At 38.4% G+C, this 72,089-nt stretch overlaps 2 protein-coding genes across 2 annotated transcripts; one reads left to right on the top strand and one right to left on the bottom strand.

The window, feature by feature from the left end:
* Positions 1-10,507: 10,507 nt before the first annotated feature.
* On the bottom strand, positions 10,508-53,074 carry LOC149210763 (uncharacterized). Its single transcript, XM_089396779.1, has 2 exons — positions 52,397-53,074; positions 10,508-11,158 (listed from the first exon to the last, which is right to left on the bottom strand). Exons 1-2 carry the CDS (start codon positions 52,976-52,978, stop codon positions 10,676-10,678), a joined length of 1,065 nt encoding a protein of 354 aa, XP_089252905.1. The 5' UTR covers positions 52,979-53,074; the 3' UTR covers positions 10,508-10,675.
* LOC149210764 (uncharacterized) lies at positions 13,801-42,025 on the top strand. The gene is made up of 2 exons (XM_089396935.1): positions 13,801-13,878; positions 41,587-42,025. The coding sequence occupies exons 1-2, from the start codon at positions 13,801-13,803 to the stop codon at positions 42,010-42,012; spliced, it is 504 nt and encodes a 167-aa protein (XP_089253061.1). The 3' UTR covers positions 42,013-42,025.
* Positions 53,075-72,089: the final 19,015 nt, after the last annotated feature.

Genomic DNA, 72,089 nt, shown 5'->3' on the forward strand with positions numbered 1-72,089 from the left:
CTTTTATTCACTCTACCTATCTACTTATCTGCCAAGTTTACACTATTTGGTCAGATCTTTATTCTCTATTTCTAAAACATGAAATTGAAAACATGAACTAGTCAAGCTTAAACTGTTTGACTACTCATGAATTGTGGCATAAGTAACAAACTGCACACAATTTCTATTATACAAAAGTAAACAAGTAGTGGCATTTAGACTTGCACACTTTCCTAGTCTTTTCTTTTTGTTGGGGTTCATTTTCTTTCATTTTTTGACCTCTTATTATTCTTTTTACCCTTTTATTTTTTTCTAGGATATACCCTCTTTACATTTTTTTATTTTTTATTTTTCATAAATATGAAAAACCTTTGCAGCAAGTAAAGGTATGAACGTATTTCATAACTAGATCAAGTCAATCATGATATATGACACCTATTGATATAGGGGCATAACAGGGAGTACGGTAGATACAACGATGCATCCATCGATAGTACTACTATGGTCCCAAACCCCATTTCCCTGCTCATTGGCCAGATGAAAGGTACTTCCCATGAGTCCCAAACTGCATGGGTAGGATGTCTCCACAGGAGAACCACTCATCCTATCCCTAAGTCACCACGGGGTATCACAGGGGAAGGTTGAGCCATTCACCCTATACACAGCGCACCATTAGGGGAGGGTGAGTCGCCCTATGGTCGCTTGTTGCTCCAAGAAGTACCCCAAGGCCCCCGGAGCTCCCAGAGCTCAATGCATGTATCATGCAGGACCTTCATAAGAAAGTCTCTCAATGACTCCAAGTTGTTAGGGAAAGTCACAAATTTGACCATTCCCTAGGGCTTCGATAGAATGTCTGTGACCTATACATCAGTCTCAATCCGATGGAGCCTCCTCGCTCATTGACATACCATATCCCAGATAAGGTAGTATCTGATGTCTATATGTTGGAGCAATCATAGAATACGGGATTTCTCAGCAATCGAATCCCCCCTGTTTGACACAAAAGATCACGGTGGTATCCATCATGTGTACAAATAGCTCACTGAAGAGCTTCCGCAGCCAAGTAGCTTCACACGAAGTCATACTCGTAGCTATGTTTTTGGTCTCAGTCGTGCTTATAACAACCAACTTTTGCTTCCTGCTCATCCAGGATATCGAAGTAGAACCCAAAGAGAACAAGCACTCAGAAGTGCTCTTGCGATCCTCCACATTGCCTACCCAATCAGCATTTGAATAATCATGCAGCTCCACATTTCTAGCAGTGTATCTCAATCCATGAGAGATTGTGCCCCGAAGATATCTCAGAAGATTCTTGGCACCAATTCAGTGAGGCTCAACCATATATGAGCTCATCATGCTAACTGCAAAACATATGTCCGGATGGAAGTTCACAAAGAATATCAATGCGAATGAGTTTATGAAACTCAGAGGCATTTCCCAAATCTGGTCCGGCATCACTACCACATAACTTCTTAAAGGTAAGCTCCATCGAGGTAGTCACGGGCTTGTAGTTCACCATTCCAAATCTAGAATCCAACTCCCTCTTACGTCTGCAAAGAAGAGGGTCTGCACCTGTCAGAAAGAGGTCATTCTCAGAAGGTGTCGGTATGAGAGGTCTATCATCCACAACCTTCAAGCAAAGGTTTGGATCAGCGTCACACCTAGTGAATCTTAGCTTCATCAGACAACTATCAATCCTCTCATACTAAGCCCGGGATGTTTTGCTATAGAGGGATTTTTTCCACGTGCATACATGAGATTCCCAATCATGAATCTCAAACTCCTCGAGTTGTTCTTGTGGCCCTGCTACATGAGGGGAATGGTCCCCTTGTAAGATTTTCCTTCAATAAATCTCAGACATGTACCTTCATGCTCTTTTTGAATTCAGGCATCCTAGTCACCATCTGACTCACATCGGGTAGGGTCCTATAATAAGTAGACCTCTGGTGTTGTAGATGAGATATGTCAATTGACATGATCCCCAATGGACCATCCTGCAACTTGATACAAATTTCCAACCCTGAACTCAAAAGCATCTTTGAAAAATCCATTTTCAAACACATACTTTTCCATTGATGAATGCCACCTTGAAACCTTTGACTTACATTGTTGAATGGATACCAAGTTCTTCTTGCGATCAGGTACATAAAAGAGATTATGTAAATGAATCGAGTTACCCTCATTCAATTGAGCAGTAACATTCCCTACACCCCTTCCGGGATAAGTGGCATCGACTCCAAGTATAATCCCATGATTGTTTCCATTTCTACCAAATTAGAGAGAGCACCCTTCTATCTGTTGAAGTGCTTTGAAGCACCACAATCAATACGCCAGATTCCCAAAGAGTTTGAAGGAGAGGGCCAATACAAGATAACACTTCTTTATCTTATCAGAAACAACATTTGATTCTTCATACCTGGGGTTCCTTGCTTTCTTTGAAGAGTCTGTCGTTTCCTTGATGACCTGCATTACCTGTCATTCCTCCGATCATTGAAGATGTCCCTGGAATGATTGTCGTCTTCATCAAGTGATGTGTCCCTGTTATTTGGACACTCCTTCACATAATGGCCGAACTTATTGTAAGAAATGCATTTTCCTTTCCTTCCACCCTTAGATCCAGACTTTCCATTGAAGTGATCTTTAGGTCATCGGAAGCTTCTGTTGCGCCACTTGGATAATATTCTCTGCTTCAACTTCACCCTTGGTGAATTTGAAGAGGGATGAGGAATCCATTGATCCTTTTGTCCCTTCTCAACTGTCTTCGATGATTTCTCTTTCACTCTTGCTTGGGCTTTGTCTTCACCTCGGCTCTAATACTATGTTAATTTTAGGTATGTTATGTTCTTAGAGCAATTTATTTCAATTTTCACAGTTAGCTCAATATATTTTCCAACTTATCAATCACATCAACATTAAAGTAAATTGCAGATAGAACATAAATATAGATCGCAGAAGACAAGCCAACACAAGAGGACACAAGATGTGGCGCTAGCCAAGGACAAACCCCAATGTGGGGAAACCCTTGATCAATTCTTCTTATATGTTCTTCAATAGTTCAATAGAAAGAGAGAGAGAGAGAGCATATACATCAGAAATCAACATTTTGACTTGTCATAATAAGAGTAGAGATCATCTCTAAGAAGATGATACATGAGGTAGTTAGACTCATTTGAAGACATGTTGCTTCAACTGATTCTCCAAGGTGAATCCATCACCATGTGTGCCTATCACTGTGTGGCACCATGTTGCACCATCACTATGTCCAACGTCACTGAGCTACACCATGTTGCACCATCACTATGTTCAGCATCACTGAGCTACACCATGCTGCACCATCACTATGTCCAGCCTCATTGAGCTACACCATGTTGCCCCATCATACCATGTCCAGCATCACTACTACTGTGTGCACTATGTTACACTATGCATCTTGTACACATATACTATGTTGTATATAATGTTACAGCATTCATCATAAGACCAAGGTGGCTAGCTATAGTGCTATGGCATGCGGCCTAGCACATAACAATGTCAATGTCTTCTCCTATGTGACAGCATTAGAGTGACAGCAATAGGCTTCCGTTAAGACAGCGATTGGATCTATCATTCATGATTGTGTTTCAATGAAAACAACAGTTAGAGCATCCTTACAACAACGATAAGGATAGTTGAAGGTGTGGCTTCTTTATCTCAACGTTTAAGTGTGAGAGCATTCCTTCTATACTTTTCATGACTGCGTGTAGGATGAGGGTTTTTCCTTCCATGACAGCGAGGGCATTCCATGTGTAGAACACTCTTCTAAGATAGCGTATAGGTGTAAGAGCATTCCTTCCATAACAGCAAGGGCATTTCATGTGTAGAACACTCTTCTAAGACAATGTTTAGGTGTGAGAGCATTCCTTCCATAACAGCGAGGGCATTTTATGTGTAGAACACCCTTCTAAGACAGCATTTAGGTGTGAGAGCATTCCTTCCATAATAGTGAGGGCATTTCATGTGTGGAACAATCTTCTAAGACAACATTTCCACTTAGGTATTCTTCTCTCCACTAAAACCCAAAACGAGTGGAGAAGAAGAGGTCTCAAGTGAGTTGTATTTGCTAGGCACTTGTATTTATACTAAAACGTGGAGCACAAGTAGGGGCAGTTTGGTTACTGGTCAACCTTGACGAAATGTCCCATCACACAAATAAATTCATATTTCCATGAATACTTATCGGAATGGGATGATATTTAGATCAATCCTACACCTCTTGATCAAAGGAATCCAAGAAAAATGTCAACTGCGATAAATAAGATGACCCACATGGAGTTTGGCCCTAGTTGCTAGTTTTAACAGCATCCTAGGTTCTAGCCTCTTCCATGCCAAAATGAGACTTTCTAGCAATTGATGCTTTTGGCTAATCAAACGATTTGATTTCTAGATTGAGAAGAGGAGCCCCTGAAGCTCACCAACCCCTAGTCCATAAAATCGGCTCTTGTTGTTGAGCCCCTCTTTATGACTTGGATATGAGCCCCTACTCTAATGGAAAAGAGTCTTGGAATGCTACTCTTTAAGATCCCTTGTTTCACATTGGCGGAGTGATAATTGGAGGTGAACTCAATTTCACTTTGGAGGCTAGTGAAATTTGGAGCATCGTTGCTCACCTAGATCTACTATCAGACTTTCTCTTCAAAAATCTATAAAAGACGGGAGTCCTTAACATTCAACTACCCAAATTAATTCCTACTTGGAGGAAAACAAGGATGGGGGCTGCTAGAATCGCAAAAAGACTGGAAAGGATCCTAATTTTCAAGCTCTTTTTGGAGGTCGACCTCAAAATTTTCCAATGGATAGCTATCGAAGGAGATTCTAATCATTGTCCCATCCTCTTGGAAACAGAAAATTCAATACAAAAGCCCCTCTGCCCATTTAAGTTGAACCCTCACCGGTTTGAAGATCCACCTTTCATTCAAGCATTAAAGTATGTATGGAGACCCTTTGATCCCAATGATCGGGCTTCTCCTCCCATCCAATTGAATCCAAGAAAATCTCAAGCAATCAAAAGCAACAGCTTTAACATGGGCAAAGCTAAAAAAGGAGAAAGATTTCAAGCTCCCTGAAGATAATGAAATTCAAATAAGAGATGTTTTGAAAGGTGAGGGTTACTCATTAAACCAAAATAGGGATCTACTCAAAGCCCTAAAGGATCGTCAAAGAGAAATTATGTTGGACAGAAAGCAAGGGTGGAGAATGAAAGCAATAAATTCTATTTGGGCCATATCAAGATTTGACAGTTCTCAAGCAACAACATTCATAGAATTGACAGAAGGAGATACAAAGTACTTCAAAAACCTACATAAGGACTCGAGGGCTACCATAAATGTTATTCTCCATGTGGCTTCCCACTTCACTAATCAAGAAGGGAATGCCCATTTGATGGCAAAGATAGCCAAGGAGGAGTTTGGAGTTGTACCCCATAGTTTCTCTACAGATAAAAGCCCACGTATAGATGGGCTACCAATTGAATTTTTCCTAGGTTACTTTCAGTTCATGGGAGATGGCATGCTTAAAGTAGTGTACTCCAAAACCTATGGTCAGGTCTTAGAACCCTTAAACACTACCTTCATTGCCCTCATCCCTAAATCTAACAACCCATCCACTTTTGAGTAGTTTTGATCTATTTCCGCGTGTCATTCCATTTCTAAGAATATCTCAAAGATCCCAATGATCGGGCTTCTCCTCCCATCCAATTGAATCCAAGAAAATCTCAAGCAATCAAAAGCAACAGCTTTAACATGGGCAAAGCTAAAAAAGGAGAAAGATTTCAAGCTCCCTGAAGATAATGAAATTCAAATAAGAGATGTTTTGAAAGGTGAGGGTTACTCATTAAACCAAAATAGGGATCTACTCAAAGCCCTAAAGGATCGTCAAAGAGAAATTATGTTGGACAGAAAGCAAGGGTGGAGAATGAAAGCAATAAATTCTATTTGGGCCATATCAAGATTTGACAGTTCTCAAGCAACAACATTCATAGAATTGACAGAAGGAGATACAAAGTACTTCAAAAACCTACATAAGGACTCGAGGGCTACCATAAATGTTATCCTCCATGTGGCTTCCCACTTCACTAATCAAGAAGGGAATGCCCATTTGATGGCAAAGATAGCCAAGGAGGAGTTTGGAGTTGTACCCCATAGTTTCTCTACAGATAAAAGCCCACGTATAGATGGGCTACCAATTGAATTTTTCCTAGGTTACTTTCAGTTCATGGGAGATGGCATGCTTAAAGTAGTGTACTCCAAAACCTATGGTCAGGTCTTAGAACCCTTAAACACTACCTTCATTGCCCTCATCCCTAAATCTAACAACCCATCCACTTTTGAGTAGTTTTGATCTATTTCCGCGTGTCATTCCATTTCTAAGAATATCTCAAAGATCATTGTTCTTCACTTAAAGGATATTCTCTCTACCTAAATCTCCCCAAAGCAATCTGGGTTTTTAAAGGGAAGACAAATCCAGTAAGCTATTAGTTTGCCCAAGAAGGTCTATACTATATGCACATAAGTAACTAGAAAGCAACATTCTACAAATTCTATCCATTAAAGGCATCTGATAGATTCAAATGACTCTACACCCATTTGCTTCTCATCCACTTCAGATTTTGTCACTCTTTTTTATCATGCATTTTGAACTACATTAATACAACCTCTTTTGCAATCCTTATAAATGGAGCAATCACCCCTTTTTCCATGTTGAAAAAAGCTTGAGGTAGGTTTTCCCCTCTTTGCCACTTTTGTTCCTCCTTGTGGCTAAAGCTCTCAACAAGCACATAAAGGATGCCCTATCTATAAATGTTTCAAAGGTATAGCAGTAGGGTCAAAGTATTCACATTTAATCTTTGTTGATGACATCTTGATTCTCCGTGATGGCAATTTGAGGTACCTTGAGCAACTAGGAGCCCTAGAATGACAATCAATAGATCCAAATCATCGATGTATTCATGGGGGCTACCCAAGGGTGGCCAAAAGCCTTTATCAAATATCATCTCTCCAGATTGAAGATATTGGTCGTTGCTTCAAGTATTTGGGATTCATTCTCAAATCGAACAATTACAATAAGTTGTATTAGTTATGGCTCTTAGCAAAAACTAAGAAAAGAATCCATATTTGATGTAATAGGTGCCTCTCTCGTGCAAGAAAACAGGTTCTAGTAAAAGTTGTCTTAGAGGTCCTTCTTGTATATTGGTCCTCGGCTTGGATACCAAAAGGAACTCTGGAAAAGATCAGGAAATCCTCCTTTCACTTCCTCCACGTTGGATACGAAGACAAAAAGACTATAGAGGTCATTCCTATATACTGGTCCTCCTTGGCTTGGACACCAAAAGGAACTTTGGAAAAGATTAGGCAATCCTACTTTCACTTCCTATGGGAAACATGTGAAGGTAAAATGACTATGGTACTCACCCACTAGAAGAATCTTGCAATCCCAAAGGGTCTAAGAGGATGGGACCAAACATCTCCATGTCCTCCAAGGCTCTAGCAGCAAAAAGTATTGGCTTTTAATTCAAGGTGAAAAACTATGGGCTCGTGTAATAAAAGCAAAATACATGGGTCTATCCTCCATAATGGATTGGATCAAGACTCCAGCAAAGTCCTTGCAAAATGGACCCATCATTTGGAAAGATATTGTTCAGGCATTCCTCCTCGTCAATCAAGGGATGCACTAGAAAATAGTTGATCGCTCGTACGTCCTTATAGAAAAAGATTTGTGGATTGGTAGTATAAATAACCATCTCCATCATGACTCATTGTTCTGCAAGCTAAACAAAGGATGGCTTTGAGTGCCTCAATCAAGTGGCCCAGAGGGACATGGTTTGAACTTTGGAGTACAACCAATTGGCTATCCAATTTTGACCTACAACTAGATGGGGACTTGTCTCCTGCTTCGGAAAAGTACACCCACACCATCCACAACTCCTTTGCATCTCTCCCTGATCAACTCAATCAATTTATTTGTGTTCAAAATCCAGTTGGTGAATATACACTCGAATCCAGATATATTGCTCTCACTTGAGATCAACAATTGGTTTCAAACCCTTGGTGAGGGAAGGAGTCATTGAAATTTAAATACCTAGCCAACGCAAAACTCTTCATGTGGCTTATCCTCAGAAATAAAGCACTCGCATTGGACAACTTATGAAAAAGATCCTTCCAAGGGCCACGATACTGCACTTTGTGTCACCAAGTAGTGAAATCCATTTGTCCCATTTTTCTCACATGCCCTTTCAGCCAATTTGTTTGGGCAGAAATCCAAAGAGATCATGGACAAGCATATGTCAAGGAAAGCTCCTCCATCAAAGCAGCTCTCTCAAATTGGTTCACTTGACAGCACAAGAAACAGCAAAAAGCACTGCCCTTCACATTTGCTTGGGAATGTGGTTAGATTGAAATCATGCCACTTTTTACAAGAAGAAACCTTCAACCCTCAAGAGCAATTCACAATCTAGTAATCCTAGATGCATTCTATCAGTCCACCAAATCTCAGTGTAGCAAGCCTCATCCAGAATCGCAGATCCAAACTGACATACCTTGGGATTTTTTTGATAGTGCAGCTCAGGGAAATTCTCCTCAAGAGGTGCAGGGGGAGTTCTCTTCGTCACCTACTCATTAGCATTTTCTGCAGGTATTGGGGCTGCAACTAACAGTTTTGCTGAACTCATGGCTCTAAAACTATTGCTTCACCTTGCTCAAGAACAAGGGCTCATCCATCTTCACATCTATGGCAACTTACAGCTAGTCATAAATTGGATGAAGGTCTTTCAAGGATTCACAACTACTCTCTTCAACCTCATTTTCAAAACATTCAGCATTTAGTTTCTTCCTTTACTCATATGTGTTCAGGGATAGGAATCAGGTCACCGACACCCTCTCAACAGTTGAACTGACACTGGACTGAGGCATATGAAAAATTTTAAAAATCAAGCAGTCGGAATTTTTTCATGACTCTTGGCTTCGGCTAGATAACTGGCAGAAACAGAAGATCACAGGAAAACCTTTTTACAGTTTTTTGGATAGGAGATTTATTGTTCACTCTTTATGACTGACTGATTGATATACTCCATGAATGAAAACCAATGTAATTATTGATATGACCATCCTAAGGAAATTTTTAGGATCCAATGCTCTTGGACAAAGCAGTGGGTTTCTGACTCTTTGGAGTGCTATAAGCACCTTATATATAATTTTTTTTCACCAATAAAATTACAAGACTTTTATTTGGGGCAAAAAGAAAAAGAAGATTATCCCAGTTCCCAGCCCAATATTATATGTTCAACCCAAAGCACACGTCAATGTTCTCTTTGAAAGTTATTCAAAGCCATATTGATCTAATACATCCATCTGTAAAGAGCAATTAAAATGCATCCACACGCCATCATGTATTTACGTAGGTATCTATTGATTATTCCCATTTCCTAGTCCGCAGCTCAATATTATATGCTCAACCCTAACCCTATATTATGTGTTCAACCCGAGGATATTTCAATGTTTCTTTGAAAGTTATTCAAAGCCAGATTAATATAATATATCCTGTGAAGTTAAATTTATTAAGAAGAAAAAATTTACAAAACTAGCTGCTGTAACTTAACTTGCAAGTTCTTAAGCTAGTTACAGAGGCTAACTGTCAACAAATTGATCTCATGTATGAACTGTGAGAATGCGCTTTGAAGCGTTTTCGACGTATGTCATATCAAATATCGTTTAGATATGTTTAACAACATGAATACTCGTTAAAATCATTTTCATACCCCCAAATCAAGGCCACAACTCAGGTCCATACAAGTATAAACATAGTTCAAAATAATTAATTCTTGATCCAGGAGGATCATACAGAATTGGGGGTATATATTTAGATGAACATTTGGTGGCGGAATACCAAGCATACAAAGTTTAAAACAAAAGCAATCCGTGAGAAAGCCTTCCAAGGAAAATCTTGCTAACATAGAAGGATTGTTTAGATACAGGATCTTCTGAATAATGTACTTTTAAACCTGCCGAGATATGTGAAAAATAGAAATTATCTATTAGACATTTAATGCCACTTGGGTAAGGCACAAACTGAAGAAATCAACTTCTTGGTCTAATACTAGGCCAGATGGAGATGCACTTCTGAGGATTAGTTTTAGCAAAACAGACACTTAGCAAATTAACTGAAACTCCTGTAAAATGGGAATCAAGCCAACTTATTTTATGGTGAATAGCTGTAGTTGCATTAACATGGAGCGAAATCTACAACAAAAGTTATGTCACTATGGATCAGTAAGCTTGCATATCACAGAGGCGACAACCCAAACAATGGGGGCCCACAAAGCACACAGGCACTTCTAAGTGATGTTAGCACCAGAGTGAGGAACATTTGTGTGATACACCACAGACGAAACCCATGCGTATCTAAAAATAGAGTCAAATCCAAATTTTCATCAACTGCATACTAGTCAATCGGCTTGAGCCAAGATAACCATCATCTTATCTTGTAAAAATACTGATGATTTAAAATTAATTGGCTTAGACCTTTTATCTATCTACTTCTACATGATAGGGTCAAAATACCAATTTCACTCTTTTAAAGATGGTTGATGTACAAGTACAATATGTACATATTAATGTGGAAGCATCGTTAGCTTGTCTAATTGACGTACAAGTACAATATGTACATATTAACTTAAAAGCATTGATACCTTGTCTCTAAGACTGCTTTTCTTTTTAAACAGGGGGGCTTCCTCCATTCTCTTCTCAGGTTCATTTGAATGAAGAACAGAATCCACCTCCTCCAAGAGATCTTGGGACTTTTTATCCTCATTCTGAGAGTATCCCAATGCTGGTCCCAAGAGAAGATCAAGCATATTCTGTGCAATATCATCTGAATTTCCTAGTTTAACAGGGGCAGTATTGCTCTGGCTTTGATACATTGAAGCAGAAATTTCATCCCTCCCCAAGTTATTATTGGAAAGAACTTTATTAGTATTTTGAGTAGCTGAGACTGCTGCTTCTGAACTTTTCCAGCTGTAAGAAAGATCTCTCCACTCATTATTACAGAAAACTGATGTAACCTTTTTACTTGGCTTTTCTAACTCTCGCAGCCCATCCTTAACATTTGCTCCTGTGTCTTGAATTTCTGTTATCTGCTCTGCTTCAACACGCTGCACAAGAAATACACTTCATTGAATAAACATATAAATGTTCTTTTTTCCCTATGTTCTTTTTTCCCTATTCTTTTTTCTTTCAAGACCCAAAAGTCCTGTCCTTATCATGAAAGTTTTAGTGTATCACTGTGAAGATTTTAAACATGCAGCAGCAACAACACAGAAAACATGGGACACATTCTTCATAAAGAAAGTTAACAGACTTCAGCTTCTGAAACAATAATTAGGAAGGAAAATTAATAATTATCAAGACAATCCAATAGATCTCTCTTAGTATTTATGCTGATCCCAACCTACTATTTCTTATGTACAAGCCATAACTTATAGAAAGAGCAGAGGAAAAAAAGAAGGCTAAAAACTGCATCCACTACACTAGGGCCTCTATTGTACTGTAACCTAACTGTTACAGGCTAAAGCAGAGAGAGAATTTCCCTCAAGCAAGGATGTAAAAAGGTGGCTTGCTAAGTGGTGTGAGGCTGATAATCAGTAAGGAAATAGATGCCTCCAGAGAATTACCTGATTATCAGACAGATGTTTCTTTATGAATAACACAACTAAGATTAATTTCAGCTATTCAGAGGTAGCTACTGAAACCATATGTTGAAGTGATGGTATGTCCAAGACTATATTGTATAGAGAACTGAACAGGATTATGCATTCGTACTCACAAAGCGTAACGTCCTCTACAAATTGGGGACGAATGGAACGTAATAGCCTATCCATCCCCGTAGGCTATAGTTCTCCATAAAGGGGGAAACCCCCAAATTTACCCACTGTTGGGCAAGTTTTGGAGCAGCTGGGCAAAAAAGTTAAAAAAACAAAATTGAGGTTTGAAGTAAAGTCTACTCAACCATTAAAAAAAAGAGACCCCTCTAGGAAATCTATAAATATGAGGGGTGAATTCACTGGGAGCATCAAGTGTGGGTCAATTTCATTTGTTCTTGAGCATTAACTCTGAGGGTATAAACTTTAGACCCCTTTCTCTCTCTTGTCAATTTCAGTGGTGAAAGATTCCACCCTAGTTGACATCCCTCCATTTCCTCTCTTTGTTTTGGCATAGGAACTTTTTTAAAGGAGGAGCGAAATTCTGCTGGATCAATTTCTCTGTTTTGGGCACAAGAATTTTAATTTTGAGCAGTGAGGTTATTTCTGTATATGTTTGAACTTCTGGAAGTCTTTTGAAGGTAGCAAAGATCTTTCGAAGGATAGTGAGGATCTTTTGAAGGTAGTGAAGGATAGCGAGGATCATTTTGAACGTAGCAAAGGTTATCTCTCTCTTCCTGTTGGGCACAAGGACGAAATTGGAGAGCAAGCGAGGTTAACTTGCATTTTGACTGGCACAGGATTCTTATTTGAAGAGAAGCAAAATCCTCTAAGTGCCGAATTCCTATTGGAATTCACGCACATTTCTGTCAGAGTTTGATCATTGGCACAGAAAGCAATTCACGAAGACGTTTGATAATTAAATTATGTTCTGGCCCAGGATCTCAACGAGGTTTGATGCAAATTTCTTCCAGAGGGAATTGCGGCTCTCTGTGGACATCCGAACTATATAGGTCCAAACCCTAATCCTGCGATTAGGGCTTTTTTTCACAGTAGTTCTAATCCCAGGTTCTGGAGTGATCATCCGAAGTGTTACAAACTTATCACGTGTGACTGGGTTGTTGAGAGCTCACGGGTTAGCCGCTCTTGAGAACAGGAGATTACACAGTCATCAAGGGTTTCGGTCTGCAGCTCAAGGGATCCGACCCCTCCTAACAGAAGTATCCATGTCAGATTAATAGTTAAGAGCTTGCAACAGTAAATTAGAAATACATAGATCTCAAAATCTATGTGGAATCGAAGTCTACCAGAGATTTGTGGAACTTGTAGATGGATTGTTGTGAATTGCTAATAATTACGTTGTTGCATAATTAGGTTGTTGGAGTATTGTAAATTGTGGACTGGTTTTTCTGAACTATTGAAATTTCAGTGAACATTGTTTAGCACTGTTATCACAGTAGTGCATTTTACAGTTGAATTTGAATTGCAGAATTTACAGTGTGAATAAAAATTGCAGTATTGAATCTTGATTGATACCTTTGATTGCATTTTTTATAAAAACGCGAGGTTAAGCTAGGGAAACATTTCACTGCCTCATTACAATGATATCAGAGCACAAAGAATCCTACCAGCTGTGAGGATATGAGCCTTGTATGCTTCCTGCAGATACAAGCAACGTCACAGTAAGACGAAGAAGGAATACTATCATTCAACCCAGGCATTCTGCTACATGAATTGAGATTCAGGGACAACAGCAGATGCATCAGCAGTTGCAACAGCAAGGGCAACAAATGATTCAAGAGCAATGGGAACTGGCACAAGTATTGGCTCAAGGACAGCAACAACTCACTCAGCTGATCATTCATCTCACAGGACAACAAAATACTAGCAACAACAGAGCCACCACTGATGGAAGTGGTAGCCATAACCCTGGTCCACCCCATACCTGAACAAATAGCGGAGGAAATCACCAACCATTGCTTCCACAGTTCACAAATAATCAAGCAATGGCATTCCAAGAAGAAGTTGAGACAAATCAACTTCTTAACAAATATGTTCGGGATTAAGCAAGACAGGAGGAAAACACTCGAGCAGCCATGCCCTTCAATGAATACAGCAATTTCAGATACAAAAATAGACGCACGGGACAGCCAAATGCTGAACTGGCACGCAAGGTGAGTAAACTTCCTCTACCCTCATTTGATGGATCATCTAAATGTACAACACGAGCTTGGGTGCAAAATTGAACACCTACTTCAAGCTCAATCCGATGACGGAAGCAGACGCAATCCAATTTTCCACATTACATCTAGAAGGGAAAACGCATGAATGGTGGTATCGTGATCTAGTAACATTGGGACATGCCAACTTGACATTTGAAAATTTTACACAAAGGTTGATAGAAAGATTTGATCGGAAGAACCCAGTCATCCAACTTTAGAGAATTGGCAATTTGGCACTACTCAAACAAACAAGATCACATGAAAAGTTTATTGCAGAATTCGAACGAACTGCAGTCATGGTGACAAATATATTTGAAGAGCGATTGGTCATGCTCTTCACTAAAGCATTAGCCGAACCCCTACAAGGTTGGGTCAAGGCATTCAACCCCGCTACCCTTCAGGAGGCTATCAAGAAGACTCGTGATATGGGGAATGCAGCAGTGAAATCTAAAGCCCTCCCAAACCTTTCATTCCCCCACAAAATGAGGAGAAAAAGGCCCCTCAACGTGATTGGCCCAAAAGGGACAAGTTAGATGAGGAAACTCAAAGCGAACTAAGGAGGAAAAGCTATGTTTTACTTGCAGGGAACCATGGGAACCTAGACATCATTGTATAGGAAAGGGGAAGATTCACTACATCGAAGTTCTCTCTGACGAGCTAAGTCACCTGAGATTTCACCATCCATGTGAGGAGGGAATCTGCGAGAAGGTCCACCATTCAGCCACTCATGGCTGTAGTATTTGGGGTTCAATGAGTGAGCCAAACAATGTAAAGGTGTACAATTCTTGTCCCATCTGCTGACAAGAATATTCTATGTAGTATCACACAAGGCCTCTGGTGATTCTCATACTCGGGGCACTCACTCTGTAGAATAATGCTCCTCACAGACTCAATCATGGAATCCCATCCCTCACAATGTTGCACGAAGCGGAAGCGTTTTTCGGAAGCGGGAGCGAAGCGGAAGCGTCATTTTCCAAAAATCTAGGAAGCGAAGCGTCTGCTATATATATATATATATATATTTATATATTTATATTTTTTTTGCATTTATACTCAAAACAAACATCCCAAATACCAAATTAATTGTAGAAGACATGAAAACATGCATATTTTTGCATAAATCAAGATAGATATAACATCCATTGTACATTAATGATTAATTATTCGAGCATCAACCATTTAGATGCATCAATGGTTCAACCATCTAGAATCTAGATTCTTCTCCTCTTGTCTAGCCTTTGCCTCTACCTCGATTGTCTAGGGAAATTAGTCAACATTGCCCAATTTTGATCAAACTACCTAATTCAAGACTTAAAATATGGTAGAAAAAGCGTAACATGCTTGATCGATGATTTTGACTTGATTGAAAGGTAATTTTTTGCTAAGGGCATGCCGCGTGACAAAGGAGTTCAACAATAACACCACCAACACTAGGGTACATATAGGGCTTGGTGCTCTTGATTAAATGCTAATCGCATACCTTCATACTTGATATAATCTAATGAAATGCCACAATCCCATTGATCATGAATTCCTGAAAACTGTTAAGTCTGCTGAATTTTGAATAGGATATGAAATTCTATTTTCTCCATATGAAGTCCAATGAGGCTGGAACCACTCTCAAACATCCTGAGTCATTTCATGGTAATGTTAAAAATTTAAGTAAAAGGATGAAAATGAAAAATAAAGGAGAATGTCACTTTTACTTTAAGAATTTAACATTACCATGAGGGAGCATCTGCTATATTTATATTTTTTTTGCCTTCATTCGTCACCCTAACCCAAGGTGGACCCACCCCCAACAAACAAACTCACCTAAAATTTAAAAAAAAATTGAAAAAAAACGATTTTCTAAATGCTTTTCCAGAAGCTTTTCTGGAAGCGTACGGGAACGGGAAGCGTACGCTTCCTCCTCCGAAGCGCCATGCTTCCGATGCCCGAAGCGTCGTACGAAGCGCGCTTTGACGCTTCCGTACAACGCTTCCAAATTTCCAGGAAGCGTCTAAAAATGCCGAAGCGGCGCTTCCGAATTCGGAAGCGCCGCTTCCGGCCAAGCTTCCTAGGCGCTTCCGTACGGGACGCGCTTCGGGGCTTGGAACCGTGGGGGGGAGGCGCTTCGTGCAACACTGATCCCTCATAAACCTCTCCTAAGATAAGTTTCTCTGTATCTGCAAATCGAAGCAAAGAAATGATAGGGTCCATGATCCGAATAATTAGATCTACTCTCTCCCACCAAGCATCATCTGGCACTGTGTCCTTCACTCTTTTAGAGGCTACCTGATCTGTCTTTCTCCAAAAAGACCAAAACTCAGAAATAACCATGGACCCAAGAGCGGTCTTGACCTCCCTCAACCTCTTCAACATCATGAATGAAGAAGCAAACCGTGTATCAGCAATCTTCAACAATGATAGATTGGTGTACTCCTTGTAGATAGTGAGGGCATTTGTATGATTTTGCACAAAGTTACGGATATGTCTTGCATCCTCAATAATGCTTCCAATCCAAAGCACATCAGAAGCAATAGATTTCAGTGCTAAGTTCAATGAATGGACAATGCAAGGTGTCCAAAACACTTATGGATATTTAGCTTCCACAATCATGCTAGCAGCCTTGCAAACAGGTGCATTATCTGTAATGATTTGCACACAAGAATCAACACCTACATCTTCAATAACTTTAATAAATAACTCACCAATAAATTGTGCATCCTTGTATTCTCCAAGTGTATCCACTGCTTTCATGAAAACTGGACCAGTCAAGGAAGACACCATGAAGTTGATGATTAGGTGTCGTGCTGGATCTGTCCATCCATCAGAAACAATGCTAACCCCAGATGTTGGCCATGATGCTACAATAGGCTCAAGCATTTTTTCCACCTCTTTTTTTGCCTTCGTCAACAATGTGGTTCTCAGCTTCTCTGACCCAGGAGGCACATACCCTGCTGGAGCCCCTTGAGTTAGAGCTTGGCACATCTCAATAAATAGAGGTGAGCGTGCAACATTAAATGATATGAAGTTTTGATAGAAGAAGAAGGCAATGTAAAAATTTTTGTTTTCCCACCCCGGTTTTCAGTTTCTCCTTATTTCTCCCATGTAGTTAAATGCCCATTCCCATAACCATACATTTAACAGACTGAAAAAAATAAATATTGCTGAAAACACAAATTCTGGAAATTTTTCAGAATGCTGGAAATTGCAGAATTAAAAATCAGCAATCAAAAACAGCTATTAAAACACATTAAAACACTAATATTTTTTGTCAACTTGACCCTGGAAAAACCCCCTACAACTCTTGGGGAAAACCAGTTTGAATTATTCAGCAAAAAATCAGCGAGCAAATTTACAACTTATCTCCTTTCCCGTGCCTCACAGCAATCTGGAAATTACAGCAAACAGGACAGCAATAAATGTTGTACAGCCTCCGTTTTGTGTGCAGAAAAATCAGCAAACTGCTCCTCGATTTTTGTGCAAAAATCTGTCTTTCACTATGTGCTGAATCAGCTGTACAAATCTGCTCAACTGCTGCCTTGGAATGTGTGCCAAGTTGCTGTCTCCTTCTCCTCCCTGCTCAGAAATCTCTCTTGCTCTCTTGCTCTCCTTCTCCCAATCTGCTCATGAAAGAATGAATGACCTTTTCCTCTTTTTCCTCCTTTAATATAACTCCAAGTGACTTTTGGGTGATCCAAGTGACTTTTGAGTGATCTCTAAATCCAATGGCTGAAATAGATTTAGATCAATGGCTGAGATTAAATGCTCATTTAAATCTCACTTTCTATTTTTTAATTCACCCCACTTTAATAAAGACCCACTTAGTCATTTATTTTCAAAGTCACTTTTCCTTTCTAATTTTTCATTGACTTTATAAAAGTCACTTTAAAATTAGACTTAATAACTTTATCACTTAAGTCACTTTTAAATTAGATTTAACTTTATAAAATTATAAAGTCACTTTAGGAGAAAAATTATATTCTTTTCGACACTTTTCCCGAGGCCAAAGATCAAAGCCTAAGGGAACCACCTGTCCTCCGGTACCAAATTTCAACACTCCCTCTTACCGAGGAAGGTGTTCCTCACCACAACCATCTTGTCTCTGAAGTAGACATGCTTGCCCCGTGGTAAGGCTTTGGTAAGAATATCTGCAACCTGCTCATCAGTGGAAATATACTCAAGTTTCACAACTCCCTTCTGAACATAGTCTCTGATGAAATGATATCTGATCCCGATATGCTTTGACCTGTCATGAAATACTGGATTCTCCGTGAGTTTAATGCAACTCTGATTATCACAGTAAATCACTGAAGGTCTCAACGGCTGACCAAATAAGCCAAACAACATCTTGCGAAGCTAGATGGCCTCACAACTAACTAGACTGGCTGCCATATACTCTGCTTCCGCTGAACTCAGTGCTACTGACTGCTGCTTCCGGCTGAACCATGACACTACTGCTGAACCCAACCCAAAACAACACCCTGACGTGCTCTTCCTATCAGAAGCACAACCTGCCCAATCAGAATCAGTGTATCCTGCCAATCTCACTCCATCTCCCTGCCTGTAGTCCAGACCATAATCCACTGTCCCCTGCAAGTACCGCAAAATATGTTTTGCAGCCACCCAGTGAACCTTCCTAGGCTCACACATAAACTGACTCATCGTGTTGACTGCAAAACAGATATCTGGTCTAGTGTTGACCAAATACATCAAGGAACCAATCAGCTGCCTGTACAATGTGGGATCCACCAACTCGGAATCCGAAGCATGAAGCTTCTTCCAGTTGGTGATCATCGGTGTCGACATGGGTCTACAATCCTCCATGTGGAATCTGCTAAGGATGTCCACAATGTACTTCCCCTGCCCCAGGAAGAAATGCCCCTCCTCCTGCCACACCTCCAAACCCAAAAAGTAATGCATCAGGCCGATGTCCTTCATCTCAAACTCCGCCGCAAGATCTCTCTTGCAGTGCTCTATGAGTCTCTCTGCACCTGTAATGATCAAGTCATCCACATACAGCACCAGAATGAGAGGCTCCTCACCAATCACAATAAAGTAAAGGTTCGGATCTGCCTCACTCTTTGTGAAACCCATCCCCTGCAAGTATGTATCTATCTTGGAGTACCAAGCTCTGGGAGCTTGCTTCAGGCCATAAAGGGCCTTCTTCAGTCTGCACACATGGGACTCCTTCCCATGCACCTCAAAGCCCTGTGGCTGCTCAATGTACACCTCCTCCTGTATGAAGCCATTGAGAAATGCGGTCTTCACATCCATCTGGTGGATCTTCCAACCCATCTCTGCTGCTATCGATATAATGGAGCGGATCGAAGTATATCGAGCCACGGGAGCGAAGGTCTCCTCATAATCAACTCCCTCTACCTGGGAGAACCCTCTAGCCACAAACCTCGCTTTGAATTTCTCAATGCTGCCATCTGCAGCATGCTTTACCTTGTAAAGCCATCTGGAAGTAACCACGGATTTGCCCTCAGGCCTCGGCACCACCTCCCAAACATCATTCTTCATGATAGAAGAATACTCCTCATGCATGGCCTCTCTCCAGACCTGCTGGCTAGCTGCCTCCTCATAGCTAGAAGGCTCAGAGTCAAGGATGCTAGTAACCATCGCCATATAGCTACAAAACCTCTCAGGTGGTCTACTCTCTCTGACCGACCTCTTCAGCTCAGCAACAGATGTGGCATCTCTCAAGGTGTCCTGAAGCCACTTGGGCTTCCTCTTCCCTGAGCACACTTCTCCCACCGGAGAATGAAACTCCTCCTCCTCATCATCATCAGTAGCCTGAACTCCTGACTGTCTGTCTGTTGTCCTCCTGCCTGCACCTGAACTTGTAGAAGCTGAGGTACCGTGTGAACTGTCCATCAGTGGACTCCCTAGTGAACTGCTCTGCATGTTGCCCGGAGCACCACCCCTCTGGCTCGATGAGCCACTGCTCACTGACGGACCTGACATCCTCATAGATGTACCTCCTGATCCTTCTGATCCCTGCCCACTGGATCCCTGCGACTGACTCAACTGTTGCTGAGGGTCTAGCTGATCCACATACTCTAACTCTCGTGACCTCCTAAAGGCCCTGTCCTCCTCGAACTTCACATCCCGTCTGACAACAACTCTCCTCTGTGCAGGAATGTAAATCCGAAAGGCCTTTGAGGTCTCACTGTAGCCCACAAAGATACCCTTCTCTGCGGTGGGCTCTAGTTTGGTCCTCTCCTCCTTGGGTATATAGGAGTATGTAATGCATCCAAAGATATGAAGATGACCAAGATCAGGCTTCTTCCCAGAGAAAGCCTCCTCCGGAGTCATGTGCCCCAAGGCACGATGCGGACTCCTATTCTGCAAGTAAATAGCTGTGTTGCAGGCCTCTGCCCACAAGAACAATGGCAACCCCTGATCATGTAACATGGCTTTGGCAGCCCCTATGATGGATATGTTCTTCCTCTCCGCAACCCCGTTCTGCTGGGGGTTGTAAGGAACAGTGAACTCCCTCCTAATGCCTGCCTCCGCACAATAGTCAACAAACTCTCCAAGGGTGTACTCTCCTCCATTGTTCGACCTCAAGGACTTGATCTTTCGACCTGTCTGAGTCTCCACAAGAGCTCTGAACTCCTGAAACCGCTTGAAGACCTCACTCTTGGTCTTCAAAAAATAAATCCAGGTCCTCCTGGAGTGATCATCAATGAATAAGACATAGTACTCATATCCACTCAAGGAAACATGAGACATCCGACCGCTCACATCGGAATGAATCAAATCAAGTATCCCCGTCGCTCTGCTGTCACTGCTGGGAAAAGGGATTTGGCAAACTTGCCCATCGCACAACCTCTGCAAGTATCAAAGTGATCAGTACTGAAATCTGGCACACCTGTAGTGATCTCCCGCAATGTCCTCAAGGCTCCATGATACATATGTCCCATCCTGCGGTGCCAAATCTCACACAGCTCAGAACTGCTAGCTCTGCTGTCGGTACTACTGCTCAATGCCAAAAGGGGTTGGAATGCAAACTTGTACACCTTTGCATGGCGTACACCTATCACTCTAGCTGAATCAGCTGGAGTGCCCCTGGGATACATCAACACCTGTCCTCCCCTGAACAGTACCTCATATCCTCTGTCCTCCAAAGCTGAGACGGATATGAGGTTCTTCCTCATCCCTGGCACATAAAGAACCTCTGACACCTTCAAGGGAGGTTTGGACTCCCTCTGAAATGTCATTGTCCCCACCCCGACTGCTCTAACAACTCTGTCATCACCGAATACTACCTCGATATCAGTGCCACTCTCTGAAAGCTCTGAGAAGTACTCACGGACTCCTGTCATGTGACGTGAAGCCCCACTGTCCACATACCAGATACCTGTAGATGCTCCGCTAATCGAGGGAAAAGCATGCTCCCTCTGAACCTGTGTGGCAGGTGATCCTGCACTAGAGGACTCACACGTAGTGAACGCAAACTCTCGGTCAAAACGACCAGCAAAGTCCTTAATCTCTGCTGAAGCTGCCACGTCCTGGTTCTTCCCCTTCTTCTTCTTCTTCTCCGGACACACAACTGCATAGTGTCCCATCTTTTGAAAATTCCAACACTTCACCTTGGAATAGTCCTTCTATGTGTTCCCCTGTTTACCTTTGCCTTTGCCCCCACCACTGCTTGTGGAAGCCTGCTTCTTCCCTTTGCCTTTCTTGCCTCCTGCCACCAGTGCTACGTCCTCATCCTGCTCAACTGGCTTGGCTGCCCCAAGCTGTCCTTTCCTGATCACTGTCTGAATACAATCATCCCAAAACCTCTCCCATGTGGGAAGGGTCTCACGTGCACAAACCCCATCAGCAAAGTTCAACCATGAACGGAGGAGGCCATTCACTGCAATACACACCAACTCAGTGGATGGAATGGCCTCTCCAATCGCTGCCAACTCATCTCTCACATTGGTAATCTTTGTGAGATATCCAGCTGCACTATCATTCTCCATCTTAATGTTCTTCAGCTTCTCCTTCAGGACCATCTTCCGGTTCTCATTGGTACTCTAGTAGAGATTGGACAATGCTGTCCACATCTCATGGGCATTGCTCTTTCCTCTCACATGAGGAATGCAATGGTCTTTGATTCCGTCTAGAATCAGCCTCTTACCCTTATTGTTCTTCTTTTTATACTCAGCCAACTAAGTAACATCAGTGGGCACAACAACAGGGTTCTGTGCGGTATGCACCATGATATCCCAGACTTCTGCCTCCTCAAAGATACTCTGCATTCTCTCCTTCCAAACGCTGTAATTTGTATGCCCATCCAACCTATCCTCCACCCTCAATCCCAATGACATCCTGCTGTCCTAAAACTGAAAAATAGCACTGCTGTAGTAAAGATAAAACTGTTGTTTATGAAAAAAATCAACTTGCTAGAATTTTCTGAGTGAAAAATCAGCAACTGTAATTTTTCTTTTTGCTGTCCCAAACTGCCCTTCAGCACTCAAGCTCCGATACCGTGTAAAAATTTCTGTTTTCCCACCCCGGTTTTCAGTTTCTCCTTATTTCTCCCATGTAGTTAAATGCCCATTCCCATAACCATACATTTAACAGACTGAAAAAAATAAATGTTGCTGAAAACACAAATTCTGGAAATTTTTCAGAATGCTGGAAATTGCAAAATTAAAAATCAGCAATCAAAAACAGCCATTAAAACACATTAAAACACTGATATTTTTGGTCAACTTGACCCTGGAAAAACCCCCTACAACTCTTGGGGAAAACCAGTTTGAGAGCTCTTCTTTATTTCTGAAAATTGCCTTTTTACAGTGAGAATTATTCAGCAAAAAATCAGCAAGCAAATTTACAACTTATCTCCTTTCCCGTGCCTCACAGCAATCTGGAAATTACAGCAAACAGGACAGCAATAAATGTTGTACGGCCTCCGTTTTGTGTGCAGAAAAATCAGCACACTGCTCCTCGATTTTTGTGCAAAAATCTGCCTTTCACTATGTGCTGAATCAGCTGTACAAATATGCTCAACTGCTGCCTTGGAATGTGTGCCAAGCTGCTGTCTCCTTCTCCTCCCTGCTCAGAAATCTCTCTTGCTCTCTTGCTCTCCTCCCAATCTGCTCATGAAAGAATTAATGACCTTTTCCTCATTTTCCTCCTTTAATATAACTCCAAGTGACTTTTGGGTGATCCAAGTGACTTTTGGGTGATCTCTAAATCCAATGGCTGAAATAGATTTAGATCAATGGCTGAGATTAAATGCTCATTTAAATCTCACTTTCTATTTTTTAATTCACCCCACTTTAATAAAGACCCACTTAGTCATTTATTTCCAAAATCACTTTTCCTTTCTAATTTTTCATTGACTTTATAAAAGTCACTTTAAAATTAGACTTAGTAACTTTATCACTTAAAGTCACTTTTAAATTAGATTTAACTTTATAAAATTATAAAGTCACTTTAGGAGAAAAATTATATTCTTTTGGACACTTTTCCCTAGGCCAAAGATCAAAGCCTAAGGGAACCACCTGTCCTCCGGTACCAATTTTCAACAGGCAATGGTGAGATCAAGCTCTTCCCGTCTCTCTTTTTGGAAAATCTTGTCCATTGGACCAAGTGCAATTGCTCTTCTTTTTGCTGCTTGTCCCCCAATAGAAGTAGAACTCTCAAATGGAAATTTGGTGGTGGCTTTCCTCAAAAATGGAAGGGGGTCTTCATTCTTGGGTTTTCTTGATTTTGAAGCCACATTTTCCATACCAACAGTGGACTCCTTTTCCAATTCTTTTCTCTTTTGTAAAGAAACAACTTTACAAGCTCCAATCCCACAACCCGGTAAAGCCAACAAATGTGCTTTCACACAGAAATATGTGCTTTTGAAAGCAATGTGACAAAAGTTGCATCTCCATTGCACATTGCCTCCTCCCTTCCCCTTGGTGCTTGTCCCATCCTCTCTTGTGACATATTTCCACAATGGATATTTATCAATGTTGTCTCTAGGTCCTCCTCTTCCATCAACATTACTTGCAGCAGACTCTGATGATATTGGGGGAGGAGGGGCATCTCCAATGGAGACATTCTTGCCCTTCCTTTGCCCCCTAACTGCTGCCTTTGATTGAGCCATGAATACTGTAAAAGAAATGAACAAAACATGCACAAATTTGTAAACAAAAAATCATATACAAACTGTTGTAATAGAATAAGAAATGCAAAAAAATGGAGCTAAAATGCACTTACCTGGTGCTTGAATCTCCTTGCCGAATGCTCCACTCCCTTAGCTCCTTGCTCCAAACCCTTCTCTCCTTGCAAACAGCTCAAACAATGCAACCCAAATGATAAACAGCGTGAATGAAATGAAGAAATGCAGCCTTTTTTAACCCTGCGGCAGTCGCTTTTCTGGGACACGAATCCTGGAATCGTGACACGCTGGCAAAAATCGGGATTCGTTTAGGATTCGACGAATCCTAATAGGATTCGAAGAATCCGAGTTTAGGATTCGTTTTTTGGGCGAATCGTACTGGACACGCAGGATTCTGATTCGCCAGGCTATATGGACGAATCCAATTACTTAGCTGACGACAAAGAAGGAGAAGAAACCACACCTAGCAATGATGAACCCACTAAGCTTAGCAGTCCCAAGGAAGAACACCCTCAGGAAGAAGCTAAATAGGAGGAAAAATCTCATGAAGAAAGAAATCTTGACCCCAAGCCAAGATTTCCATTCTTTCAAGAACACCCAGGTATTACACCTTCAGGGTCAAGTTGTCAAAGGATAACATATCACTACCTCGATTAATGAGGGAGTTACACATAATTTCATTGATGCAGCGCTGGTAGCAAAGAGAGGGCTCCCCCCAGAAGAATTCGAAGGCCTCGATGTAATAGTAGCGAATGGGTAGAACTTGGATTGCACATGGATGATCCCAAGTTTGAGTGGAACACTTGGTAATTATACTTTCACTAGTGAATTTTATGTAATTGACTTGGCATATATTAATATGGTATTTGGGGTCCAATGGTTGTATTTGTTGGTAAAGCAGAACTATGGATTACCAAACATTGGAAATGAAATTTAAAGCACCAAATGGCAGTAAGGTAGTTTTGAGGGATATGGCAAAGGTTGGACCACAGAGCATTTCCACGAGAAGGATAGAGGCCATTTTAGGCCCGGGGATGTAGCATATGTAGCAGAATGCAGGATTACGAGCCAAAAGACTCCCAACAGTGACAAACCACAGTACAGAGCAGAGATCCAAAAGGTGTTGGACAAGCATGGTCAGGTATTTGGTGATATTCCCCCAGGATTACCGCCTAAAAGAGGATTAGGGCCAAGCTCGTAATCACACACCATATCGACATCCAAAGAAATTCAAGGACGAGATAGAGAAGACTATCCAAGAGTTATTAGCAATTGGTCATATCAGACCTAGCTCGAGTATGTTTGCCTCATCCATGGTTTTGGTAAAGAAGAAGGATGGCACGTGGAGGATGTGTATTGATTACCGAGCTCTCAACAAGAAAACCATCAAAAACAAGTATCCCATTCCCAGGATTGATGAATTATTGGACGAGCTACATGGAGAAATATATTTTTCAAAGATTGACTTGCGTTCAGGATATCACCAAATCCAGGTTTGAGAGAAGGATGTGTCCAAAACAGCTTTTCGTTGCCACTATGAACATTTTGATTTTTGATCATGCACTTTTGGCTAACCAACGCTCCTGCCACTTTCCAATCTTGCATGAAAAACATCTTCAACAAGCAGCTAAGGAAGTTCTTATTAGTCTTCTTTGATGACCTTCTCATTTACAGCAAGACATGGGATGATCATTTGGGGCATTTGGATAAATTTTGAGCATCATGCAATAACAGTCCCTCTATGTTAAGGCATCAAAGTGCGAGTTTGGGTTGACACAAATTCTCTATTTGGGAACATAATCAACGCAAGGGGAGTACAAGTTCATCAAGAAAAGATTCAAGCAATATTGGATTGGCCCACACCCAAGAGCCTGACAGAACTGCGAGGATTCTTCAAAATTTGCAGCTATTACCAATGATTTTTCAAAGGTTTCTCTCAGCTAAGTGCACCTTTGACAAATTTAACAGAAAAGTGGGCTTTCAAGTGGACAGAAAAATGTGAGAAGATGTTTAACAAGCTCAAAGTAGTGATGAATTCATGTCCAGTATTGACCCTCTCAAACTTTAGTCAACCATTTATATTGGAGTGTGATGCGTCAAGAGAAGGAATATGGGTCGTCCTAATGAAAAAAGGCCATCCTATCATTTTCGAAAGTCGGAAGCTTCAGGACTCAGAAAAGCTTTATTCCATATACGACAAGGACATGTTAGCTATCATGCATGCTTTGGAAAAGTTCAAACAATATCTAGCGGGAAACAGGTTCGTAGTCAAGACTCAGGATGGACCACAATAGCATACATCGTTTCTTGGGACAAAAAGGCCTAAACGAGCAGCAACAGAAATGGGTAACCAATATCCAAGCTTATGATTTTGATATTGAGTATGTGAACGGAAAGAAGAATGTTGTAGTCAATGCACTTTCCAGAAAACCAACAGCGTGTGCCCTCATAGAACTTACAAAAGATTGGAAGGTTCACCTCTCAGCAGAGTATGCCAAGAATCAATTTTCCTACGCAATTATCAACCGAATCATCCAAGCCAACAGGTACAAATTAGTTGACGGGTTATTTATTATAATGAAAAAATATACTTGGTTCCTGAGTCCATGCTCAAGGAGAATATTTTGAACATTCCATTGTTTGCACATTAGGATTTTTTCAATATGTACCAACAGATCTGGGAACGATTCTCATGGAAGTGGCTAAAGAAAGATGTGATGAAATACATCAAGGAATGCATGGCATGCCAACAAAATAAGGTTGAGCATACACATCCTGCAGGTCTCACCCAAACTTTACCTATTCCTGAATAGAAATGGGAGAGATCTCGATGGAATTCATCACAAGGCTGCCTAAAGCGCAAGGTAAGGATTGCATTTTGTTAATTTAGGTATGTTCTATGCTTAAGAGCAATTTACTTCAAATTTCTTACTAGCCCAATATCAATTTCCAGATTAGCAATCACATCAGCATGATAGTAAAATGCGGATAGAACAAAAATATAAACAGTAGAAGACAAGCCAAGAAAAGAGGACACAAGATGTGGCACCAGCCAGAGACAAACCCCAATGTGGGGAAACCTTGATCAATTCTTCTTATAATCTTCAATAGTTCAGCATAGAGAGAGAGAGAGATAGTACAAATATACAAAACTGATATTTTATGACAACAATAGCAAACCCTAACCAGCAAAGTCAAAGTTGGTCAAACAAGTCAAATTTGACATCCAATCATCTCGGCCAATAACCCAAACAACTTGGCCTCCAACAGCAAGGAGAAGCAGCCCAAAAATAGTCTGAAAATCACTGACAAACTTCGGCTAACTGCAGTTAGCCCTGCAGCCAACCCTAGCACAGTCAATGCTGGTCAACGAAAGTTCAAGGAGGGATCTAGAAGGTTGTCCAAAACTGCGGCTGCCAAGGAGAGGCAGCCTAACCCAATCCGCACTCAAGGAGAGATAACATTGTCCAAAAACCCTCCTGCAACTTCGATCAAACTCAGTCAACGTTGCCCTAACAAAAAATCAGACTTCGTCCTTCCACACATGTGAGACAAGCAGCGCCAGAAATGCGTACCCAAACAAGAGAGAGAACGATGAGATGAGATGATGAAATGAAGCCTTCAGGTCTCCTCCTTTTGTAGCAACGTTGCGGTTAAGTTGGGGGTGAAAAATAACTAATTTGCTTGTTGGCCGACCTTGACAAATTGTCAAGAATATAAATAAATTCATATCTCCATATATACATGTCGGAATCAGATGATCTTTAGATCAATCTTACACCTCTCGGAGAGAGGAATCCAAGAAAAATATCAGCTGCCCTAAATAAGGTGACCCACATGGAGTTTGGCCCTAGTTGCCAATTTTAACACTCCCTCTCAACTAGGGAGAACTCCATCTACTAATCCATCTGTCTGTCGGTACTATCTCTGCCGTCAATGCACTGCTCTGCACTACTCTGCTCCGCTTTGCTGAACTATGAAGAAGAAGAAGTGATCGAGAATGTATCATACCATTCTAAACTGACCCGAACTCAATCCCAAATAAAAGAGAGTGTCTCATACTACTCTTATTGACCCGAAGTCAGTTCCAATAAAGAGAGTGTGTCATACCACTCTTATTGACCCGAAGTTAGTTCCAATTGATCCCAGATCAATATCATCCTAGCATAGGGAGTACGGTAGTACACGATGCCTCCATCAGTAGTACTATGGTCCCTATCATCATTCCCTACTCATTGGCCAGATGAGAGGTACTTCCCATGAGTCCTAAACTGCATGGGTAGGATGTCTCAATAGGAGAAGGATGAACCACTCATCCTGCCTACATATCGCCACAGGGTATCATAGGGGAAGGTTGAACCACTCATCCTGTATATATCAAACCACTAGGGAAGGTTGAACCACTCACCCTATGCTCCAAGAAGTACTCCAAGCCCCCCGGAGCTCCCAGAGCTCAATGTCCATATCATACAGGATCCTCATAGGAGGGTCTCTCCACGACTCCTAGTCGTTCTCGGAAAGTCAAGAATTTGACCTTTCCTAAGGGCTTCATCAAAATGTTGGCAACCTGCTCATCAATCCCAATGTGATGGAGCCTTATTGCTCCTCGTTGTACCATATCCCAGATGAAGTGGTACCTGATATCGATGTGCTTGGAGCGATCATGAAATACAGGATTCTTTGATAATCATATCCCACTATGGTTATCGCAAAGGATCACAATGGTATCCAACATATGTCCAAACAACTCACTGAAGAGCTTCCTCAACTAGACAGCTTCACAGGAGGCCATACTCGCAGCTATGTATTTGGCCTCAGTGGTGCTCAAGGCAACTGACTTCTGCTTCCTGCTCATCCAGGATATCGAAGTAGAACCCAAAGAGAAACAGCACCCAGAAGTGCCTGACCAATCAGCATCAGAATAACCATGTAGCCTCCCATCTCCGGCAGTGTATCTCAGTCCATGAGTGATTGTACCCCGAAGAAATCTCAGAAGATTCTTGGCACCAATCCAATGTGAGTGATGAGGCTCAACCATATATAGGCTCAACGTGTTGACTGCAAAACATATATCCGGACGGGAGTTCACCAAGAACATCAGTGCTCCTATGAGTTGACGATACTCAAAGGCATTTCCCAATTCAGGTACGACAGCACTACCTCATAACTTCTTAAAGTTAAGCTCCATCGGGGTAGTCACGAGCTTGCAGTCCACCACCCCAAATCTTTCCAATATCTTCACCGCATATTTTCCTCGAGATAGGAAAATTTTTCCTACCTTTTGCCAGACCTCCAACCCTAGGAAGTAGTGCATCAGTCCTAGGTCCTTCATCTCAAATTCGGAAACCAACTCCCTCTTACATTTGTGAATGAGAGGGTCTGCACCAGTCAGAAAGAGGTCATCCACATAAAGCACCAGTATGAGAGGTCTATCCTCTTCAACCTTAAAGTAAAGGTTCAGATCGACTTCACTCCATCAAATAGCTATCGATCCTCTCATACCAAGCTCAGGGTGCTTGCTTCAACCCATAGAGAGCTTTCTTCAACCTGCATACAGGAGATTCCCAATCATGAATCTCAAACATTTCGGGTTGTTCCACATAAATTTCCTCTTTCATCGAACCATGCAAGAAAGCGGTCTTGACATCCATCTGATATAGGTTCCATCCTTGCGAAGCAACAAGGGCTATGATCGAGCGGATGGTGGTGTATCGAGCAAGAGGTGCAAATATCTCATCCTACTCTACACCTTCCTTTTGAGAGAAGCCTCGAGCAACAAAGTGAGCCTTGTACTCTTATGCACTCCCATCAGCTCCATGCTTGATTTTGTAAAGCCATTTAGATGTGACAACTGATTTGTCTTGGGGTCTAGGGACCACATCCCAGACATCATTCTTCATAATGGACTCGTATTCTTCATTCATAGCATCCTTCCACACTTGATGCTTCACGGCTTCTTCGAATGATGTAGGCTCGTTTTGAATGATGGTGCTCATAATGGTCAAGTATCCCTGATACTTGGCAGCTTCTTGCTTTCACGAAAAGTTCCCCTTGGTGCAATATGTCCTCTCGACATCTTCGAGAGTCTCCCTAAGCCATGAGGACCTCTTCTTAGAGGAGAAGGGCTCTTGAGGAGGGGAATCAATAGGATCCATAGGTTCATCTACATACAACATAGTTTCATCTTCTTTTTCATCCTGCTTTCCAGTGTCAGCTTCTTTATCCTTCCTTGGTATAGGAAGGTTGTCAACCTTGCTAAGAGCCATATCTTCGTCAAAGGTGACATCATGACTTATCTCAACTTCCCTTTGACTAGCCACATAAATTCTATAGCCCTTAGAATTTTCGCTATAGCTCACAAAGATTCCTTTCTTTCCAAATGCACCCAATTTGCTTCTTTTCTCTTTTGGCACATGAAAGTATACGGGACTTCCAAAAATTCTAAAATGAGAGACATTGGGTTTCTTACCAGTGAACATTTCTTCGGGACAATTGGAGTCCAATGCTTGATGAGGGCATCGGTTTTGAACATACACGGCGGTATTCGCAGCTTCGGCCCATAGTACAGTTCTTACTTTCAGCCACACCATTCTGCTCAGGAGTGTATGGTATAGTGGTCTCCCTCTTAATGCTAGCTTCTCTACAATAGTCATGGAATTCATTGGATTCATACTCGGTCTCATTATCAGTCCTCAATATCTTGATTCTCTTCTCGGATTGATTTTCGATCATGGCTTTGAAGTGATGGAACCAGGTGAACACTTCATCCTTCTTTTTCAAGAAGTAGATCCAAGTCTTGCGAGAATAATCATCTATAAAAGTGAGATAATATAGATATCCTCCCAAGGAGTTTACAGGCATCATACCAGATATGTCAGAGTGGACCAACTGCAATATATCTGTGGTCTTGCTATTACTTGAGGGGAATGGTCCCCTTTTGAGTTTTCCTTCGGCACATCCCAGACATATACCTTCATGCTCTACTTTGAACTCGGGCATCCCTGTCACCCTCTGTCTCACATCAGGTAGGGCCTTGTAATGAAGGTGGGCAAACCTCCAGTGCCATAGTTTAGATTGTAGAGATGTGTCGCAAGACATGGCCCCTAATGGACTTCCTCCAACTTGATACAAAGTGTCAACCCGGAACCCAAGAGTAAAAGCATCTTTAAAATTATTTTCCAAACACGTACCTTTCCATCGATGAATGCCAAAATGGACACCAGGTTCTTCTTGAGATCAGGTACATATAGAACTTCTTGTAAATGAACTGTGTTACCCTGATTCAATTGAAGGGTAACGTACCCTACACCCTTTACGGGATAGGTGGCATTGTCTCCAAGAATAATCTCCAAGTTTGTCTCCTCCTCTATCAAATTAAAGAGAGCTTCCTTGTATCCGGTGAATTGCCTTGAGGCACCACTATCAATAAGCCAATTCCCCATAGTGTTCGGGGGAGAGGTATTAGAGAGGGCTGATATAAGATAATACTCATTTTGCTTATTGTTAACAGCATTTGATTCTTCATGCCTGGAGTTCCTTGCTTTCTTGGAGGGTTGACCATTTCCATGACTTCCCGCATTCCTTTTTCCTTTGCCATTGAACCTGCCATTCCTTTGATTGTTGTTGTTGAAGTTGCCCCTAGAGTGATTGTGATCATCATCATGTGATGTGTCCTTTCTATTTGGATACTCCCTCACATAGTGGCCAAACTTATTGCAAACAAAGCATCTTCCCTTCCTTCCACCCTTAGATCCGGGCTTACCTTTGAAATGTCCTTTAGACCCAGAATTATTTCTCCTTTTGGCATGAGCGGAGAAAGCAGTGGGATTGCCTCTATTTGAAGGCATTTCTTGCTCCACCATTCTTGTCTCTTCTTGAATGCATCTCGACATCAATTCTTCAAATCCCGGAATTCGATCATTATTGAGAATAGTGGTTCTAAATATATACCACTCGAGTGGGAGCCCTCCAAGGGTAGTGATAGTAAGTTCCCTGTCAGGAATGACTTCTCCAATCGATAGAAGATCATTCTTGATCTCAGTGATCCTTAAGAAGTAGGATTGAATATCCTCGTCCTTGCCCTTCTTAATATCCTTCAACTTATTTTTGAGGAACAAAACTTGATTTGCATCACTAACCTTAAACATGCTTACCAATCTGTCATAGATCTCCTTGGAGGTGTTCAAATCGGAGATGTAGGCCACCAGACACTTGTCAATGGAATCTCTAATAATCTTCTTTGCTTTGACTTCACCCTTAGTGTACTTGTTATTTGTAGCAGTCGATGCATTTGATGGAGGCTCAGGGATTTTACCCTTCACATAGTCCAACACTTCTTGTTCTTCCAATGTCAGATCAAGAGACATCTTCCATCCGTGATACTCAGACTTTTCACGGAGTTTGTCTTCAGCCGGGAAGTGGGATGAGGAACCCATTGAGCCTTTTGTCCTTTCCAACTGTCTTCAGTGATTGCTCTTTCACTGTAGCTTGGGCTTTGTCTTCACCTTAGCTCTAATACCATGTTAATTTAAGAATGTTCTATACTTGAGAGAAATTTACTTCAAATTTCTGATTAGCCCAATATCAATTTCCAGATTAACAATCACATCAGCATGATAGTAAAATGCAATAGAACATAAACATAAACAGTAGAAGACAAACCAAGACAAGAGGACACAAGATGTGGCACCAACCAGGGACAAACCCCAATGTGGGGAAACCCTTGATCAATTCTTCTTATAATCTTCAATAGTTCAGCAAGACAAAGAGATAGTACAAATATACAAAACTGATATTTTATGACAGCAACAGCAAACCCTAACCAGCAAAGTCAAAGTTGGTCAAACAGGTCAGATTTGACCTCCAATCAGCTCGGTCAATAACCCAAACAACTCGGCCTCCAACAACAAGGAGAAGCAACCCAAAACAGTCCGAAAATCACTGTCAAACTTCGGTCAACTACAGTCAGCCCTGCAGCCAACCCTAGCACAGTCAACGTTGGTCAACACAGGGTCAAGGAGGGGTCCAGAAGGCTGTCCAGAACTGCGGCCTGCCAAGGAGAGGCAACCTAACCCAATCCGCACTCAAGGAGAGATAACGTTGTCCAAAACGCAGTCCAAAAACCCTCCTGCAACTTCGGTCAAACTCAGTCAACGCTGCCCTAACAGAAAATCAGACTTCGTCCTTCCACACGTGTGAGAGAAGCAGCTCCATAAATGCGTACCCAAACAAGAGAGAGAAGGATGAGATGAGATGATGAAATGAAGCCATGAGGTCCCCTCCTTTTATAGCAACGTTGAGGTTAAGTTGGGGGTGAAAAATAAGTAATTTGCTTGCTGGCCAACCTTGACAAACTGTCAAGAAAATAAATAAATTCATATCTCCATATATACATGTCGGAATCGGATGATCTTTAGATCAATCCTATACCTCTCAGAGAGAGGAATCCAAGAAAAATATCAACTGCCCCAAATAAGGTGACCCACATGGAGTTTGGCCCTAGTTGCCAATTTTAACACATTTAAACCATGGTGGATAGGTTGACCAAATCCACACATTTCTTTGCAATTTCATTTGATGATTCGGCCAAACAAGTAGCAGATATGTTCTTCAGAGAAGTCTTCAAACTGCATGGACTACCAAAGAATATAGTTAGCAATCGTGACAGTAGGTTTATGGGTGCTTTTTGGAAGGAGCTCTTTAGGCTAGTAGAAACCAAATTAACCCCTAGCACTAGCTTTCATCTGTAGCCAGAGGGTCAGATAGAAAGCGTGAATAAGTGGACTGAAGGGTACCTACACAAATATGTGACGGGTCAACAGAAACCATGGATCAAGTGGTTGTACCTTGGAGAGCATTGCTACAACACCACCTACCACTTATCCATTGGGATGACACCATTCAGGGCTTTATATGGGTATGATGCACCATCATTTATTGACAGAGTTTTTGGAGACAACAAGGCACCTATTGCTAAGGATTGGATATAGGAAAGTCAGGACATCCTCAAAGTACTTAAGGAAAACATGTAGGTTGCTTAGAAACAACAGAAGTTGTACATAGATCAGCATCGAACAAAATGCAGCTTTGAGGTAGGAGACCTCGTCTTCTTGAGATTGCAACCCTATCGACAGTGTACCCTTAAGAACAGTGGCACTGAAAAGCTAAAGCCTAGGTTCTAAGGTTGTACAAAGTCCTCCAAAAGGTTTGCAAAGTGGTGTATGAGTTAAAACTACCAAGAGACAGTAGAATTCATAATGTATTTCATGTGTTGTGCCTCAAGAAGGTCATGGGGCAGCAAGTCACCACATCTATCGAACTCCCGCCCTTAAGACAAATACAGGCAACTAGAATTAATTCTGGAGACAATCATGGTTGTGCGGGAAAAGAAGTTAGGAGGGAGAGTTATTCCAGCATACCTTATCAAGTGGAAAAATTTGCAAGAGGACGCGACATGGGAAAGTGAACGTATTTTGCAGCACCCAAATTTGCAATTGCTTGAGGGCAAGCAATTTCAGGCAGCAGGGATTGTAGCGTCCTCTACAAATTGAGGACAAATGGGACGTAATAGCCTATCCATCCCTGTAGGCTATAGTCCTCCATAAAGGGGAAAACCCCAAATTTACCCAATGTTGGGCAAGTTTTGGGGCCGCTGGGCAAAAAAACCCAAAATTGGGGTTTGAAGCAAAGTCTACCCAATCATTAAAAAAGAAGAGACACCTCTAGGAAATCTATAAATATGAGAAGAATGAATTCATTTGGGAGTATCAAGTGTGGATCAATTCATTTGTTCTTGAGTAATAGCTCTAAGGATTTACACTTTATACCCCTTTCTCTCTCTTGTCAATTTCGGTGGTGAAAAATTCCGCCCTAGTTGACATCCCTCCATTTCCTCTCTTTGTTTTGGCCCAAGAACTCTTTTAAAGGAGGACCGAAATTCCATTGGATCAATTTCTCTGTTTTGGGCACAAGAATTTTAATTTTGGGCAGCGAGGTTCTTTCTGTATCTGTTTGGACTTCTGGAAGTCTTTTGTAGGTAGTGAAGATCTTTCGAAGAATAGTGAGGATCTTTTGAAGAGAGCGAAGATCTTTTGAAGGATAGCTAGGATTTTTTTTAAGGTAGCAAAGGTTATCTCTCTCTTCCTGTCGGGCACAAGGACGAACTTGAAGAGCAAGCAAGGTTACCTTGAATTCTGACTGGCACGGGATTCTTATTTGAAGAGGAGCAAAATTCTCTAAGCACAGAATTCCTACTGGAGGTCACGTGCATTTCTGTCAGGGTTTGATCATCGGCACAGGAAGCAATTCACGAAAACGTTTGATAATTAAATTTTGTTCTGGCCCGGGATCTCAAGAGTTTTGATGTGAATTTCTTCCTGAGGGAATTGCGGCTCTCTGTGGACATCCGAACTATACAGGTCCAAACCCCAAACCTGTGATTAGGGCTTTTTCACAGTAGTTCTGATCCCAGGTTCTCGAGTGATCATCTGAAGTGTTACAAACTTATCGCGTGTGACTGAGTTGGTGAGAGCTCACTTGAGAAAAGGGGAATAGACAGTCATCAAGGGTTTTGGTCTGCAGCTCAAGGGATCTGACCCCCTCCCCTAACAGAAGTATCCATGTCAGATTAATAGTTAGGAGTTTGAAACAGTGAACTAGAAATACATAGATCTTGGGAACAGTAAATTAGAAATACATAGATCTCAAAATCTATGTGGAATAGAAGTCTACCAGAGATTTGCGGAACTTGTAGATGGATTGTTGTGAATTGCTGATAATTACATTGTTGTATAATTAGGTTGTTGGAGTATTGTAAATTGTGGACTGGTTTTTCTGAAGTATTGAAATTTCAGTGAACATTGTTTAGCACTGTTATCACAGTAGTGCTTCTTACAGTTGAATTTGAATTGCAGAATTTACAGTGTGCATAAAAATTGCAGCATTGATTAATATCTTTGATTGCATATTCTATAAAAACCCTGGGATAAGCTAGGGAAAAATTTCACTGCCTCATTACACAAGGTATGGAATACTATGCCTCTCTTCTTTATCTGGCAAATTCTTGCTGGAGACTGATTACGACTTTGAGATCAAGAACCATTTAGCATGTATTGTTTGTGCAGAGCATTCCACAATGATCCAAGACTCATGGCATAAGGATGATCAGAGAATCTGCAAGGTGTTCTTCCCTGAAGACTAAGTCACAAGACAGAAGGACATGGAACATGGACCCCAGAACCAAAACACAGGGAACACTATATATATATATATATGAAATAGAGACATAAAGATCTGAACTTTTTAGAAACTAAAACATTTACAAAACACTTGGAATCCCTTCAAATCTTGATTTTACCCTTCACCTGAACAATGAGAGACTTGAGAGTTCTTTCCCTATGGCTGAAAGCAAGAAAATAACAATAAAAAAACAGTTTTTATAGTTGAACATGCAGGACACATCTAGGGCCCATGTCTGTTTCCCAAGTCTTGGATACAAACATGGACACACCTAGGACACATGTCCACAAACATGTTTAGCCCATGGCATGTTTTAAGACACGTGCAAACATGTTGTCAGACATGTGTCCTAGACGTGTGTCAGATACATGGGAAACAGACATGGGCCCTAAGTTTGTTGTGTCCTGTTTCTTAGCCTGAAGGCGTATATTTAATGCAGAAACATTATTTCCCATGCTGCTGCTGTGTGGCAGCAATATACATGGCTCCAATATTTGTCTAGGGATTTAAAAGGTCCTAACCACATGAAGCTGACATGGAAAGAAACTATACTTCATGGTATAGACTATGGCTCTAATGTTTGCTATGGATTTAAAATGTCCTGACCACATGAAGCATTGAACATGGAGGGAAACTTAACTTATTGGTATATTATTTTGCCATTGATAAAATAACATCACAACGACAAATCTGAAACTTATGCATGGGACCATGGGTACTATATCTTGGCTCTGATGCACTAGAAGTCGCAGAAGTAGTGAATGACTATGTTGCATATAAGAATTATTTTTGTGACCCAGAATCAATTTAAATGTAATTGTGAAGGATTGAAAAAGTGCTTATGAATAGGGTATTTGGTCCCAATGTAATAAAGCATCATCATATGGGAAGAATGGATTATTTCACTTGTAGTTATGGACTCTTGGGACATTGACCTTGGTGCAAACAGCACCATATGCATGGAATGCAATATTTGCTTAAGGTTTTCGTACTTTGGGCATGAAGCAATTTGTAGTAACAATGTCAGCAGTGGAAGGGGAAAAAGAAAAAGACTCTTCACAATGATAATGATACTTTGTGCCTGGTGTACTGAAGTACTATATCCACAAATCAAAATATTTGCAAGTTCATAATGATATTTTTTCCTTGAAACAATGGCATCAGATGCATGAAACCAAAATGCACTCGTAGATATGATCTTTTAAGTTATTGCCAAAGCATGCAGCATCAATTGCAAGGATAAAAATTATCAAGGTTTATTAGCCCCATTGCAACAAAGCAACAGATAATGAGAATAAATGTTTCATCATTGGTGTAACACACCCCCTTCTATCCCCAGCCCTAACTAAGGTTAAAAGAAGGCAGCTACTATGCTGACCCAATCTCCAAGATCCAGTTATGGAAATGGGGTCCAAATTTTTTTTGCTTTCTTCACTCTAGAGAAACCCGAAACAAATGATTCCATTGCATTCATCTCGTCGAGACAATTTCGACAATATAATTTTGCTCTGATCCAACTCCTGGATAAAAATATGGCCATCCAAAGATTAGCCATTTAATTTGTACCACCTTGCCAACCTGCCACGTGGTGCCCATGTGGCAATCCTAGTCGGCCTCTCTTTGCCATATGGCAATATCACCATGGTTTCCAACCTGTTCGTACTAATCACATAAGACCCCTCTATACAGCGGTCATGACCTAACCCATCACACATGTGCTATATGAAAAGTGTTAAGGATTCCGGCCCCTCAAAGGCCACAACACCCTGAAACATCCCCCCCCCCCCCAGAAATGACTCTTGTCACCCCTTGACGTTCCTTTCGGCGACGACCCGTTTGGGATTACGTGGATTCTCATGGCCCCCACTACCAGCAGGTCAACACCTTTGCTCGACCCCATCCTTCCACATCACCCCAGTCATTCCCTTTGCAACACAATTTACACTGTCGAGATGACTTGGCCCCTTTGAACTTCTAGGATGACGCGATCAGCCTACGAGGCTTCCCTACACCAATACGACGCACCCACTGGCCCATTTTGTCACGTCCTCCCAAAGATAAAATCCTGGGAGCTCTCCATGAAACCTCCGGGGAAAAGTTTTGGGACATGTGGACAGCGCAAAATCCCAGCTCAATTCAGCGATCCAGACTTTTTTGGCCTTCACGCTTGGTCATAGCACTCAAACGCATGGTCTAACATACTCGAGCCTCCTGGCTCCTCTGGGCCCTAATCTTACAGCCCCGTGTCATATGTATTACGTGAATGCTTGGGCTTTTCCCCGCCATCAAAGCTTGGTCATGGTGGCCATGTACATGGACAAGGGCCAAGCCCTTAATGCCTTGAACCCAACCCTGCTTATTTCTATAAGAGTTTATGTGTATGTTTGCCAAGCTCTCCCAGCTATCCCTCTTGAGCTTCGAATTCATGCGTATGTTATGGCATTAACGCCATTCCTCCTGAGCTTAGAAGGGCTTCGGCCCAGCGAGTTTATATATAAGACTTGTAGATATATATACATATGCATTGAAGTGTTATCCTTCCTGAGCTCAAATAAATGTCGGCCATATATTCAGGCCAATTATGCAAATCATTAAACACAGAGAGAGCATTTTCACAACAAAGATTTGCCCATCCTTCATGCTCAAATAATTAGATTAATTCAAGCTCAGCGTAAACACAGGAATTTGAACCATTCCTTAAACAACGCAATAGAACAATAAATATTACAGGGATTTACCCTTCTCTTGACGCTCAATCAACTTAGACCAGTGTTGCACATATCGTGATAATATCAGAATTATCGCGATATTATCGTTAAAATCAACCTTGTCAATATTATAGTCGGTATTATCAAGATAAATTGGTGAATTCGAAATTATCGTGTCAATTTAATTTATCGTGATAATTTCTTAAAATTGTCGCAAGTTGAACAAAATTATTGCCCTGTAGCGCCAAATTTCATTTTTTAGCGTCCGAGTCCCGTTTTTTTTATTCTAATTTTTTGCTTGCTAGGATTGAGCTCTGAGAGGTATAGCAACCTTGTGACCTCACTATAACCAGCAAACAAAGGGATTTCCATAGATTTTTTTTCCATTAGCAAAGTATTTTTGGAGTGGATATCTACTCCAATATACCATTTCCACATTTCCAAGTATGTAAAAAAAAAAGTCTCCTTCATTTTGTTTTTCAAGATCTAGTATAGGGTATGCAATGTTCATTAGATATACCTCTTTTTTCTCTCTTTGAATGGAGGATTTAATACTTATGTAGCTAGGGTATTTTAATTGGAGCATTTTTCATGTTTTTTCAATTTTGTGGATTTGTATTCTATTTCAAAATTTGTAATTCTAAGTTCCTCTCATTTTTTTGTCCCATAGGTTTACAAATTGAATCAATGCTCTAGAGTCTACAGACTCTACACATTCCAAGAATCAAAATGCCAAAGCCATTAGATCTAATGCGGGACTATGGTCTACCCTATGAAGCTCATAATAGAATGAGGTTGAATTGCAAGCTGTGGCATGGAAATGTTTGGTGGAATAAACCATTTGAAATAACACCTTGCCAGACTACCAGGGAATGAAGTGGAGATTTGCCCAACAGCCACCCTAGAAATTATCCATATTGCAAACCAATACATTTTTCAAATGCATAAGAAGAGAGATCAAAAGGAAGAAGCAAGACTTGAGCTTGCAAATAGATCCACAAGCTTCTCAAGAGTGGCAGAAAGCCAATCCTTGGGCTCACCTTCTACAATGGATGGCCCTTTAGCATCCTCACCTTTCTTTGTGCCAAGATTCGTGCTTGGAGGGCAACCTTCTATTCGGTCAATGGTGAAATCAAAGGAGAAGGAAGAGGCTGACAAAATTGTGGCCAAATGTTTTCTATGGAGTGACATACCATTCAACATTGCCAAGAACAACCCATTCTACCATTCCATGTTTGAAGTTGTTTCCATTGTTGGTTTGAGCTACAAGGGCCCTTCTTATAATGACTTGAGAGGGCATCTCCTTCAAGGGGAAAAGGTTGATTGCACAAGGAGATTGGTTGAGTTGAAAGAATCATGGGAGATCACAGGATGCACCATTATGTCAGATGGTTGGACAGATGGGAAGGGCAAGTCCATTCTAAATTTCTTGGTTAATTGTTGTTAGATGATCCAAAATAAATATTATCATAGGTTATTAGGTTAGAATAAAATAATTATTAATTTAAGATATTGAATTAATAATTATTAATCTAGAATATTTAATTATTAAATGGAGACATTTAGAATTAGTATATTGTTGTAAAAGATATGACTCTACAAATGTGTCATATCTTAGGCTCTAATTTAGGAGGATTGTTAGTAAGTTGTTTGAATAGCTTTTATTGTAAATGGACACTTGTTATTTTCCAAAGTGATCCATAATTAGAGGTAGTTAGGACATCAAGCTTATAAATAGCTCATTGCAAGAGTGTTTGGTTGTTCGGGTGTAAACTCTTGCCAAAATCAATATGTAATTGTTTTTACTAATTAATAAAATTACATGTCTGAGGACACTTCTGCCATTATTGTGGTATCAGAGCTTCAGTAATGCAGTTGATGTGAGGAGGATATTCCAGCTCAACAAAGTCTTGGAAAACTCCATTCAATTGACCAGCAAATGATTGGTATGAAAATTGTCCAGTTTTTGTTCAAAAGGAAAAGAAATTTGATTATTTTATTGATTTTAGTCTTGTTGTAAATCTGAAAATCAAATTTTTTATTATTATCAAAATTTGTTGTTCGTTGGGGCATGGATAGTCACTCCTACCAGGTTGGGCCTGTCAGTATTCTTTGCACGATTAAATGAATCCAAACTTGTGACATCATAGACAACTATAGCTGCTACTGCACCACGGTAATACATGGGAGCCAAGCTATGATATCTTTCCTGCCCTGCAGTGTCCTATATCTCAAACTTGATCGTAGTCTCATTCAAAGCTAAAGTCTGAGAGAAGAACGCTGCTCCTATGGTCGATTCCTGATATTAAAAAAATTGGCCTCTGACAAACCGCAAAACCATGCTAGACTTACCAGCACCCATGGCATCTGCTGAAATGACTCCCTGAGAAATTCTTCACAGGAATCAATCCCCGATCGCTGCTGAAATAACTCCCTGAGAAATTCTTCGCATGAATCAATCCCCGATCGCTGAAACCTATAGAATCAGACACAGAAAATTCCGATAAAAGGATTATCTGTCCGGGGCGCGTTAAGACACGAGGGTTCTCCGACTGCGTGGTGGTGATATTTAACTGTTAAAGATATGCTGATCTATCTGGTTATGATTAAAAGATCTATTTGAAAAATTTGATTTCCCTTGATGTTGCTGAGATTAGGCAATCCAAACGCAGAAGACTGGAATCAGATACTGCTGTTGAGAAAGATCTGTATCTGCTAGAAGACACTGCAAGCTCGCCTGTGTGCAGCTCTAAGAGTGGACTTACAGAGAATGAAGTAGATGCCAAGGATTATCTGCATCTCTCCAACGCCTTTTCTGGTTCTCTTGATCAGGCCGATGCGGTCAACAAGCGCCTGGATTTATTGCAATCCATATTGCCCGAGACACCAATTTGCAAGCAAGAAACACTTGGCGTAGCAATGGAATATATAAGCACAATGGAGCAAAGAATTAAGGCATATGAAGGAAAGGATAACAACAAAGCCAGCGTGAAGCTAGCAGAAGCCAACCTAAGCCAGCAAGAAGCCAACTTGAGCTAGCCAGCAGCGAGCGTGGAGGACAGCCTGAAACAAAAAAACAAAAAACCAAAAAAAAGAAAAAAATCAGCCTCTTTAAGAGTTTTTTATTTGAAAGTTTAAAGTTGAATATAAGAAGTGAAGAAGTCTAAGAAATTTTCTATTATTAGCAAAATAATATTTTTGGAGAAAGAAGGTGTGAGGAGTTATTTGTAAATGTTTGGAGTAAGAAAATTTTGTATTTTTTTTTTTGGAGTAATAAGGAGATTCTATTAGTAATTTTTTTATTTTGGAGAGATAAGAATGAGATTGTAACTCAAAGTAATTTTTTAATTTGAGGGGGGGTAACAATTTTTTTTACCAAGATTTGCAAGAGCATTGTAAAAGTCAAATTTCGAAAGTTACCTTGTAAATATTTGAGAAATTGACTAGAGCCAAGTGCAAAGCTCAGTCATTTTTCTCCTGTTTCAACGACTATACGAGGGTCAAGGCCAAGCCCCGATAAATCGTTTTTCTGCTTAGTGTGTTGCATGTTGTGTTGCCCATCTTGATATTTTTTTTCTGAGCCCGATTCAAAGTTGATTAACTTATTTTCTGATTTTGACAAACTTGAAGGCACAAAATCTTACAATACATGGCGATGCCTCATCGAAAAAACTCTTATTTATAATGAACTGTGGCATGATATATGTGATGGAGATATTAAGCCAAATAAACCCACAGATGCAGCTGCACTAGCAAAATGGGAAGTGAAGAATGCCAAAGCATTAGCTCTCATTAAATCTTCTGTTAATGATGAAATATATGTCCATATAGCAAATGCTACAGATGCATGGTCGGCTTTGAAAATTTTTAAAGACTTGTTTGATACTCGGCCTGAATCAAAGAAATTTGATCTACAATTAAAATTGTTGCAACAAAAATTGACTGAAGGAGGTGATGTTCTTGAATATATCTCCAGACTTAAGAATATTAAGCAGGAAATCATTAATGTTGGTTTTCAAGCAGTAGATGATAGTCTTATGGTCACAATTTTAATCGTTGGACTTCCTTCTTCCTACACACATTTTTTGGAAACTCTACAATTAACTGGAAATTTAGAGAAGCTAAAGTTTGATGAGCTCTGTGAAATGTTGACCCAACATAATAAAACCTTTGAGAAGAAAAAGAAAGTTGGTGAAGATGTCTTTTTCACAGAGGCCAACACTAGTAAATCATCAATTGATAGTTCTAGAAACAGAGGCAGAAGGAATTTTAATCAGAATCAAGCAGCACATAATGTACAAAGCAGAGGAAACAACTTTAATAGTGGCAATAGTTCAGGCCGAAGTAATTTTCAAGGCAAAGGAAACAGTCAAGGAAGAGGCTATTTTCAAGGAAGAGGCAATAATAATGAAAGTAGAGGACAACCTCAAAACAGAAGTCAAAGCAAAGGCAGAGGACAGTCTCCAGGAAGAGGAAGAGACTTAAGTCAAATTGTGTGTCGAAGATGTAACAAAGTTGGACATTATGCTGAAGATTGTCGAACTTCTATTGACAAAATCCCCAAGTTTCATCAACACTCAGCATAATTTGCAAATGATCAAGATGATGATAGTTCAGAATATGTCTTTACTTCTTCGCCGACATTACAACTTTCATCCCATCTTAAAAGTGATTATGAAGATGCTTGGATCTTGGATTCAGGGGCAACTCAACACATGACTTGTCGACGTGACTTTTTTTGGAATTTTCAAGATTGCCAACTTAATTCCATCTTTCTTGCAGATGATACAAAACATACTCCTTATGGAAAAGGTGCAATTAAAGTTTCTCTCCCTGGCATTGGAGAGAAAATGATTTCAAATGTATGGTATGTACCAACCTTTAAGAAAAAATTGTTATCTTTAGTCACGATTTGACAAGCAAGACATCAGGTAATTATGGAAGATGGCTTAGTTAAGATTAATTCAGTCAAACAGAGCTTGCAAACTGTGATGACAGGTTATGAAGATGGAAAATTGTTAAGGATGAAAGGGACAATTATTCCAAGGCATTCTGACTTTGTAGGGGTAGTGACTACAGGAATTTCACCTATAAGATTATGGCATGTAAGATATGGACATTTAAATTTTGATAGTCTTTCTCAATTGCAAAAACAAGGGATGGTTAAGGGACTTCCAACTTTCAAAAAGGAAAATGCAAAATGTGAAGCTTGCATTTATGGAAAACAAAGTCGAGAAAGTTTTCCAACAAGTTCATGGCGTGCAAACAGGCTGCTGCAACTAGTTCACAGTGATGTTTGTGGACCACTACAAACTTCATTCGGTGGTTGCAAATATTTCTTACTATTCATTGATGATTTCAGTAGAATGACTTGGGTTTATTTCTTGAAGCACAAGTCAGAAGCATTTGAAAAGTTTAAATTTTTCGCCAACTTGTTGAAAATGAAGTCAAAGAAAAGATAGGCACTCTCAGGACAGATAATGGGGGAGAATTCACTTCAAATGAATTCAAAACTTATTGCAGCAATAATGGCATAAGAAGACATCTTACAAATGTTTACACTCCATAGCAAAATGGAGTAGTAGAAAGAATGAATCGCACCTTGTTAGGAATGGCAAGATCTATGTTAACTTTCAAAAAGTTAAGTTCAACATATTGGGCAGAAGCAATTCATACAACTGTCTACTTAAGAAACAGATCTCCAACTGCTTCTTTAGACAGAATCACACCTTATGAAGCTTGGTTTGGTTTCAAACCTCGAGTTAAACATCTTAGAGTTTTTGGATCAGTATGTTATGCCTTAGTTCTGAAAGAAAAACGAACTAAGCTTGACTCAAGAAGTTTGAAATGCACAATGATTGGCTATTCTGATGAGAAGAAAGGGTACCGTCTTTTGACCAATGGAAAATTTATTGTGAGCAGGGATGTAATTTTTTATGAAACAGAGAGTAAGAGTGCTGAAGAAATCGAACGTCTTCTTCAAAAGTTAGAAACTAAAGGCAGTCAAAGAAAAGGAAATACAAAAAGTCAACCAAATTCACCAAATTGGTATGAACTTGATTTTCCTTCATCAGAAGATGATTCATCCAGTTCATCTACTTCAACAACACCATCAGGATCTTCCAACAATTCTTCAGATAGTGATTCTCCACCTCCAGAATCTTCAACTGATCGACAAACATCAGTTTACATTAATCCTCCTTACAATGATGGTGACTTTTCAGAATCTCAAACAAGTGAGCAGCAACTACCAAAATGGGCAGTTCAACTTTTGAAAGATGTAAGGCCTGATGAGCAGAATAAAACAGGAACAAGGAAGTCACACAGAAGTGAAGGAAATTTTGCATTGATAGCAAATGATTTTACTGAACCTTCCACATACAACGAAGCAGTAAAACATAAAGAATGGCAACAGGCTATGGTTGAAGAATATCAAGCAGTAATTGATAACAACACTTGGAAACTTGTTGATTGTCCTCAAAATGTTAAACCCATAGGATGCAAATGGGTTTACAGAATTAAGTACAACCAAAAGGGAGAACTTGAAAAGTATAAAGCAAGACTTGTCGCTAAAGGTTTTGCGCAGCAGGAAGGCATTGATTATGAGGAAACTTTTGCTCCTACAGCTACATGGAACACCATCCGATTAACACTTGCATTGGCCACTCAGAAAGGATGGAAAGTTCATCAAATGGATGTGAAAAGTGCTTTTCTCAACAGAGATTTACAGGAAGAAGTGTATATGACACAACCACCAGGGTTTGAAATTAAAGGGCAGGAACATAAAGTCTGCAAATTGATTAAGGCTTTATATGGGTTAAAACAAGCTCCCCAAGCTTGGTACGCAAAAATGGATGAATACCTTAGAAAAGTTGGTTTTCAACGAAGTGAATGTGATGATACTTTGTATGTGCGACAATAGGGTAAATATCTAGTGATTCTTGTTATGTATGTAGATGATTCGATCATTACTGCAAACAATGATGATCATATTGCAAAGGTGAAAACAGAGTTACATACAGGTTTTAAGATGACAGGTTTGGGATTACTTCACTACTATCTTGGAGTTGAAGTCTTCCAACGTCCACATCATATTTTCATTTCTCAGAGTAAGTATGCAGCAAAGGTTCTTCAGCGATTTGGAATGCAGGATTGCAAGCCCGTTCTTACCCCCATGGAGCAAAACTCAAAACTTTCAAAATTTGAAAGGGGGAAAAAGGTGGACAGCACTACTTCAAACAGTTGATTGGAAGCTTGATTTATTTGACAAACACTCGCCCGGATCTGTCTTATGCAGTCAGTATTCTTTCACGTTTTATGCAGGAACCACGAGACAGCCACTGGAATATAGCCAAAAGAGTTCTTCAATATATCCAAGGAACAAAAGATTTTGGTCTTCTTTACACAAAGACTAAAAAATTTGTACTTGGTGGATTTTCAGATGCTGACTTTGCTAGAAGTATTGATGATCGAGCATCAACATCAGATTATTTAATGAACATGGGGTCAGCAGCAGTGTCTTGGAGTTGTAAGAAACAAGCTACAGTGGCCACTTCTTCAGCAGAAGCAGAGTACATTTCAGCATGGGAAGCAGCATGTGAAATTGTTTGGTTGCGCAGAATTTTGCAGGACTTGGGCATTTCTTAGGCAAAAGCTATGTCATTATTCATTGACAGCTAGTCAGCCATCAAGCTTGCCAAGAACCCAGTTTTTCATTCAAATACAAAGCATGTGGACACCAAGTATCATCATATCAGATCTCTCATTGCCAAAGATGTCCTCAAGCCAATTTATTGTCCTTCAGAAGATCAGATCTCCGACATTTTCACGAAACCTCTTGGCAGAATAAAATTTACTAAGTTCAGGGATGAACTTGGTATTTGTTGTAATGTATCTTTGGATCATAGGGGGAATGTTAGATGATCCAAAATAAATATTATCATAGGTTATTAAGTTAGAATAAAATAATTATTAATTTAAGATATTAAATTAATAATTATTAATCTAGAATATTTAATTATTAAATGGAGACATTTAGAATTAGTATATTGTTGTAAAAGATATGACTCTACAAATGTGTCATATCTTAGGCTCTAATTTAGGAAAATTGTTAGTAAGTTGTTTGAATAGCTTTTATTGTAAATGGACACTTGTTATTTTACAAAGTGATCCATAATTAGAGGTAGTTAGGACATTGAGCCTATAAATAGCTCATTGCAAGAGTGTTTGATTGTTCGGGTGTAAACTCTTGCCAAAATCAATATGTAATTGTTTTTCCTGATTAATAAAATTATGTGTCTGAGGACACTTCTGCCATTAATTGTCCCAAGGGGACAATGTTTATCAAATCTATTGATGCATTAGCATATGTTAAAGATGCACAGTTATTATGTGAGTTATTGGATAACTTCATTCAAGAGATAGGTCCGCAATATGTTGTCCAAGTCATTACAGACAATGTTGTTAACTATGTTGTTGCTAGCAAGTTATTCATGGAGAGGCATCGAACCTTATATTGGACTCCTTGTGCCGTCCATTGCATTGATTTGATGCTAGATGTTGAGTCAGCTAGGAGTGTTACAAAATATATTTACAATCATACATTCGTTCTAACACTCATGAGACAATTCACAGGGGGAAAGGATTTGGTCCATCCTGTTATCACACATTTTGCAACTAGCTTCATTTCTTTTCAATCTCTTCGCAATTCGATGTTGGAGTTGTAGAGGATGTTTCTCTCAAATGAGTGGAATGCTTGTGTCTATAGCACAAAAGTGGATGGGCAAGCCATAGCCCAACTTGTGAGACACAACCAGAGTTTTTGGATGGGAGTGGAGGAGTTGTGTGCTATCAGTGAACCTTTAGTAAAGGTTCTTTGCTTGGTTGATAGTGAGAAGCCAGCAATGGGCTACTTGTATAAGGCCATGGATAGGCATAGGGCCAAGGAAGTTATCCATCAATACTACGAGGACAAGGTGGAAGAGGGATTCACCACACGGAATGAGATATGGGGTATGATTGATGAGTGATGGAACAACACTCTCCATCATTCAATTCATGCAGCAGGGCTCTACCTCAACCTTGCATTCTCTTATGCATGTGGATTCAGGTTTGATGCAGATTACGGATGGATTTTACCAATGTATTCAGAGGATGGTGTTGACTTCCACTGAACACAATGAGATTTCCAAACAACTTGAGGTATATAAGTTGGTATCTGGGACATTCAGGTATGATATGGCTATCCAAGACAGGACCGCAAGGATGCCAGGTAAGCTACAAGTAAAATTTATTTCAATTTTCACTTTCAAATTTCAATGTGTTTCCTTTCTAAGTTTCTATGACTATCTATGATTCTATTTGAATTTTGACATTTGTAAAATTGAAATATAAGTCATTTTCTTTCCTTGGAAATTTGAATCCTTTCCATTTAGTTGTTGTAGATGTTTGGTGGGCAAACTATGGTGAAGAGTTCCAGAGTTGCAAAAACGTGTCATTCAAGTGCTAAGTCAAACTTGCAGTGCTTCAGGGTGTGAGTGCAGTTGGAGTGTCTTTCAAAAGATACACTCCAAGAAGTGCAACAAGTTAAAATATTAGAAATTTTCAAATTTAAATTTAATTCTTTATATAAGTTCATTAATTTAATTTATGGCATATGTGGGACATCATCTTGAACCCTGATTAAATGATTCCTCTAATGATTAATCACAAAATGCTCCTCATGTAAGTTAGATGTCCACCACCTCAATGACATGGTATATGTCTACTACAATCTTAGGTTATGGGTCAGGTAGATAAACAAAGTACCTGATACAGATGCCATTTCATTGGAGGCACTTGACACCACGAGTCCATGGAGGGTGGAGACCGAGAAGCCTATCATGGAGGAGGCACCTAAGTGGTTGGAGCAAGAGGAGGAGGAGGAGGAGGAGGAGCGGCAAAAGAATGTTCCAGTTGTAGGAGAGACAAATTTACAGCAGGGGGAGGATATTGAATTTGAGAATGTTCTAGAGATATAGCCACTGCAACCACAACCACATGCATAGAGACTGCCAACTAGGGGAAGAGGCAAAAGACATCCCACTTCATCTTCCACATTTTCCCCAAGAGTTTCACCTTCCACTTTAGGCTCAGGCTCAGCACGTCCACCTACTACTTCTAAAGGAAGAATGACACCAGTGACCTTTGCCCGTAAAAGGGGTAGAGGGAATTGTTGAAACTTGACATTTTAGTGCATCATGATTAGCCTTGTAGGCTTGTAGAATCTAAATGTCTCACGAGACACCTTTTTGTTTTGATGCAATGTTCTTTGATCTTATTAAGACTTGTGACTCAGGAAAGTCGGGACAAATATCATATTTTAGTATCGATGTTTGATGTACCACTTGACATCTTCTACATTTTATACAGTAGTTTTATCTTCATATTTATGCGACAATGTGTTTATTTTATGTTGATGTTGGTTTAGAAGTTTAAAATTTTGAAAAAAATGAGTATGTTTTTATTTTTTTAAGTTTCCTGATAATTTTTTATAATTTCCCCGATATTGTCAATAATTAAAATTTTGGACCCCCGGCGATAAATTGTCGAAAATGATAAATCTAACATTGACTTAGACAACATCCCATACTCGGAAAATAACAGATTCACAACGGCATACATGCCATTAAGCTAGAACTTTTGTTTAGAATAACATAAGGAATCATACCATTCCAAAACCATGCAAGAAATCAGCATATCCCAATCATATAAGGAGCTCCATTTCCCAGCATTGACAAACCAACTATGAAAAACAATGAAAGATACAAAAGTCATTTCCACTCAAGGATTCGACCACCTAGCACACTTAAGTAAATAGATAAATTTTAGGCTCTTAATGATACAGAAAACACATCAGTTACATTCAGGCAATTAAACCAATCTCATGCATAGAGAATAAATGCAACATTTAGTCACTGAATCCATCATAGGCGCTCAGCTATCCATAAGCATGATGAAATGAACAGAAGAAATAATTCTCACAATTATCACAGAATACAAACCTGCTCAAATTATGCTAGTCATACAAATATGATTTACTTAGATGCAGAGGTCCTACCATCTCATGCGCCACATATATATATTAAGTTTTAAGCCAGAACATAGGTCAGGAATACAACCTATCTCCCTTCATCATACAAAACCACTACATTCTTCTAAGAATCATGTAGGAATCAATCCACACACTCATATAAGCATATGAGTAGCATAATAAGTAGGGGCATGAAACTTACATGCGTTTAGGCTATATGAATACTTATCTGGAGATGAAGAATCCAGGCAACTGAGATTGGGACTCTAACTCTCCACCCAACCTTAGACAAGTTGCAGCCAAGCTTACTTGTAGTTTTCACCCCCAAGCCAGATTCTAAAGCTTCAGAAAGAGTGCTTTCAGAGGAGTTTAAACCAATGTTAATAGCTGAAACAGGGTGTCCCAAGGCCACACCGCCTCCACCCACCAGGTGCTCAACAATTAAAATACAGCATGCATCAATGATCCTTCTCCTTTCTCTTTCTTTGCTCTGCCTGAGCACATATGTTCTTCGCAACCCCCTTAATCTACCTTCCGCGTATCAATCTTGAAAGGTCCTCTTTTCCACACGAGGCACTCGGCCTCCACCCTCGCCGTGGTTCTCACGGACTGAGGATATTTTTTTTCGTCATTTTTCCCCGATGAAAAATTGTCTCCCCCATCTTTTCATGGGTCTGAGCATACCCTCCTCGTGGCCAACGCAGCTCATAATCTTCATTAACTTTTTGTCATTTTCTTGCTTGCAGTTATGCCCAAAAGACACATAGGCTTGTCCTTCATTTTCCAACTGAATTTAATACACAGTCAGCCCATTAAAACCACTTAGTCATCCCACGACTGATATTCAAAATAACTAATTCCTCAAGCAGTGGAATCCATGTCCCTCTCAGCCATTTTAATTAATTACACTTTATTTGCAATGAAGAAATATTAACCAGGGGATGTCACAACTGGTATATTAATCTGAACTTGAAGCAAAATACAACAGTATTGAGGATGAATATTTTGCCTCTCGTACGTTTCTTTGGCCTGATAGAGTGAAGAATCAAAAGCCAAAAATGCAAATCTGGTTATAGGTATCATATTTGACTGCCTGAACAGTGGAAACATGGATCTGAGAGAAAAATTTCTCTCATAGGTATTGCAATTTGATCCCAACCCAATGAAGCATTAGATGCAGGAAGTGCAAAATTTGTTATAGGATGGAACAGCATAGGATGCTTCATTGGTTGGGATCAAAATGCAACACCTACAAGCAAAATCTCCTTCTCATATCCATTCTTCAATTGGATGCAAGAAGTGTGAAATTTGCTTATGGGATGCAATGAAATAGCATGCATCATGTCGGGAAATGCAGGAATTGTAAATTCACATATAGATATGACATTTTGACTGTGAATTCGGTTGAAGCATTGATACTTATACGCATTTCATTTTAAACCCAACAAATGAAATATAGGACAGAACAAGTAGAAAACTTGCTTATAGAATCCATTATGCAGAGAAATGTAGGGAATGGTAAGATTTCTTATAGGAGTCACATTTTAACCATCAAACAGTTGAATCATTGATGTCAGGGGCAGAAAATTTGGTATTAAATGCAGGAAGTGGAAAATTCACTAAGTAGTTGCGATTGCATAGGGTGCATCATGCAAGGAAATACAGGGTATGATATGTCGGCCCTGGAATAATCCCCATATCGACATCAACAAACCAATGTCTGTGTGGATGGGGGGCGTGCCCTCTCTTCAGGGCAAGCAGAGACAAGCCACAAATTAATGGGCTTTTACCATTTATCTCTTCCCCCAACTTTTAAACATTGGCCAAAATAAGCTTTCCTCTCTTCAGGGCACGCAGAGACGAGCCACAAATTAATGGGCTTTTACCATTCATCTCTTCTCTCAACTTTTAAACATTGGCCAAAATAAGCGAAATCGCAAGCAGAAGGACCATGATAATCTAAAATACATAAGCAACCAGAGCAGATCTTTCAAGCAATTTTGTGGGATTCTTTTTCTGGGGGTGTTGAATTTCGAGAGTACTCCGGGTCACCAGGATTGGATGGACGTGATGATAGATAATTCATGAACAGCCAAAGTGGATCTCCCAATCCATTGTGAGAAAGTGAGTGCCTAATTAGGTTGGAAATCAAAAATAAAAAATTGGAAAAAAATATTTTGGGTATGGTTTTTAAAGCTCCACTGAATGCTGTAGAGGTTGAACAAATTTGTGTTTCTTTGAGTGTTTTTCCCAATTTGACAGGTACACCATCTGTGCCGAGAGGAGAACAAAAACCTAAAAATCCTAACAAAGGAGAATGCGAAAACACCCAAAACACTGGCGCACAAATACCTGTTTGGCCATGATAAGCAAATCCTCCACAGTCAGATCCAGCCCACTTTCAACCGCCGTATCCCTTGATTGCCCTAGGCAATCCTCATCAACTTCAGATATGGGGTCCTCCTCATGACCATTCTCAAACTCGTGTCCTTTCTTTTTTCTAGCTCTCGGCCTAGTCATTCTGGTTCTTGAAACAGACCCAATTGGTTTTCTTCCTTTGGGCACGTTCGTGCCGCCATCTATCTTAACTGAACTATCTTCAACATCAATCTGTTTCTCATTTTTTGTTGCTCTACTCCTGCTCGAGTTCGAATTTTTGACAGTTTTTGTTGTAGTCCTTCTGGGTCGAACCTCATTTTCCTCAAATTTTCCTACCTTAATTTCTTCCTTACAAACACCATTTTCTTTTTGAGATTTTTTTGACCGGTTTGCTTTGAGTGATTCCTTCTTTTCGGCTCCTTCTGCACCTGTAACTCCGAGCATCCACAGAGGTAATTGCCTTTTCTTGTTGTTTGATGTAGGGGGTGAGGACTTGCTACTGGTGAGATCTGTTGTGAACTTGTCTGGGACTTGGCCACTTTGAAGGGACTCCATGGCTTTAAGAAATTGTGTACTTCCTTCAATATGGCAAAATATAAAAAGGTTGCCTGAGGCAGAATGGTTTTGAAAGGCTATTTAAGGAGGTTGTGGGCATGTTCATTTAAATACTTTCGCTAAATACTATTTTACCTATTAGTGTTATTTTCAACGGTCCATTTGACCTGTAAGTTTCGACACTGCTCTTGATCTTTGACATTCGAACTCTAAACACTGAAGACATTCCCTTTGATCTTTGACGTCAGAACATTAAAGGAATTTAGTGTTTTTTACTTTTCTCAATATTTATATAAACTTATTTTACTTTTCTCAATATTTATAAAAACTTATTTCTACTCTTTTCTAATCATTATGTTTTATTTAGTCCGTTGACACAACCTCATACCACACAAAGTAACGATCACCGGAAATATTACTATTATGATTATGGAGTAACGACCTCCAAAAATAGTATTATTATGATTATGGACTATGGAAATTTACATGTTCTTATATTATATTTATGTAAATAAAACAAAATAATAAAAAGGGTCTTTGAAGTTTTTTTGGGTTAGAATTTAGTTAAATAATTTTTAGTCAAAGTGTAATATTTTATTATTTAAAATGTGTTTTCATTACATATATAGATTTAGCTCCGTAAAACTTTATTAGGACACTCAGATTATAGAGAGTTCACAACTCAAACTTACAAATTCTTGCTAAATTCCAAGCAAATTTGACTTAAAAATATGCTTAGAAAAGTTCCAAATAAAAATTATGAGGTGTGACATTGTGAATTTGATTTTAAGAGGGCAATTTCTAATAGAATAACGATTAAATCCAATAACAACACTTTGCAAAAGTAATATACAGTTTTTGTCTATATAAGCAATTTTTCATAAGAGAAATATTAATTGCTTATGGTTCAATCATGAATGTGCATTGGCCATTTAGCAAATCTTATTTAATGAAAAAAATTGTTTTGACATTAAATAATTGTTCACTAACTACTTAATTGCTTCTATTTAAAGAAGATGACATTGTGCATTAATTAGATAGCTCCCAAGAACCATAAAACAAGGAGGTTAGGGTAGCATTCTAACATACCCTACCCCCTTACCTTCAAATTCAACATTGTCCTCAAAGTTGAATGTATGAAACTCATTGTAAAATTGCTACTAGTGCCTAAGAAGTGTCTTTGGGTTGCATATATTTCCATTGTATGAGGAGGATCGCATGCCTCAAAGTCTCAAGTTAGTCTTAGTAGGGTAGGTTCTTCTTATATTAGATTGAGATGAAAGGAGTTAATATTCATTTCCCTAATAACCATATTTCTTTTCTTTTTTAACCATGGTGAATCAATAATTAGTTGGAATAATTTGGGCAAGGTCCGAGATCAAACCTGTCTGCTACATTTATAACACCAAGAGGAGGTTGAACTGAAAACAAACTTAGATATTCCAGAACCAACATATGTCACCACAATGTTTATATGAACCTGTTGGCCACCCAACAGACTCCCTTTACATTCTTCCAATGAAATGGAAGTCTCTTTTTATGTTTCTTGTTTATTTTAGATTTGTTGCTTTGCCTTAGTGATCTAGAATAAGGACTCATTTTTTTTCAAGCAGAGAATTTTATTTTTGTGTGATGATTGTGCTAATTTTGTTTTAAACTTTGACATAATCATCTTTTCATTGACTCTATGATTCTTGGAGGAACTTAAGGCAGATCCTAAATTTTAATGTCATGGGTTAATGCATGTATTTTGCTACTGGGACAAATTTATGTAACATCATACTCATGTAATTATAGACATCACCTTCCTTTTGTTTTTATGAGCAACATTGATAATAATTGGTAAAGGTCCACATATAAACTTGATAGTTTTAAGTATTACTCTTCCACAATTCTTATGCCTTAATTATGGATTGAACTTTTACTTATGACATGGTGTTTCTATATGTTATATGGTTTTGGAATATGAATGGTTTAAGCGTTTCTTTTGAACTTGATTGCAATATGCAACAATTTATTTCATACTCCATACTAGATCACAAAGGTTCAGCCTTAAACTATTTAAAATCACCTAGTGCTATTTATCTCGATACTTATGTTGTGGTGGTTGTTATTATAGCCTAAAGTGGTAACCTAACACAATGTACAGTGGTTATTTTCATAATTATGTTTGTAATGAGGTAAATAGACTATTGTACATAGGAACTGAGATTCTTCAGTAAGCAGTTACAGGAAATATTCAGCAAATACCCAAGTACAAAATGTGAATGTCAATTTTCAAAGGGAGATGCAGAGAAAACAACAATGCAAATTTGAGTGGAAAAGGGAAAGAAAGTCTAAATATATGGTCAGGAAAATTGAAATGTGGTTAAGAAGCTTGAAATCAAGAGCAACCAATAACCATAATTTAAGTTGCCTCTCTAAAAAAATTATTGTCCACGTGTAGATCTAGTTATTAAAGCACAAGGGAGATGCGATGCATACCCAAATGACATCAATGTGGTGACCAAAGATAAATATGGTCACTAAGGAACGTAGACAATCATAGGTTGTATTTATTCATAGTGGCAATTCATGACATATGGCTCTGCATGTTAAAACTCATAAATGATCAGCAAAGAGACACCTTTGGTGTATTTATGTTGCTTTGTCCCCATGTAGTTAAGAAGAGGTTAAATTCTCTTAATAAAAATTTGCAAAGGATTCCATTGACATGCTTCTATTCTTTGCTAAAAAGAGGATATGCTCTGGTTCAAGAAATTCATGTTTCTAAAAATGTTTTAGATGCTCTAATAGTTCCACTGAAAACATGTAAGTAGCCTATCCATAATGCTAAAGGTAGTTTTTGTCTTGGGTTGTTTGTTGGCCAAAACCAAAATTCAAGTTCAACCCAAGTTGCATGTTGACCACAAAACAAGTATTGCATCGGTTAATAAGGGAAACCAATTCTTTTGACAACTAAACCATTCATTGTCTCTCAGACTGATCAGTGGTTCGTTTCATGATCTATTATGTTTACTGTATATGGTCAATGATGTCACCATCTTGTTTTCTATATTGATTGCTTGTTAAAGACATGTCTCAATGTCATAATAAAAGATAAGAGGATATCTAATGTTCAACAATTTGTCTACTCAGCAAAAACTATAAGAGATTTTTCTCTTACAATAACTACAGTTTAAATATCAACAAAAAACTCAATAGACTGGATTGATTGTTTAATGGAAGCTTTTGGCTAGGGCTCTACATTTTGCATGTGTGTGTCATTTTATAAGGGCCAAAAAGTTCATGGTAGAATGAAATGTTACATCACTACAATGAAACTCAATAAAAACAGTTAAAATGCAAAAAGGTAGCTACGACAAAGTAATAGATTCATATCTTAATAAAACAAATTTCTTTATTTTACTAAATTTAAGGGTTCAATAAAACAAAGAGTACAAGATCAATATTTTACCTTTGAAATAAACATGCAAGTTAATGAGATTATGTTCAGATTCGAAACATGCATTCTTTATAAAAATAGAAGAGAGGGCTTTAACTTTCAGAAATTAAGATCACTTTAAAAGAGTATCCATCTTCATGACAATTTAAGATATGCAACAATGTATAATAGAAATAACAAGATCACTAGGTAATTTCTCTAAGCAAAAGCCTACCATGGGCAAATATCAGATGAATGACAAGTTAATATCACGTTAGATGTAAATTAGTTAAAAGCAACACACATGAAGAGCTTTGAAAGGCTTGTTTCTGCTTTAATCTTATTACAAAAAAATGCAGCTTCAAAAATTTTGATTTGGCACCCTATTTGGACATAATCTTGCTGACAATTTACTTTATTTCAATTTCATTCACTATTTTCTTACTAGGGCCCTTGCTTTGTTCAGTGTTGAAACAATTTTTATAAATTTATATGGTATATTTACATTACAGCTAAATTCAAATTGTTCTCACTGAAATCTAATATTTATGGATGGTATCATTTAGTGTGGATGTTAAGAAGGATTATGTTGCAAAATTTGTTAGGGTTGAAGCATGCACTTCTTTGGTTTCAGGGAATAATTCTATGCTTTTGTTGATTTTGCGATGAAGTGGAAATAAATCTTACTTTTGTGTTTCTTGGTTGAACCAACAGCACCCTTCTCATACTAACTAAAATGTACAACTCTAAATCAGTTCATGTAATTAGAAGAAATTCTAGTAGGTTGTATCAAGAGACAATATGTTGTCATGCTTCTTCCTTGTAACTACATGTAGTGGTGTGTTGCCATTTTTATCAGGTAGCATAACTACTGTTGGGTCAACTTGAAGTAGTTCCTTCACCACATACAAGCAATTTCCTCCTTTAGCTTCCATGTGCAATGTTGTTTGCGCTTTTTGTCTGTTCTTTAAAGCATTTGTGGATCCTTTGCTAGTAAAGATCTCACAATATCTATGTAACCACTTCTTGCAAGCAGATGTAGTGTATTCTTGCCATTTCTTATGGTGATCCCTATCAACTGACTTTCTCTAGCAAGAAGTTCATTGACCACCTCAACATGACCCTTAGTTGTAGTAAATAAGAGGTGTGGCATTTGATAAATCCAAAGTTTTGCTCAAATCAGGGTTGTGGTTCAAAAGCTCCTTGACAATACCTGTGTACAATTTATCAGTGAAATTCATATGAATGTATTACCTTGCATATTTGTATATCAACATTCACTATATGTGATCCCATAAACCAATTCAATCTCAACATGTGACAAAATGAATTCCACTATTTAGTAGTCTACAACTCACATGCATCAAAAGAGAAAATGGCATAGAGGTTTCTCACATGGCATGCCAGATAAAAAGTCAGGCGGAGAATAAAATATAGGAATTTGATTTCATATGCATTGTTGTTTTCGATTTTGACCTAAAAAACAAATTGATTGGGTTATGAAGGGAAAGTACGAGTATTATTTCTCCATTTGTGTGTCTCCAATGATAGTCAGTAGCACATAAGCATCATGGAGTCCTGCTAGTCCAAACGATGATGTTAAATCACCTTGGACTTGAGATCAAGAGGTGGTTGTAGTGCATTATGTTTGGTCACTACAAGGAAAAGACCCTTTAGGGGAGGTTTTTGCTGAAGCCCCTATAAAAATAGCCCAAAAATCTGTTTGTAGCGGAGGTCACTAGTGGAGTTGGGCGAGCGGATGTTTTTTATCAATGTGTCTCTAATACACTAATGCATCGGTGCATTACTATACATATACGCACCGATGCCTAATAACATATGGTGCACCATGGCAGATTTATTTTTTATTAAAATAATAATAATAATAATAATAATTTGATGCACTCAGTACAGAAATCACATCGGTGCATATACCACTCAATAGCAAGGGAAAAGGGTTAAATTTAAAAAATGTCTGTTGTAAAATTCATTTTTCCCAGTCCGTTGCTATACTCTGACTATGACCCGATGCAAAACAAGTGCACTAATGCCCCAGTGCATACACAATATAATGCACCGTTGTGGAGTTTTTAACTTAAAAATAGTGGTGCGCTTATTATATTATAAGCACCAATGTCGTTAATTGAACTAAAAGCCTCAGTGCACCTTCAAAACGTTATTTTTTATACAAATAAAAACAACGGTGTGCCACCTATATATGACGCACTGGTGCTTACGCTACTCGATAGCACTAGACAAAGGTTAAATTTAAAAAATATCGGTTGTAAAATTATTTTCACCATTTCAATGCTATATTCACACGAGGCACTAGTCTTAGTCATGTACTCAAACGCCCCGGTGCGTAACTACCAAGACACTGGTGCTTATACTACTTGATAGCACCAAAGATTAAATTTAAAAAATGTCAGTCGTAAAATTATTTTCACCATTTTGGTGTTATATTCCCACAATGCACTGGTGCTATTCATATATTAAAACATGTTGGTGCTTACATACAAAGAGCATCGATATAGGTTTTTAATATCTTTTTAAAGTGGTGCGCTTGGAAATCATACGCACCAATGTTGTTACAAGAACGCACCGGAATAGGGTTTAATAAAAAAAACCTATCAATCGTAAATTTCATTTTTACCATTTGCAGTGTTGTAGAGCTCTCAAGCACCGGTGCTACTCTTGCCTCGCTCAAGCGCCCTGTCGTCGGTGCTTCTCTTGCTCACCATCCTTCTGTCTCGTGCTTAGTGTGCGGTTTTCGAATTTTTTCAAATGTTGTTGAAATTTTGTTTTTTTCATTTAGGTGTCAACTATGCCTCCTTGATAAGAAAATGTCTAGGTAATGTTTATGTTTCTCTCTAATTTAATTTTCTAGCGATTAGAATTGCAAATTAAGTCCAAAAACCATTGATTTTGGAAAAAAAAAAAAATCTTGGGCAGTGCATTCAATAGGTTCAGCTCACACCACAATTAGATGCATGACCTTAACGCACGGCAGTGTTGTCGGGGCATTTGGTAAATTAAAATGCACAGAGAAAAGCTATAATTTTTGTTTCCATGCAAACAGTAAAAGTTACTCTTGGTGCATTTATATTTACCAAATGCACTACATGCATAATATTAAAAAAATATAGCTCAGTGCATTCGATAACTTGAACATCTTGTTTCAGTGCAAAAAGGTTATATGTATGCACCGGTGTGCAATGTTGTCTCGACGCACCGCCCTAAAACTTTAAATAATCAGATTAAAATTGTGAATTAGGTCCAAATATCCATTGTTCTTTTTTTTCCTGCGTGGTGCGTTCGACAGGTTCGACTCGCACCGGTAGCAATGCACCCTATAAATTTACAGGGTGCACCGTAATACGGTGTGTGACTTTAGCACATCGTAATGTTGTTGATGCATTTGGTAAATTAAAACGCACTAGGAAAATATATAATTTCTATGTCGGTGTGTACGGTAAAAGTTCCTCCCGGTGCATTTATGTTCACCAAACGCACCGCACGCATAATATTAAAAAAAGATAGTTTGGTGCGCCCGATAACTTGAACATCCTGATTCGATGTGAAAAGGTTCTATTTACGCACCAGTGCTGATCCAGAGCTCAAAAATTTGTTCAAAATTCAAAGTTGTTAGATCAGTGTGGAACCTAAACGATCGTGTAGTTCTCATTGCCATGATTCCAATGGTACAAATGACGCGTCAAACAGACGTCATATGAAAAATTTATTGCGTTCTAATTCAAAATAGGTGAATTTTTTGCAAAAATGACAGTCCAATCAACAGTCTATACTACTGACATGGCGCTGACAGGGCATGCCTATGTGGCAGGGTGACTATGCATTGATTGGATTTCCTCTGGTGAATCAAGTGGTGCCAAGTGGCACCTTGTCATTGGTATGGTGTCGTAGTGTTTTATTGGTGGCATGGTGGCCAACCACATGCTGCCACGTGGCCCAACCAGAGGCCACCATGTGGCAGCATGGGGGCCACCAAAAATTTGTTAGGAGTCTGAATTTCACTCCATGGGATTTGATCATGGCACCTCACACCAAACAACTATCTGCATATGCCATTGCACCAAGGGTGGGCCTTGTTAAAAGGATCCACCCAAACCTTATTTAAATTAATGTTGGGGCAGATATGGGGTGAGGGCCGAGGGATAGCCCCAGCCTTGGTCACCGCGCTCAAAAGGACCAGGGGCCATGGCTTAGCCTCGACCCCCCTAACCTTAAATATTTTCCCATGCGACCATAAGGAGGAACCAAGGGCTGATTCGAAGGGAGCTAGACCACGAGGGCCAGCCCCAAGTCACGTGGGGGGGTCCATGCAACTAGGAGGGCGTGCAAGTATCATTGGGAAATTTAATGAGCCCAAAAATTGTGTCAGGATCGCGCCAATTTGTTGCTCTGTAAGCGGGAAATAGGGCGAAATTGTAGGGCAGTTAGCCGAACTTGGTGAATTTGTGGGTCAACTAGCAGCAAAACTTGGAGAGCTCATAACTTCTTCATTTTTTATCCAAATGGAGCTCAGAAAGAGGTTTCTTAGACATTTTTGGGTCTTTTGAAGCTAATGGAATGGGTTTCAGAGTAATTGGAGCAATTTTGAAGAGACTTTTTCATGTTGGAGTCTATGGGTGCTAGGATCAACCAAGAGGTTGAATCAGTTTTTGAAGGCTTTTGAGAATGGAGAGGACCTTATAGGGGTTTCCAAGCCTTCATATGTTTTCTGCAATAGCTGAGACATCTATGGTGTAGCTCATATTTCTCTTTTCTCATCATGTCTTTGAGGAAAGTTCTCTTTTAGTACTTCAAGTAAATTGTTGTACTTGTTATGCTCATGGTTAGATAGAGTATGGGGTCTTGATTTGAGAGCTCTTAGCCTGCTGATTGTTTCATGACTAATTGTAGTTTGTCATGTGTTTAGAGTGAGAGTTCTTTGCAGAAGAATGTTTCCTTGAAGGGGAAACTAGCCACTCTTTTTGTCAGCACACTTATGTACTCTTTATCACTTAAGAATTTTGAGCATAATGAGATTGGGTCAAGCCATTAGAAGTTGGACCAAGGAGATGTAGCCCAGGAGGGGTGAACTCATCTATCAATTGTTGAGTGTACTATTGTCGATGTTGTTGCTCAGTGTTTTTTAATTCATGTTTTAAGTTCATGAATTACACATAAGGACATACATTAAAAACAAAAAACAAAAAAACAAAAACAAAAATAAAACAAAACAAAACAAAAAAACAAAAAACTCATGATAAACTTGCAATTTACCTCATAATCCTCAAGCACTTTGTTTACTATTCTAAATTGGAATTTAGCACAACAAACACTAACTTTCCCATTTAGATCAAGTGCGCAAGGTTGTCTCGATGCACTGTGTTGAAAATAAAAATAACCAATGTGTTTATATGTATGCGAACCAAAAGCGGTGTCTCATCTAGATGTGTGCGACATGGCCAGTGCTTTCCTATATGGTGGTGCACCGATTCCAATGCATTTATGTTTTTATGGTGCATCGGGGATGAATTTTTTTTAATTGAAAGTTATATGTCCATATTTATAAATACATTTTTCATTTAATAAAAAAAATATGTTTTATATATGAGGCTGATGTATTTTATATGTCAATCATGTAGCAAAGATGTCAACAGAGGGAGCAGCAACATGAATAGGAGCAAATGGCGGACCAATACAATATGGTTTGACTGTGGGAAGCATGGGAGAGGGAGAGAGATTTATACCCTCGCCATATTACTGCAGCGACCCGAGCACTCTTGACTAATGTATGCCTCCTTAAATACTATGAGGAGGCTACATCCCTAAAAGCGTAGTCTGGCTTGTTGGCACAGTTGATCCATCGGTGGAATGTCCATCAACAGTCTTTCTATGTCACTCCTGACACATGGTATAGGCCCTCTAAGGAGGACATATATTTTATAACTACCCTATCCAAGAGAGGGGAAGATTTTCCCCAGTTCCCTGATGTCCCCCATGGTGTTGCAGCAGAGAGTTAGCTTGTCTACTCTCTGAGATATGTTGGAGATCATGTAGTGCATATAGTAGATTTTCAAGTGTTTGGTGGATTGTTTCTTTTGGTGCATTGGAGGTTAGGTGCCTATCACTATTAGTGAGTATCATTGCACACTATACTAGCGATGGGCAGTGCATTAGTTGCCTTCTTTTGTTTTATGTCAATTCTTTAGTGCAGAGGCCATGATGTATTAGATGGTCTCTCATTTTTTTGCATAAGTTTTGCAGGGCTTCAGATAGATGTCGTACTATGATACATGGGAAGGCGAACTTCCCTTTCGTTTCAAAGCTTTTTTGTTTTTTGTTTAGAGGTTTCCGAAGACGATGCCTACTTTTTACTGTCACCCTCCTAGGCCTATGATTGAGGTGTGGATGCACATGTGGGGCGATATGATGCCTAAGAGGGGCTTGTTGGAGTATCCAGCCAGGATTTCTATCAAGGCACTACGACTACTGGCTAGTGAAGATGACCACATGTTTGTCTTGGTGGCATTTCCATACACAAGGATGGATTGGAGATAGTGTCCAAAAATCTTCTTCGCATCAGATGATAGAGGTAATATTAGTGTTTTCTTTAAATTAATTTAGTTTCATTTTATTGTCTTAATTAATTAGAATAACAAAATATATAGTACACAATAATAATTAGTTTCATCATGGTGTTTACCTTTATGAAAAGATGTTTATTATAGATTATGTATTGGTGAACTTATATCAAAATTTTATATATGAAATAACATGCAAAATGACTTATTTTAAAAAAAAATGCAAAGATATTTTTTATAAATTACAAAGTTTAGTATGGTTGAAACTATAATTGTAAAATTACTTTAAATATTTTTCTATTCTTTAGATAGTTCATACATATTCATTCTACCATAATTAGTAAAACATTGTTAATACTCACAAGGAAAAAATAATTAAAGGTAAACTAATTTAGTTAGTTCTTAATAAGACAAAACTATGTAACTCATTCAAATTTTATTTTTTTTGTAAGCTTCGGCGGGACCCTCTCATTTTTTACAACCTCACATTTTTACAACCTCCACAGGATTCGAACTTGGCTGGGCGGTGTGAAAGCCATCCTCCCCAACCATTACATCATGCACGTCATGTGCGTAACTCATTCAAATTTTAATATAAAATATTAATAATATTAAATTATTCAAAAATACAATTTAAACAACAAAAATTTATACATGGTCTTGATATAGAGATAGAAAACCATTATAGATCCATCTTAATCACATATTTATGAAGCATTAAAAGAGATTAAATATTTTGGCATGTACATCTTTTTTCAAGTTTTGCATTCTAAAAAGAGATTTTCATATAATGAGATTCGATCCCTTTCGGCTCTAGGTAGATCCGTTGTTAAGATGGATCGAAACTAGTTTATAAAATTCAATCTATTGTTAAATTTTAAAAACTTAAGTTAGAATTTGTTATAATTAATTTACATATAATATAACTTAAAAAGTTATATTTTAATAAAATTTAATTTATCAGTAAATTTATGAGAGTTTCAAGCAATTTAAATTTAATATTTATATCAACCCTTACCAATTTAAATTAGAAATTTCTCTCTCTAAAGAGGAAGAAGAAATGTAAAATAAGGCTTGTGAAGTTACTAGTAGGTGGGGATTTGCTCTATTGGAAGTTCTCCCTTAAATAAGCAAGTGAACATTTTTCTAGTAATAAAGATATAACATTTTGGTGCAAATTTGGTTCTTTATTCGCTATTGTGGTTTAAATTTATATTTTTTCAATAATAAATGACTTAAACAATACAATCATCATAATATATTAGATTTAACTTTTTGACAAATAATATATTTGATTGTTTCTTAATGAAAAACTCAAGAAATATTATTTTTTTTCACATACTTATCACAAGATCGTCACTCAAATTCATGTTCTCACATTTCTCCTAGCTAATACATCATATTTACAATGATAAAGATATGTCTACTTTAAATAATTCACTTATAAATACATAAAAATAGATATTTATTTTACATAATCTAAATAGAGAAGAAAAATGCAAAACCAAGTCTATTAGAAAGTCAAACAATTGCCTTTTAATCACCATCACATTATTTATCATTTAATTCTTAGTCATAAAATATTTATTAATTCAACTTTTATTTATAATTACCATTAAAAAGAAAAGTCAAAACTCTTCCATTATCCATAAAGAAACAATTAAAACTTCTCATGCATCCATATAAGCCCATTTGTTTCTCTTATATATGGTCCATAAAAAGATGTAATCAACATTTTACACATGCACATAAGACCTCCTTTTAGTTTACATAATGTTGCAAGAACTAGAATTTAAATATAGTAAACATGAGTTTACCTCTCATGTCAAGAATTTAATCTTACATATTAATACACAATTTTTTCATTGTTAAAGTCCTTATAGATTTATCACTACATGATTTATATTGATTTTGATATAAACCTGAAAAAAAAGACATGTGAAATGATTAATAAACTAATAAGTATCTAGTATCTAATTATACATTTATTTTATTTAATTCCTTCATCTCAACCATTTTATGTGAAGTAGGGAAGAATCGACTTATTATATTGAATCATGGAGTGCTCTTGTGAAAGCATATGTTGCTCTTCTGTAAGGGTCTTCTTCTGGGACGAATACACTGGAGCATTCATATACTTGCTTTCATAGGTGGTTGGACCACCTAGACTTCAGAGAAGGTCCACAACATTACATCCATGATACCCTTTTTTTTACAAGACCTGTGAAATTATTGTATAATACAGGGCACATTAATGATCATGAACATCAGAATAATTGCAGCAAATTAAATTAATATGCAACGAAACAATATTGTTACATATATAACAAATCAATAAACATGTAATTACCAGAGCAAACTCCTAATCCTGGATAATCATGTATGATGTAAGCACATATGTCGTACAAGGTAAAACTCCTCTATGTTGTGATGACTCTTGATACATCATAAACAAGTATTCCTTCCCATAATTCCTTCAATTCATCTACCAATGGTTGTAAGTAAACATCCATATTTTTCACTTGTCTTCTACCAAGGACAATGAGAGCTAACATAAGATGTTCATTCTTCACGGAAAATCATGGTGGGATACTTTTATTGATCACTACTACAGGCCAAACATAGTAGTTGGTGTTTTGGATGGATTACAGGTTGACACCATCCATGGTTATGTTGAGTCATAGACTTCGTACTTCATCCTTGAATTTTTTGGGCCATGTATCCTCTATATGTTTCATGGCTATCGAATCTATTGGGATTCGCATAACTCCCGTCTCACTTCTATGTGAGGCTTGTTATCCTTGTAACATAGCTAATTCTTTGCAACGAAAGAGCCTTGAATCCTTAGGATTATAGGCATCTACCACAATATCTTATGAGGAAGACCATGTGATTACCCATTTTTTATGGTACCTGTCATGCCCACATTTCAGACATATGTCTTTGTCTACGTATTCTCCTCTATATAGAATACAATCATTCGGACATGCATGATATAATATGTACTCAACGCCCAACATTTTCAACAACTACTTTGCGTCTTCGCAGCTACCAGGCAAGACATTATCACTCGGAAGAAACTTATCTTTGAATAACTTGCAGTTGGTGGGCAATATAAATGTACAATGTCAATATTTAACGTTCATAAAATCGACAATTTTTAATGTTGATTATGTGACAAGATTTGATCTCAAAATATAAGGGACTTGATCATGGTCAATTACCTCAATATTGCCAAGAAACATGCATTCAACATGCCAAACTTTGCTTTCAAGTTGTACAATAACATCGTTGTCCCCATCTGGGTAGACTTTGACTCACTACCAAGTCCAAAGAGAGGGGTGGTGGAAGCATATTTTAGCCTTTCGAATAAGGTATCAATCATATGAGCATCCTCCTCTAGCTCATCATTCTAGAATGCAACTAAAAACATTTCCTCCCTGACAGTCGTATCTCATAAGTAATCATCCATACCTACAACCTTTATTTGATTGCCTCCATTGCCAAGTTGTCGTGAAGAACTGCTATTGTTGTAGTCATTCCTAACTAGTGAAATTGGACGTAGTGGGAATTGAATAGGTGGTTGATTCAACCATTCTTTGTACACTTTCTCTTTGATTTTTGCTATTAATGTACCCTTCTCTCGATTTTACATTGTAGCGGGGTGCTCTAGAAGATGGTAGGTGGGTCGCTCATCATCACTAGAATCCTAATTTTAAAAAAATACTAAGCATTAGTACATCAATGATATTAGTAAGCACAATGCAATTGATTTGTTGAAATTACATTATAACAAACAATTATTACCATCGTTGACCCAAGATTGTGGCTGGAAGATGCCATGTCCCAATTTCTAGGGTGAAGCGGCTGTCCATTTTCATCTACAAACTACTTGCGGTATGTTGCTCCTAATAAGAGCTTCCGACATTTTTGAAATTGGAGAATATTTTTTGCATGAACTCAAATCTGAATTAGGATCCTACAAATTTGGATACATTTTTATTCAAATTGACATGGATAAAAAATATCAATTAGATAATTGAAATATAAATAAAAGTTGAACATTTTGGAGATGGAAAGGGAGAACTTTGTGAAGGAATTTGAGCATTATGGAACGAGCTGGAATATGAAGAATTGGTCATTTGATATTATGAGATTTTCTCCTTGCATTTAAGAAAAACAACGATAATTTTTTGTGTACATGCCTCAAATTAATTTCGAGAACCATATAACTACAATATGAATTTCAATATAATTTTCAAACCATTATTTAAGAATAAGCAACTCCTCCACAGGTGCGTCATCCAGAGCGATCTAGTAGCCCATTTGCGCAGGCATTCCAACATTTTCGCAGTAGCGGAATTCACAAAGCAGAAGAAATTGAAATATGGAAAGCGGCTCTGTTCAGAATTTATGATTTGTCAGGCTAGACACTCGACCACACAAACAGATATGAAGCGGTGTTGGTAAAGCGTGTAGTTTTGGACGTGCGCGAACATTGCAAAAGGAATTAGCCGAAGGATTAATAATTACGAATCGCTCAACTTGTGCCGTTACTACATAATCTTGGTCCAGCAGTATTTTTGAAGGTAATTCCATTTCCCTTCACGGCTAGGTTTTAGATCTAATTTTTTGCGGCTAGATCTAGATCTAGGCTGCTAAATTTTCCGCGGCTAGATCTAGATCTAATCTTATCTTCTGCCTTATTTTTCTAAGGCTGGGTTCTACGGGCAAGTAAAATATGGCTCCGAGCTTCCCAAAAATCACTGGTGGCTCATCCGCCTCTGGAGGGCAATCTCCTGCCCATATCGTCAGTGAAGTCCCAGCTCCCACTATCCAAGTGGTCCAGGCCTCACTCGATGAAGCTTTGAAGTTTTTTGAAAGTGCCCTAATTTGCCGGTTCAATGGTTTTTGGCCGCGGCTAATAGCACTCCGCAATTGGATTTCAAAGGTATGGAAGCCTGTCATTTTTTATGAAATTAATATCTACCCCTGTGCTAGGGGTTTCTTTATAGTAGATTTCGAAAATCCTGAAAGCAGACAATGTATTCTAGATTTCGGCCCTTGGTTTTGGGAAAAATCAGGCCTATTCATGAAGCCATGGAACCCATCATTCGATCCCTCTACAACAGTGATAACCTCAGCACCAGTTTGGGTGAGATTGCCAAGCCTACCCTTACATCTCTGGAATCTCTCCTCACTAAAAGTCATCGGAAATGCAATTTGGAAATTTTACTGCATGTGCCTAGAAACAGAGGAATATGCCAGAACCACCTATGCACGCATCTGTGTGGAAATGGACTTCAGCGCTGGATTCCCAGCTGAAATAAACCTAACAAGTAAAGACTATGTGTGGAACCAGAAACTTGATTATGAAAGTGTCATCTTCATATGTCGATCCTGCTTTGAGATAGGGCATCTAGCCAAAAATTGCCCAAAAACCTCTGAGAAAAATTTTGCTAGAAAAAACCATCACAGATCCACATGGTGGGAAGGAGCACAAAAAGAACACTACTTTGTCATCAAAGAAGAATATTCTAGAGAAAAATCTGAGTCACAAGAAATCAGGGAAGAAAGAAACAACTCTCAAGACAAGCAAGGAGAAAGCCCGCCCCAACAAATCAACAGTTATGAGGATTCGAATACCGCAGAAAATAAATCTTCATTTAACAGCAAAGCAGATCTCCCAGACCAAACTTCTTCTCCGACTATCTTCAAAAGAACGAACACAATAGATCACGAAGCTAAGACACCAATGTCCCAAGAACCAGAAGAGATGAAGGAGATGCAAGATAAAGGAAGTTGGAAGACCGTAGAGAAAAAAAAGAAAGCTACAACACCAATCTCGCCAAGAAAGACGAGGAGCCAGGCAAGTAAAAATTAAGAAAATTGTAGGTCCGATAGACCAATTTGGTCTCAGTGGACGTTAACCATCATCATCATCATCAAGACGACTTTAAGAGAAAAATGTATACTATGAATTACTGTAACTTATATGGATGCATCCTAAAGGATAATTTGAGATGAATATGCCATTTTATGTGAAGATAAAAATTCAGATAACTTTTAAAACATGTCTGTGCTCTTGTAAATTTCAACACATTGATGTGTTCAATAATAACAATATCGATGTGTTAACGTAATAACCACATTGGTTTCAGTATTTCGAAATTAAAAAATAAATTTCGTCATATCGATTCTTTTCTAACACTAATCGCACCAATGTGTTTCAACATAATTACCAATCAAATGGGAACTATTACCTCAAAACGGGTACTTTAGCCCAAAACCCCCAAAAAATATGAAAAAGCAGGCTGAAAACGAAAAGTGTTGATGCTGGAATAACATTATTTTTTTTCGAGGTACATTTTCAACATTTAAAAAAAAAGGCAGTAAAAACCAAATTTTTGTGTGCAAAAAACACCCTAAGAAAAAAAGAAAAAAAAGAAAAGAAGAAAAATAAGAAGAGTTGATGCTGGAATAACGTCTTTTTTTAGGGTTAATTTTCAACATTTTTTAATAATGACGTTAAAAATAAAATATCATGACTTCAAAAATCTTTAAATTTTCAACGATTTTCAAGCATGACATTAGAGATAAAATATCACGTATTTGAAAAGCCTTAAAATTCCAAGATTTTTAGGCATGACATTAAATTTAAAATATCACATCTTTGAAAAACCTTAAAATTCCAACAATTTTTAGGCATAATGCCAAAGAAAAAATACTTATAACTGTTTTCAACCATAGCATTAAAGATAAAATATCATAACATAGAAAAACATTAAAATCTTGACAATTTTTCAACTATGGAATTAAAACTAAAGATTATGACTATAAAAAAATCTTAAGTTTTCAAAATATTAATAACCACATTGGTTTCAGTATTTCGAAATTAAAAAAGAAATTCCATCATATCGATTCTCTTCTAACACTAATTGCACCAATGTTTTTCAACATAATTACCAATCAAATGGGAACTATTACCTCAAAACGGGTACTCTAGCTCAAAACTCCCAAAAAATATGAAAAAACAGGCTGAAAACGAAAAGTGTTGATGTTGGAATAACATTATTTTTTTTCGAAGTATATTTTCAACATTTAAAAAAAAAGGCATTAAAAACCAAATTTTTGTGTGCAAAAAACATCCTAAGAAAAAAAGAAAAGAAGAAGAGTTGATGCTGGAATAACGTCTTTTTTTAGGGTTAATTTTCAACATTTTCTAATAATGACGTTAAAAATAAAATATCATGACTTCAAAAATCTTTAAATTTCTAACGATTTTCAAGCATGACATTAAAGATAAAATATCACGTATTTGAAAAGCCTTAAAATTCCTTTTTAGGCATGACATTAAATTTAAAATATCACATCTTTGAAAAACCTTAAAATTCCAACAATTTTTAGGCATAATGCCAAAGAAAAAATACTTATAACTGTTTTCAACCATAGCATTAAAGATAAAATATCATGACATAGAAAAACATTAAAATCTTGACAATTTTTCAACTATGGAATTAAAATTAAAGATTATGACTATAAAAAAATCTTAAGTTTTCAAAATATTAATAACCACATTGGTTTCAGTATTTCGAAATTAAAAAATAAATTCCGTCATATCGATTCTTTTATAACACTAATCGCACCAATGTGTTTCAACATAATTACCAATCAAATGGGAACTATTACCTCAAAACGGGTACTCTAGCCCAAAACCCCCAAAAAATTATGAAAAAGCAGGCTGAAAACGAAAAGTGTTGATGCTGGAATAACATTATTTTTTTTCGAGGTACATTTTCAACATTTAAAAAAAAAAGCAGTAAAAACCAAATTTTTGTGTGCAAAAAACACCCTAAGAAGAAGAAGAAAAAAAAAAAAGAAAAAAAAGAAAAAAAAAAATGGAGAGTTGATGCTGGAATAATGTCTTTTTTTAGAGTTAATTTTCAACATTTTTTAATAATGACGTTAAAAATAAAATATCACGACTTCAAAAATCTTTAAATTTCCAACGATTTTCAAACATGGCATTAAAGATAAAATATCACGTATTTGAAAAGCCTTAAAATTCCAAGATTTTTAGGCATGACATTAAATTTAAAATATCACATCTTTGAAAAACCTTAAAATTCCAACAATTTTTAGGTATAATGCCAAAGAAAAAATACTTATAACTGTTTTCAACCATAGCATTAAAGATAAAATATCATGACATAGAAAAACATTAAAATCTTGACAAATTTTCAACTATGGAATTAAAACTAAAGATTATGACTATAAAAAAATCTTAAGTTTTCAAAATATTTCAAGCATGGCATTATGGAAAAAAATTTATGACTAAAAAAACTTACAAAATGAACACTTGAATGAAAGAGTTATTATACCAAGAGTAATTTATTTTTCAAATGCTAATTGTAGCAATTTTAAAATCTTAGCTTAAGACAACTTGATACATTACAACAAAAATTTAAAAATCAACCATCAAATTGACACACAGTGTAGGGGAAGTGGACACATTGTAATGAAAACTTAGAGACCAACCATGAAATTGACACATTGTGGATACACACTCAATTCATTACAAAAAAAAAATTTAAATCAACTATCAAAATGCACATAATGGGATCGGGTATTTAAACAAGCATCGACACAGACTTTGTAGAAAAAATTAAATAAATAAAAATGAAAAATACAAATATATATATATATATATATATATATAGAAAAAAAATAAGCACAAAAAATTAAATAATAAAACATAAAAAATAAAAATAAAAACAAAATACATGACAAAAAAAAAATCAAATCTAAAAAAAACGATAAAATGTAAAAAAAAAAATCAAAATTAACTTATAAAATTTAAAAATTTAACCAAAAAAAAAAAAACAAAACAAAAAGGAAAAATATTTCAAATAAATAAATAAAATTAACCATTAGACATTAAAATAAAAACCATTAAAAAATAAAAATAAAACATTATAATAAAAACCATTTAAAAAAAAAATAAAAATAAAAATAAAAATAATAAAATAAAATAAAATAAACCAAAAAAACAGATCCAGGGTGGCAAGGGCTGATTCCGAAAATCGGTCTTTACCAC

Source organism: Pinus tabuliformis, chromosome 1_2 (assembly GCF_031772625.1).
Source record: "Pinus tabuliformis cultivar Carrire ecotype Pingquan chromosome 1_2, CPIR1, whole genome shotgun sequence".
Lineage (NCBI taxonomy): Eukaryota > Viridiplantae > Streptophyta > Pinopsida > Pinales > Pinaceae > Pinus > Pinus tabuliformis.

What these genes read in the sequence shown, in the direction of transcription:
- LOC149210763 (XM_089396779.1), bottom strand. Translation starts at nt 52,978, where the DNA reads ATGGAGTCCCTTCAAAGTGGCCAAGTCCCAGACAAGTTCACAACAGAT. An exon ending in TGCTTATCATGGCCAAACAG is followed by an intron (nt 11,159 to 52,396) that starts GTATTTGTGCGC and finishes TTTCTTGTGCAG; the next exon opens with CGTGTTGAAGCAGAGCAGAT.
- LOC149210764 (XM_089396935.1), top strand. Translation starts at nt 13,801, where the DNA reads ATGCCCTTCAATGAATACAGCAATTTCAGATACAAAAATAGACGCACG. An exon ending in ATGCTGAACTGGCACGCAAG is followed by an intron (nt 13,879 to 41,586) that starts GTGAGTAAACTT and finishes TATGATTAAAAG; the next exon opens with ATCTATTTGAAAAATTTGAT.